The sequence below is a fragment of the Xenopus laevis genome, chromosome 2L, assembly GCF_017654675.1.
Source record: "Xenopus laevis strain J_2021 chromosome 2L, Xenopus_laevis_v10.1, whole genome shotgun sequence".
NCBI classification, from domain to species: Eukaryota; Metazoa; Chordata; class Amphibia; order Anura; family Pipidae; genus Xenopus; species Xenopus laevis.
This window is the reverse complement of record NC_054373.1, coordinates 155,531,621-155,603,709: the sequence shown is the minus strand read 5'-3', so window position 1 is coordinate 155,603,709 and position 72,089 is coordinate 155,531,621. Positions and strand designations below refer to the sequence as shown.

General features: G+C 40.1%; 2 protein-coding genes across 3 annotated transcripts in view; one reads left to right on the top strand and one right to left on the bottom strand.

The window, feature by feature from the left end:
* The window catches only part of znf740.L (zinc finger protein 740 L homeolog), a 13,167-nt gene extending 5,175 nt beyond the window's left edge, over positions 1–7,992 (top strand). For both annotated transcript variants that reach the window (XM_018247578.2, XM_018247579.2), the window contains exons 3-7: positions 1,955–2,125; positions 4,975–5,052; positions 5,132–5,255; positions 5,337–5,455; positions 7,038–7,992. In XM_018247578.2, the coding sequence (XP_018103067.1) occupies positions 1,955–2,125; positions 4,975–5,052; positions 5,132–5,255; positions 5,337–5,455; positions 7,038–7,127 (582 nt within the window). In that variant the 3' untranslated portion in view covers positions 7,128–7,992. The remainder of the gene's footprint in view (positions 1–1,954; positions 2,126–4,974; positions 5,053–5,131; positions 5,256–5,336; positions 5,456–7,037) is intronic.
* Positions 7,993–14,232: 6,240 nt separating this feature from the next.
* On the bottom strand, positions 14,233–71,207 carry itgb7.L (integrin subunit beta 7 L homeolog). The gene is made up of 16 exons (XM_018247577.2): positions 71,072–71,207; positions 52,864–52,933; positions 37,496–37,569; positions 32,373–32,574; positions 30,500–30,670; positions 28,366–28,607; positions 27,632–27,790; positions 27,432–27,527; positions 27,047–27,136; positions 25,109–25,246; positions 22,250–22,449; positions 21,742–21,950; positions 21,435–21,657; positions 19,659–19,864; positions 18,015–18,175; positions 14,233–15,419 (listed from the first exon to the last, which is right to left on the bottom strand). Exons 2-16 carry the CDS (start codon positions 52,928–52,930, stop codon positions 15,357–15,359), a joined length of 2,301 nt encoding a protein of 766 aa, XP_018103066.1. The 5' UTR covers positions 52,931–52,933; positions 71,072–71,207; the 3' UTR covers positions 14,233–15,356.
* Between the last annotated feature and the right edge of the window lie 882 nt (positions 71,208–72,089).

Genomic DNA, 72,089 nt, shown 5'->3' with positions numbered 1-72,089 from the left:
GTGTGTACACTGACTTGGCTGGTGGACAAACGCCATGTATGACATAGTCCTAATTGTGTCCCCTCATTGAACCTGTTACAAAGTGATATTTAATAAGGAAAAAGTATGTCTGATCTTGATAACTAAGAAACAAAGGATGCTGAGACATGAGAAGATTAACATTTACAGAACAAAGTAGTAGAACACAAACATAGTGCAATAACATGAATTCATACCAAATTCAGCTAAATCCAATCACTTTTTGCAACGTTTAGGTTTGACCTTATCTCTTGTTTTTGGGCGAACTGAAGCCTAAAACAAACCAAACACAGGCCAATCGTAGGAGTCTGGTCCCTCCAGATCAAGTTGGCTTACATATGGGATCAAAGCAATAGCCTGGCTTGGGATTGACCATATATCTTCCTTTAAACCAGCCCAAGTTCACTCACCATCTCTGTAGCCAGATGGGCAAAACATCTGCTTGTTTGGGGACCTTGTGAAACAAAGGCCTTTATATGTATGGCCAGCTAAATATATCAATTAATGTAACTATAAAGAATTGGCAGGAGAAGGTGGCTTTTTTTTGCTCTGAATTTCATATCCAAATTAAGGTTTGGTTTTCATGTGATTTTTTTTTTTTGTAGATGTTGGAATTTGTTGAAATACATTTTTTTTAAATTACACCTCTAATAGAATAATAGAAGTACAGAAAAAAACTGGCTATAAACCAGAGAGAGAGAGGGGTGGTGAGAGATATAAAGTGCAAAGAAAAGTAGGCTAAGTGGAATTTTGGATTTTGGTATGGTATACATAAAAATATTTGAAGACTTAAATACTGTTATGGGATCAGTTATCCAGAAAGCTCAGAATTGCGTAAAGGCCATCTCCCATTTTACCCAAATAATCCTAATTTTTAGGATTTTTCTCTGTAATAATAAAACAGTACCCTGTACTTGATCCCAACGAAGATATAATTAAACCTTATTGGAAACAAAACCAGACTATTGGGTTTATTTGATGTTTATGTGATATTCTAGTAGACCAAAGGTAAGAAGATCCAAATTGCATAAATATTTGTTATCCAGAAAACCCCAGGTCCCAAGCATTCTGGAAAATAGGTCCCATACTTGTATTTTTAACTAAGAGATAAAAGATGAGCAATGATTGGTTCTGCTGAATTGTGCAGGATAACTATGCAATTTAATTTTTTACAGTTCTAGCCCTTCTTGACTAATCACTAGGCATACACAGAATTCCGTTTTGGATTTGGCCAAATTCTAGTTCTTTTTGCATGACATAAAACTAAACATGACAAATTTGTGTTAAAAATGAATGCACTTTTTAAATTAATTTCAGAAATGAATATGCAAATAAAGCTTGGTATTCAGCGGATTTTTTTGGGGGGGAGTATTCAGTATTTGGCTGTACTCATCACTACCCTGTGTGGCTTATCACTAACTAGTTGGAGGATTTTAGTGGAATAGTGGGGAGTAATATGTGTGTGTGTATATATATTTTAGCCATACATAGTCTGAGTGAAGTTTCTTCCTGCCTAACCCATAACCTTGTGGGGAATAAAACTTGCATTTGTGGTGGTGTTTATACAATAAGCAAACCAGTTGCATATTGTGTGAATTGATGATCAGCGATCACACTTATCTAAACTGTGGCCCCTCTCCCATTTTCATTTGCAGAGACCTCAGCTGGTCAGTGGGAAAGGGTGTGAGTAGATGACATTTTAAGTCCGAGTAGACAACTGTCTTGTAGGAAGGTTTGTTGATACTGAGGTTCCTCACATGCCCTGATATTTAGGCTTCATGGTCAGAAATGCCTGACAAAATCTGCAGATATCTGGCCTCCTTTAATTGCAGTTCTACATACTCTTACTGCTATAGCAGGATGACAGGCTTGTAATGAATCTATGAAGGGTTCCCAACCAGTTGTTGGACCATAAAATGGGTTTACTCTTATGCAGAATCGCCTTGCGAGCTGCCAGACTATTTCTGGGCTGGGGTTGCTGGATAGAGAAACTAGCAAGACACTGGGAATGCTAAGTGCACTATCCCGAACAATCAAGACTGAAGATGATGATGAGGATGATGTGGCGGAACTTTCAGAAGAAGAGCAAAAGAGCTGCTCCAAGCCGGTATGTGACCAGTCTTGAGAAATTTACACTGTGCAGCTCAGATTATTGACAACAGTTGGTATCGTGCAGCTAGTTTGCATGCTGAATCCCCCTCCTGCAGGCCAGTTTTGCCCATCTGACGTCTCAACCTTTATTTACGATTGTAGCCTTAAAGGAAAACTATACCCCCCAAACAATGTAGGTCTCTATAAAAAGATATTGCATGAAACAGCTCATATGTAAAACCCTGCTTCATGTAAATAAACCATGTTCATAATAATATACTTTTCTAGCAGTATGTGCCATTGGGTAATCGTAATTAGAAAATTGCCATTTTAAAAAATAAGGGCCGCCCCCTGGGATCATAGGATTCACTGTGCACACAAACATACCAACAAGCCATACATGTTAGGTCACATGAGCCAATTAACAGACAGAGTTGTCTTTTGCTTCCACACTTCTTCCTGTTACAGTTAGAGTTGTAGTATTTCTGGTCAGGTGATCTCTGAAGCAGCACACAGACCATCACGAAATGGTGGCTCAAGGCAAGAGATGTAAAAGGACAATATTTACTTAAATATATATTCCAGTTTGGTAAGATTCTTTAATATGCCACTTAATATGATATGAACTATCTGTTGCTTAAGTGTACATTTTGGGGGTATAGTTTTCCTTTAAGCTGAATAAGAATTATAGTCAATACATAAACAATAATATACCATTCTTTTTATTTCATACTACTCTACTGTTCTCTTCTTTAAACATTCTTTAAAAATTCTTCTGTTTCCAGGCATTCCAGCTTAGCTGTCCTTTGGCATTCTAGCTGTCAGTTTTTGAACATATCCAGGCGAAATTTTAGGCCCACACCTTCTGTAGCATTTTCCAAAGGTGTGACTGTCTTGTACGGCTTTTTCTCTAATTTTACAGTGAAGCTCTTTCAAAATATCTAGGGATAATGTCTGGCATTTGTACCAGCCGGCCCATCAAAACTTTTCTCTGGCTTCTTGTTCCTTCCCAAGTAGATTTTACATGGCTTAGAAGTATCCGTCAGATCATTGTGTTGCTGCATGGTGAAATTGCCATCAGTCAAGCGTTGACCACACGAGATGGCATGATGTTGTAAAATAATGGAACCACAAAAACTTAAAGTTTCATGCGGTCACTCCCTCCATTTGTCAGGATTATGATGAAGGCAGGTAGTGCTCCCCCCACCCTGGAAAGTTTGAGTTTATGTGGTTCGCTGGCAGAATAAATGGGATAAGTTCCCCAGCTAAAAGCTACATATGTGCGGTCTCTGTTTCCTACTCTACATGTAATTTTGGACGTTGGCATATGTCTAGGGGATCAAGCACCATGGGAATATATCTAAAGGTGGCCATAGACATAACAATTACGATCTTTCCTGGAAAGGATTTTTCCAGGAAAGATTGTTTGCTTCAATAAACACGTGTAGAGCTGAATTGTCAGATATACATATAGAAACAATAAAATTCTACCTGTATATGATGATTCAGCACTAACAATGGCCGATGTTCGTGAGCCTTCAAAGGCACCAGCCCAATCAACGAGCCGACCGATATCCAAGTCTTCTGTCCATATCGGTCTGCTCGCCTCCCACCATACATGCACCGAATATTGGACGAAAATTTGTTTCATGTGATAGTGTGTTTATGGCCATCTTAAGGCTCTGTGCAACTGTACACTCTGTTTGGTATGATGTCGTAAAAAACGAATATATTGTGATTCCAAATTTTTTAAACACTAGAATATGTTGAGATATAGTGCTTGAGATCTATTGGTTGGGAATATGTATCTTTTTTTCTGGTAAGTTTAATGCGAGAGACAAATGTTTGAGTAAGCTGTGAAAAGGAACTCTTTAGAGGGACAGTATACCCCCATGTTCAATAATTAGTGCTTGTGCTGAACATACTTCTTGTCCTTTGTTCTAAAAAAAATCTATTTTTATTTTTTTTTCTGCTAAACAAGGTAACTCAAGTTACTCTATGTTTGGTACATGCAAGGTAGATATAGATTTCTAATGCACGGATAATCCCCCCTGCATAATGGACTCTTGATGACAAAACGGCCACAACTAAGGGTATAGGGAGCGAGGTGTATACTTGTACTTACATGGATCAAACATGGAATAGTTTGTTTCCCTGTTTGCCCCATTTAAATTGCCCCATTAAAAAGCAGAGGCAGCTGCTGTTTGCTGAGCTCATAAAGGGATTCTAGAGCAGAAGCATGGGAGTAGGTTCTAAGGATTGGTTAGCCTTATACAAATGGGGGCTTTCAATAATTCCTTTTTAATATGTAGCCAGGATAGAAATTCTGGTGTTACTTTAGAAGAGAGATTGGTTATTATACCTAATATAATTCTGGTAGGAGTTTAAAGCATCAGGCAGTGCATGGAAAGAAAATAGGGCTCATTTACTACAAAATAACAAATCTATAACATTACATTAACTTTTATCATATATATTTACACACACAAACATGCAAACTGGGGTATTTGTGCAAATCTTTTATGGAAGATTCAGTGTTTTGGCTAAAAATTCTGGTTTCAGTGCATTACATTTCATTAAGTAATGTGGATTTATTTCACTGGTTACTCATGGCTCTTGTGTATTGTGTGTATACAGTTATTAATTCCATGTTTAGCATCAACTTTGCACAATTGTTGGTTCTCAGAACTACAAGAAGGGAATTCTCGTCAAGGATGAAGTTACACCAATTATCAGTATTATTTGCAATGGAACAGTAAAATCATATCGCAAACACCTATGTGATGTTTTTTTTACTGTAACCTACCTGTTTTTACTATAAGTTATATGTTTTTACTTTAAGCTATCAGTTTTGTTCTGTTTTAGGCTCAGCAGAAAGAGACTGATCTTCTTGATCCAAGCCAGACCTCATTGACTAATCAAGCCAGTAAAAGCCATAAGAAGGTATGAGACATATTATCAAAAGACAGAGTCAGAGTAACCCTTACTATGTTGTGTTTGTGACATTGAGTCTATTTTGCAGGCATTTCTTACCGATGAGAATGCTTCATATTCATTTAATATGCACAGGAGTTATATCTGTGAGCACTGTTATGGGGCCTTCAGGAGTAGCTACCACCTCAAAAGACACCAATATATTCACACAGGTGAGCAGAGAGCCCAGTGTCACATGTTGTGTCATTATTCGTGCCCATGAATGAGATTCTTTCTACATCCTTCTCTCACAGGTGAGAGGCCATATGAATGTGACATGTGTGAAATGAAGTTCATTCAGAAGTATCACCTGGATAGACACAAACGAGTTCATAGTGGGGAAAAGCCATATCAGTGTGAGCGTTGCCAACAGGTAATTACTCATATATTGTTATATTCATATTATCTACTGCTTTCTTAGACCTGTACAGTTTCCTTTTTCCTGTGGCAACATGAATGCACCTCATCCTCCATAAACGTGCCTTTCTAATTGGTGGATACAAAGATGGCGAGATACCAATTCAACAGGTCAAACGTGTGCAAAGTTTCTGAGAGTGCTCCATTTGCATTACAAGATTTTTTTTTTCTGCTGCCTGACACTTAAGACCATGGGTTGCTCAAGACCACGGGTCCCCAACCTTTTTTTTTTTTTACCTGTAAGCAACATTCAAATGTAAAAATAGTTGGGGAGCAACACAAGCATGAAAAAAGTCCCTGAAGGGATTGAATAAGGGCTGTGATTGGCTATTTGGGAGTTTCTACGTGGACTGGCAGCCTACAGGAGGCTCTGTTTGGCAGTACATGTATAGAAAGTTCAAAAGGAACCGCTCAGACTCACCACCCGTGGAGGGTTGAAGTTCGGCAGCTTAAATCATCTGGGTGCAGGAATCTTTCAGCGTCCCACGCTGTGCAAAATACAAAGGAGAAAGTGACGAAGTTCCGCACTCCAGACACTGAACTGTAGTTTAAAACTTGGGAATCTTTATTTAATCCATTTTAAAATACGCTGCTGGCTTGACGCGTTTCGGGCATAGCTGCCCTTAATCATAAGCATAAACAAGAGCACGGTTAGGACATAATTGAAATAGTCAAAGCTGACAGTGACCCCCGATGGCAGAATATGGTAAGGGATTTCTTAATGAATCTACCAACTCACAGATCCGACACAAAATTATAATAAAAATATACTTATTTGTTAATTTTTTTATATTTACTTTTTTTTTTTTGTTCAGTATATTTTTATTATAATTTTATATCTTATCTGTAACCTGCCGTATTGGTAGATACATTTTATACTATAGTTATCCATTCATTAAGAAACCCCTTGCCATATTCTGCCATCGGGGTCACTGTAAGCTTTGACGATTTAAATTATGTTCTTACCGTGCTCTTGTTTATGCTTTTGATTAAGGGCATCTGTGCCTGAAACGCGTCAAGCCAACAGCATGTTTTAATATGGATTAAATAAAGATTCCCAAGTTTTAAACTACAGTTCATTGTCTGGTGTGCGGAACTTTGTCGCTTTCTCCTCTGTTTGACAGTACACCGGGTTTTTATGCAACCAAAATTTGCCTCCAAATCAGGAATTCAAAAATAAGCACCTGCTTTGAGGCCACTGGGAGCAACATCCAAGGGGTTGGTGAGAAACATGTTGCTCATGAGCCACTGGTTGGGGATCACTGGCCTAGACCCTACATTTTACATCTGTTGTTACATGTTAATTTTTTAAGAGACATGGTCCACCGCCATGTTTTATTGGCCTCCTAAATCCAATACCCCTTTAGTAGCATGTAGATGAAGAATTTGTGTGACGTGTCCCTATTGGCACAGTATTTTCATTATCTTTGCCACATTGTTGCATCACAAATGAAATAAGAGGGCACTTTTGCTGTTAGTGGGAGGTCATGTTACTTTTTGAAGTTGAATGACATTGTCCTCTTTTTGTCTCTTGATAGGCCTTCTCACGGACTGACAGACTTCTGAGACACAAAAGGATGTGCCAAGGGTGTCAGTCTAAAATCGGGGAGACAGATTTTATGTTGTAGTTTGGGAATTTGTATGCATCATCCTGTAGCTTGGAGACCCAACATTTCTTTATTCCATTCAGGACAGATTTATCGTAGGCTCTGGTGTTTTCGGAACACCACAAAAAGATGGTGAAGAGACACGACTCCTTAACAGAGTGATTTCTCTCCTCTTAAACACATGTGCTTGTTCTTATTCAAATACAGAATAAGAATTTTAACTGCGAGTCTTGGACCTTCAAGCCCAGTTCCAAAAGTCATAAATGTGGCCCTCCAGTGGAGCAGATGTATTATTCCCGGGCCTCGGTGACTCAGCTACTGTCCCCTTTTATTTCTCGCTGAATCAGTGTCCGTTTTCTAAGTAACATTTTTAGAACTTACATTTGAGGGAAAATCCCTAAGTTTAATGTAAATCTCTTTATATTGTTATTTGATTTTTATATATCATAATGATCTCATGATTGTTTTAATGGGACCAATAGTTTGAGATTTTTTGTTTTGTACCATCTGGTAATCTGATTTTTTTTTTTTTGTAATTGTGATAAATATTAGCAGGACAGGAAACTGAAGCCTCTGAAACAGGGTAGTGACGGTTGATTGAGTTGTTGTCCTTATATATATTGTGTGAATTCATTTCGCACTGGGATATTTCCACACCCATTAGTAACAATTTATCAGTTAATTCTTAAAATGAAAGAATTAGTTTTGAGGCCTGCAGTCCACTAACACCACACTAACAGGTTACATGGGAATTTCACCTTGCAATAAACATTTAGGGGCCGATTCACTAACTTCGAGTGAAGGATTCGAAGTAAAAAAACTTTGAATTTCAAAGTGTTTTTTGGGCTACTTCGACCATCGAATGGACTACTACGACTTCGAATCGAACTAAAAATCATTCGACCATTCGATAGTCGAAGTACTCTCTTTAAGAAAAAACTTCGACCCCCTAGTTCGCCATCTAAAAGCTACCGAAGTCAATGTTAGCCTATGGGGAAGGTCCCCATAGGCTTGGCTAACTTTTTTTGATCGAAGGATATTCCTTCGATCGATGGATTAAAATCCTTCAAATTGTTCGATCGAAGGAATAATCGTTAGATTGCACTATTTGCGCTAAAATGCTTCGACTTTGATATTCGAAGTCGAAGGATTTTAATTCCCAGTCGAATATCGAGGGTTAATTAAACCTCGATATTCGACCCTTGTGAATCGGCCACTTAGTATGGGTTTTAGTATGGCATTGATAGTGGTATCATTTTTATTTTATTTTTCTTAAATTAATTCCCCCAGACCATAACTTGAAACCCTACAGGGGTTATGTAATAAAATGCACTAAGTTTGCCCAGGAGCAGTAACTCATAGCCACCAATCAGCAGGTAGCATTTACTGTCCACCTGTTGAAACGCAATCATCTTATTGGTTGGTATGAATTACTGCTCCTGGGCAAACTTAGTGCCTTTTATTACATATGGGGGTATGTGTGTCAAGCCTCTGATTGTGAGGTGAGATTTTCCTTTTATATTATTTATCTTTTTGTTTAGATGTTCATTCTTCTTTCAGTATGTATTTCAAACCACTACCTGGTTGTTAGGGTCCCTGGGTCTCTAGCAACCAGATTACCGTTAAACTAGTGAGATGCAAGAGAAAAATATAATACATTTAAAATAGACATTTAAAAAAAAAAAATCAGATTAGCTGCAAGTTGTCTATTTGGCTGACCAGACTAATAGAAGAAGTATAAACCAGTAATGTAAAGTATAAGGGCTGGGCTATTACATTTATAAGGGCATTAGCCCATGGGGAATAAATGCTATATCATAGTAAAGTTAGCTTTAAAGGAGAAGGAAAGGCAAAAAGTAAGTAAGCTTTATCAGAAAGGTCTATATAAATACACCAGTAACCCCTCAAAGTAATGCTGCTCTGAGTCCTCTGTCAAAAGAAACACAGCATTTCTTTCCTTCTATTGTGTACACATGGGCTTCTGTATCAGACTTACTGTTTTCAGCTTAAACCTCCAGGGCTAGGGCTTGAGCATGCTCAGTTTGCTCCTCCCAACCCTGCTGTAATCTGAGCTCAGAGCTATAAGTGAGCAGGGAGAGTCTCAGGCAGGAAGTGATGTGACAGCAAGCTAATATGGCAGCTGGTATCCTCAGAGAGAGCTTCTAGAGCTGTTTACTCAGGTATGGTAAAGCATTCTGCAGAATAAATATAGCATTCTAGCTTGCAGTATTGTGGCTAATCTATTGGCAATAAACTGCTTTGGTAGCTTTCCTTCTCCTTTAAGGTTACGCACCACGCACCCACCCTAATCTGCCTGTGCCCTCACTATCCTGCCGTATGGTAGCCACACTGTTTCCCACTAGAGATATCATTATATGCTTAATATTTAGCAGCCACTGGAGAGCTGTAGTCACAGATCAAGCACAGAAGCAATGATGTGAATAAAAGGAAATTCTATACAGTAAATATGTACATACATACATATATATATATACACGTATGTATGTGCATGAAATTCATTTTTCTTACTCCCACCACAACAGACTCAACAAGCTCAATGTTGATTGCTCTAAGGCAAATGGTTTTAGCTTTATGAAAGCTGTGAGATATTTTTATTGTTTCATGTCACTTGAGTGCATATTTTCTGGATGTTTGATTTAATGATCATATTAAAACTGCTGCCGGCACACTAATCAGTAGTGAGACACTGCCAGTCGTCACTGGGATGGACTGTAGCTTTAAAGAAACCCTATTTTGCGCTTGTCATTTACTCTTTTTTTTACATGCTAACTTTGTTTTTCTTTTTAAATTAGTCACAACGAGGAGACGCTTCTTATACACGATGAATAACACAGTGCTGTAGGACACAGGTGCAGTGCCTGTAGTGAGTCTGTCTTCCATTATAAAATATACCCCTCCATCTGCTGCTTATAGAAGCAGGGGAGACGCAGCAGAACATAGGGACACGGGTCTTGGGCACCCTGTAGCTTATTGTAGCTTATTACAAACATTGTGCCACTTATCCAACCCGCAGCATGTTCCTGGGTTATATTAATATGATATTAACTGATAACATTGACATGATGATATTGTACAAAAAACTGCAGCATCCTGGGGTAAAAATGCTTTGGATAGTCTTGTCTGACTCACTGATGTCCCCCCCCCCACTTGTCCAGCACTTGTCTAGGTGGTGCAACATTTCATTAATCCATTTATTTTCAGAAAAAAGTGTCCGTTTTAAGTTAAGTTAGGGTAATGCACAGAAGGCATTTGCCCTCAGCCTCAGTGGGTGATTGGGTGATGTTATACAAAGACTTTATCCATCGTGTTACAATTATAGGGTATATTCGTATATCTTTCAAAGATATCCATCCTGCAGCTCCCTGCTTGTTGAACTGCAATACTTTTCAGGCTGTCAGAAGGATTCTAGGAATTGCAGTGTAACAGCTGGGAGGCCACATCTTGGATATTGTAATATATGTATCCCGCCCTCTTGGAAAATGGGGTCTTAGCCTTCCTGCCAGGGACCCTCTTCTCGTCGGTTACCTGGTACAAACGACCGTATAGTAACTACTGCTATTAAAAAGGCAAAAGTCTTTTCTCTGTATGTTTATTTTCATTGTAACCTTTTTTGATGGTTTTGCTTTAACATTAGACTAGAGGGAAATCTTATTAAAATGTAGATTTTTTTTTAACACTGTACAGTCTGTTGTACCCTTTTCCCATCCCACTGCCTGGGTGTTTAGAATATTTAAATAAACCTGTTTTTGATACCTGTTTTATTTCTTCAATCTAAAACAAAACACCAGGCCTTAGGGCTGACTCATGGGTAAGGAGGATCAGGCAATCGCATTGGGCCTTAAAACCTATATGTCTGCCCAAGCACAAAACCATCACTTCTCTGTAATCCCTTACATGTGTGGGTGAGGACAGGGCTGGAGCTTTTGAAATGGGTTACAGTTCAGTACCCTGTAACTTCTACTTCTTCTGCAGGCCTGTCCACTTCACCAGGTGTGTTGGATGCTTTTCCTGCCTGTAACAAAGAGCTGCAGTGAGTGCCGACTCCTACATGAAGAGAGACACATTCTGAGAGGGGGGTAGTAAACAGTAACTAGATGGTAGGGATGCACCGAATTCGGGATTCAGCCTTTTTGAGCAGGATTCGGCTGAATCCTTGTGCCCAGCCGAACCTGAATTTGCATATGTAAATTAGGGGCAGGTAGGGAAATTCCAAAAAAAGATTTTTTTTCCACTTTCTTTTCCTGCCCCTAATTTGCATATGCAAATTCAGATTAGGTATTCGGCCGAATCTTTTACTAAGGATTCGGGTATTCGGCCGAATCCCAAATAGGGATTCAGTGCATCCCTACTAGACAGATTTCCTAATTAAATTTATATTATGGACGCTTCAGCCCCAAATATTTAAATTTTTCAGGGGGACAGAAAAAAATGGTGAAAAATCCAGGAAAATGTGAAATACATTATGTGGCATATTTATCAAGGGTCGAATTTCGAATAGAAAAAACGTCAAGATTCAAAAAGACCAACTGAAATTAAGTCAACGTTTTGTTTTTTTTTTTAGTTGAATAGGTCCGTTTTCGATCGAATAGGTTCGTATTTGGCCGAATTCTAAACGAATTAACAGCGCAATCGACCGAATTCGATTCAACGTTTTTCTCAAAAAAAAAAGACCACCAAATTGACTCCAAATAGGTTCTAGGAGGTCCCCCATAGGCTAAAACAGCAATTCACATGTCACAACAAGTTGCAGCATTAAACGGGTAGTTTGATTTAGCTTTTTGTTCAACAAGTCTCCAGCCAGGAATTTCAGCATCTATCTGGTTGTTTGGGTCCAGTTTCCCCTAGAAACCAGGATGTGGCTTGAATAAGAGAATGGAATATGGATAGTTGGGTTACTAAATAGAAAGAGTCAGTAAGAGGCCCAAATAAATCAGGAACTATAAAAAATTAAGACCAATTGAAATGTTTCTAAGAATTGGTCTTTCTGCAACATGCTAAAAGTTAACAGAAAGGCGAACCACCGATTTAAGGATTATTTTACCCGAGCTAAAGCAGAGTCCTATTTCCTGAGCAGTATTTTGGCCTTGGCCTACTCTATGCCCTTCAGTATCTGCTTCCAGCACTGGGGAAACGTGCGTGGTGCAATATTTGTGAGATCTGAATCCTTCTGCTATAACCAGTAAGTTCTTCAATAATTCTCACCATTTCTCTAAGACGGGTAGGGAACCTGCGGCTCTAGAGCCGCATGTGGCTCTTCAGCCTGCTTGCTGCGGCTCAGTCTTGCGGCTTTGCCTGTCAGGTCGTATTTACAGCCCTCGCACATGCTGGTGGCTTCTCGAGTGTGCAACCGCGGTAAGCACACTCAAGAAGCCGCCAGCAGGTGCGAGGGCTGTATAGACGTCCCAGGAGTGACAGGCAAGACTGAGCCACAGCAAGATGATTCATCATGGTCCTTACCGCGGTCACACACTCAAGACAAGAGAAGAAAGATCAACATGGAGCGTCAGAAACTGAAGTCACATTAAACAGATGAGAACACTAGCATTTAATAGGGCTATTCAGTGTTTAATTTATTTCAAAGTAGCCCTGCATATACACAATGCACTTCTGTTTGTTGTATTCTGTTGTTGTAACAGTTAAGATTAAAAAAAAAGTTTATAAGCTGTGTTATGTTTTGCGGCTCCAGACTATTTTTCTTTAGTGGGAGAGGGGCAAAATGGCTCTTTTGATAGTAAAGGTTGCTGACCCCTGCTCTAAGACTAGGGTGAAATGAGGCTGAGCCTGACCTCTGGAAAAACACAGCCAGAGAATCTGCTCCTCGGTGTGACTGCACCCAAATACACTGACTGGGATTTTGATGTTGAAATGCAAGATTTTTGGTCCTAGTCTTAAGCAGCTCTTATTCAGCTTTTACTCTTTCCCATCCTTATGGCTGCCCTGCTAAAGCTGATGGGACATAGCAAGAAATACACACAATCTGGATTTAAAATGCTTTAATGGGCAACAGGATGGAAGCTTAACTAATAGCAACAAAGACCAAACGAAAACAGCAGATTCAGCAAGAAATAGGCGCATATATACATATATAGATCTCATAGTTAAGACCATTTTTCCCTAAAAGAGCAATGTTGGTGCTACATAAATAAACACAATAAATACACATTAATTCAGCATTTACCAGTGTTACACTGTTTATTGTGAAAGCTTCTCGGTGCTACAATATTTAATTGCTGTAATGTTTTCTTCATACTAAACTATCATCTTCATATAAATTTGTATCCGTTTCTTACAAATAATGAAATAAACGCAGCTCTTGGTAGTGGACTTGGAGGCAACTTTACCTATAAACACACATTTTCCAGTGTCTAGCACAAATAATCAGCATTTGTTGACACATACGGTATGTAATGAAGTATTCAGAAGCGCAATTCACTCCTGACTGACAGAATGATGTTCAACATATTTTATATTCTGCTTTAAAATCATCTTTTTCTCTGCCAGCTCTCACTTTTGGGGCTTTGGGTGAATTCCTTGTGCTCAGGGACACTGCAGCCATGAGGCAGGTTAAGAAACTTGCAGCAAAAAAGCTGCTCCAGCCAAAATTTAGTTTTTTATTTCAGAATTTTGTATTTTCTAGTGCAAAGAGTACTATTGTGCTAAAGATGAGACCCTCCTCAATTCACTCCAATAAAAAAAAGTGTTGGGACTCATTTGGTTTTTGATGATATGACAGGGGCCTGGTAGTCTCAGTATGTTAAATGGTGTAAAGAGCACTGGCTGGGAGACAGTACCATCACATACCTCCCAACATTTTCTAAATACAAAGGGATACAAAAAAGATTTGCTGCTCAGAGTTTGTGGCCACACCCCCTAATTACAAAATTTGGCAGGTTATGAAAGTTTGAACACATTTCTGTGGTTGTTATGTGTTATTACAGTTTTGCTAATGAAGGTGAATTACCCTTTAGGCCAGAGACACACGCGAAGATACGGGGAGATTTAGTCGCCCCGCAACAAATTGCCTCTTTTTCGGGCAACTAATCTCCCCGAACTGCCTTCCCTTCGGCTAGAATCTAAATCTAAGCAAAAGTAATCTTCGGGCAACTTCAGAAAACGATCGGAAGTGATCCAATTGCCATCCCACCAGTGATTTAGATTCTAGCCGGTGGGGAGATAAGTTGCCCGAAGAAGAGTCTCCCCAAATCAGTTTTCAGTAACAACCCCGGGACCGCGGGCTGAGCTGTCAAAATCCGGACTGTCCCGGGAAAAACGGGGCGGTTGGGAGGTGTCATCACCGGTTGAAAAGTGTACTTTACTGTTGCCGAGGACACCCCAACTCAGAAGAAAAAGAGACCTTTTAAGTTTTTCTTTACAAAATTAACGTCAATTGCAACATTTTCAGGGCAGAACGTTCTCCATGTGTAATACTTTTGGGGTCTCCTTTACTCCTGTGCGCATCTGTTTTTCAGGCAGCCCCTTTTCAGAATGTAGGTGGGGTTGGGCATGAGACAGGCTTGCTCCCAAATACTCACCTTTCTTTCTTGGGATTATGGATCTGTTTAGTGAAGTGTTTCACTGCAGAGCTTTCTACATCTGACTCCAATGTTAGCTCAGACACTATTCCCTACATTTTGATGTTGCCTTATCAGTATGACTTCCCTCCATCAACACTAAAAAACACCCACTTGCCATTGGTGCAGAGCCCACAGCCATAAACATGTTGCCTGTGAAACGTTACCTGGCCACCAAATCTTTCCCTAGATCTCTGCCATTCTGACATCAGGTGGAATAGAACTGGCACCATATTCAATCTGTCTCTCCAGGGTGTTTGATTTGTTCCGATACCCCTTATATATCACAGAATTCGGTTTATATGCACCAATTGTCTCTTTATAAATTATTACTGAAGAATTGTCTAATATGGTGGCAGTTTTATACAGAGCTTTTTATATCCAAAACTAGAAATAGAAAGAAAATAAGAAATATAAAACACCTCAAATACCCAAGGGCTAATTATCCTTTTAAAATACAGCTCCTTTTCATTTTCCTATAGTTAGCAAGTGCAATACACATAATAAATAACATATCTGAGATGCATTGTGGGTACTTCTCAACTGCAGTTACTGAGAAATCAATATGAGGCCTCGGCACAATTCCCCAGGTTTTCTGTATGGTGAAAGGAAACAATGTTTGGAGACCTGACAGTGCAGATAAGAGATTTCTTGCTCATCACTCAATGAAATTCGGATTCTTCACAGTTGTCGTAGCACTTTTATACAGAGGATTATTTAACTGTAACAAGAGAAAAACAAAAATAATGGTTCAGACTCACTTTTTCAAAGTGTTTCATATTTATCTGTAGTTGTACTTATTGCCACTAAGACTGAGGTAGAATTCTGCAGAATCATCTTTTTCAGGTATTCAGATTCAGCCCTTTCCTAAGTTTGCATTTTGTGCCTGGAAAAGTAAAAGGTAAAGTGTTTGCAATGGGGGTTAGGCTAGGGCCAGATGGGGCCGAAATCAGCCTGCTGAAATCTGCAGGCCAATTTCAGATACTAGTGTCCTCTTCTTGTTTCACATAGTAACATAGTAAGTTAGGTTGAAAACCTTTTAACTCCATTTTAACCTGCCTAACTGCCAGTTGATCCATAGGAATGTAAAAAAAACCCATCTGAAGCCTCTCCAATTTGTCTCAGGGGGAAAAAAATCCGTCCTGACTCCAAAATGGCAATCGGACTAATCCCTGGAACAACTTGTACTATGAGCTATCTCCCATAACCCTGTATTCCTTCACTTGCTAAACGCCATCCAACCCCTTCTTAAAGCTATCTAATGTATCAGCCTGTACAACTGATTCAGGGAGAGAATTCCATATCTGTAAAAAAAACCCCTTCCGAATATTTAGGTGGAACCTATGCATCCACAAGCCTTGGGTCAGCTCCGGCATGAACTCACCTGGCTTATTTCAGCTTGAAATGCACAGACTTGCATTTCTTCACCAAAATCTGCCGAGTGTGTTCGCTCCGGAGCCAACTCAAGGCTTCTGGACATGAAACAAGAAGAGGAAACTGCTAATAGTCACGGGCTGAAATCACCCGGCAGATTTCTGGCCCTATCCTTAGTATTTTCCAAGAATCTGGTAACAGCAACTTGAGTAATGATTTCCTAACCTTATCTTACCTACTCTATATTGCAAGCTGGACCACCCAGAAGAGCAGTTGCAATTCAGCTCTATGGAAAGTTGTGACCTGCCCCAGGAACAGGAGGCATCTGGGTCTGTGTTGGATGCTAAGATTTACCCCAGTACCCATGAATGTGAATAGGTCGTGTAACCTATTTTTGTGGATGGATGAGACCAATGTAGAACCTTTGAGCTTGAATGAAAAGCGTTATGTTGGAGAAAGGTAAACACTGCATTCCAGCATAAGAACCTTTTCCCATCTGGGTAACATGGAGGTGGCAGTATTATGGCTACGGCCTGCTTTGCTGCCTCTGTACCAGGATAGCTTGTCATCACTGATGGATCTATGAATTCTGAATTGTACCAGCAGATTCTGCAGGAAAATGTCAGGGTGTCTGTCTATAAACTGAAGCTTAAGAGAAAGTGGGTCATGCGTGCAAGTTGAGCTACCAAAAGTTACTGGGGGTCATTTATAAAGTTCACGCAGCAAATATATATTTGCAAATGGATGTATTGTCTGTGTTTTTCCCTGAACACTGAAATAATTGCACCGCTGTGCCCCTCTTTCTGTTTTTTGTGTATTTGCATTGTGCAAAAAATATTCACAAACGGTCATTGTGCCCGAAAATAGCTTTTTGCAAATATTTTCTCTGCCACCAAAGTTCTGGCGTAACTGCATAAATATTCTCACTTTACAATTAGCCCTTATGGACATTCACAGTGCGAATATTATTATCATTATTATTATTATTAACATGTATTTATATAGCGCCAACATATTGCGTAGCACTGTAAAGTAAATGTGATTATACAACTAAATCACATGAATTATATACATAGAACATATGGAGTTACATACATCACAATCAATACAGGTACAAAAGGTGAGGAAGGCCCTATGCATAGGCATACAGTCTAAGGTAAGGGAGTAATACACAAGGTGTGGGAGTGGACAAGATCAAATTAAGTGGGTGAGAAATGTGGTATTGTATGTGGTGTTGCGTTTGGTAGTTAAGCAGAGTGAGGGTAGGCTTCTCGAAAGAAGTGCATTTTAAGAGATTTCTTGAAAGCAGAAAGGTTGGGAGAAAGTCGGACAGACCGTGGGAGAGAATTCCAGAGGAGGGGTGCAGCCCTTGCAAAGTCTTGAATGTGAGCATGTGAGGAGGTAATGAGAGAAGAGTTGAGTAGCAGGTCAGTAGAGGAGCGTAGTAAGAGATTGGGTGAGTATATAGAAATTCCCAATTCTGTTTGTGCATTAAATACACAGTCTTATCCAGCTTTATAAATATGACCATGCGCAGGGCAAATATTTTCACTGTGCGAATCGTTCTGCGCTGCATGAAGTTTATAAATGAGCCCCCAGCGTTTTAAGGAAAAGTCCCGACCTTAATCCTATAGAAATGCTGTGGAAAGAGCTGAAGTAGGGAGTTCATGTCAGGAAACCCACCAGTATCCCTGGGCTGGAGCTGTTCTGTACGGAGCTGAATAGGCTGAATTCTTTCCAAGCCGATGATCAGCAGTTACCAGAAATGTTTATCTGCCCAAGGTTCACATACTTTGTCTGATTTCTGTATAATTTGTACCTGTCTCTATGTTCATTTTTCCTCCTTACTATTAGATGTCTTATTAGACAACAGACTCCACCTCCAATTGGTAGAAAGTTTGACCCAGTAGTTCCCTGTTACAGGTGTCCCCCCACTGCTCACCTCGTTCCATTGTGCGTTACTTTGCTCTTTCTGAAAGCGTTTGTACTCCTGTCTGTCATAGATTTCCACAGTAATACGCAAAGTGACAATAATGATGAGGCCGATTAAGGCGATACCAAGAGTCAGGCCAAGGATGAGATGCTTTGTTACATTAGCTGCTTCTGTGGGAAAGATTGGGAGAAATTTAGTAAATTGCCTTTCTGGTTTCAATAAAGCATTGTGGCAGCAGTGTGGGGGGTCACTTTATTATTGTCATGGACACATTATCTTGTGCATAGGCCCTCCTACATGTAGATCATCTTCCACCCGCTTGCACCAATATAGATTCCATGTATGATATCACCGTAAGGGAATACAGGTGTGGAATCCATTATAAGAAACCCCGTTATCCAGAAAGCTTCAAATTGAAGAAAGGCCGTCTCCCATGGACTCCATTGCATCCAAATAATCCAAATAATTGAAAATTATTCTCTTTTCTCTATAATAATAAAACAGTACTTTATACTTGATCCCAACTAAGAGATATTTAATCCTTATTGGAAACAAAACCAGCCTATTGGGTTTATTTCATGTTTACATGATTTTCTAGTAGCCCCAGGTCCAGAGCATTCTGGATAACAGGTCCCATACTTGTATACACACAGGAGCATTATTATGCTTTATGTTGGCTTGCCAATAAATGGAGCTAAAATGAATACCTATGTTGACCTAAAGTTGATAAATGCATGATACTGTATATTCTCTTGTCCTGCATTATATTTAAAGAGGATCTTTCAAAATGAGTTCTTATTTTTTGCTAATGGAAAAAAAACAAACATATTTATATACCCTATACAGCTTTTAATTGCTTAATATTTTTCAGAATCAAATACAGACATTATTGCATTATGGGCACTGATCTATGATTGGCCTAAGTCTCAACAATTATAATGAGTGGGCCATCCTGTAACCCCAGGGTTGGATGGGCTCAAGTTGCAAGTAAACATGGATGGGACATCTACTGGCTGCACTTTGCGTAAGTGACCTTTTTCTTTAACATTTAGGGGCAGATTTATCAAGGGTCGAATTTCGAAGTACAAAAAACTTCGAAATTCGACCATCAAATTGAAAAACTTCGAATTCAAGTTTTTTCACCGACTTTGGCAATCCCACGATCGAATAAAAATCGTTCGATCGAACAATCCGAACGATTTTAGCATACGATCGAAGGATTTTTATTCGATGTGTACAGACTTAGAAAAAGTTTGTAGAAGGTCCCCGTAGGCTAACATAGCAATTCGGCAGGTTTAATTTGGCGAAGTATTGAAGTTGAAGTTTGAAGAGAATGGTCGAATATTCGAACGATTTTTACTTCGAATCGAAGTCGAAGTAAATTCGAAGTAGTAGTATCCTATTCGATGGTCGAAGTATCCAAAAAATAACTTCGAATTTCCAATTTTTTTACTTCGAAAATTCCATCAAATTCGCTTCGACCCTTGATAAATCTGCCCCTTAACCGTTAAATCTATGTGATTAAGTGCTACTCTAAGACAATTTCCAAATGATATTGCCTCTCTATAAGAAACACTGTGAATCGTTTTAAGGTGTTTATACTAAGAGCTATGCTTAGACGAATGCCCACTGAACTCTAATTTGCTTTTTTACCTTGCTTTTCTTCCACTGTTATTTGATAGAATCCACCCTCTTCCCTCACAAGGAATGTAATGAAGTCTTCTCCTTTTTCCTTGCACAGTTTTTCATTGTCTATCGACAAAGGAGCTTTGGCCAGGGTGACATTGACATTGGGACAGGAGGAGCTGCAGTTGTTTTTCAGGGTGCCTTTTCCAAACGCCTTGCATTCCGCACAGTTCCTGCAGGACACACAGAAATCCAGCCCATTTTATACAACAGCAGAACCTTTACATATTTATATTTCAATTTTAACTTTTAGGGGGTTATTTATTAAGGACCGAGTGAAAATTTGGTCAAAATTCACATTTTCAGGTTAAAGGGATACTGTCATGTGAAAACATGCTGCTCCAGCAGAATTCAGCACTGAAATCCATTTCTCAAAAGAGTAAATAGATTTTTTTTTTTATATTTAATTTTAAAATCACATGGGGAAATCACATGAGGCTAGACATCTTGTCAGTTTCCCAGTTGACCCCAGTCATGCTCTTATAAACTTCAGTCACTCTTTACTGCTGTACTGCAAGTTGGAGTGATATCACCCCTCCCCCCAGCAACCTTACAACAGAACAATGGGAAGGTAACCAGATAACAGCTCCCTAACACAAGATAACAGCTGCCTGGTAGATCTAAGAACAGCACTCAATAGTAAAATCCAGGTCCCACTGCGACACGTTCAGTTACATTGAGTAGGAGAAACAACAGCCTGCCAGAAAGCAGTTCCATCCTAAAGTGTTGGCTTTTTCTGAAAGCACATGACCAGGCAAAATGACATGAGATGGCGCCTACACACCAAAATTACAACTAAAAGAAATACACATTTTTGTTCAGGAATGAAATTTTATATGGTAGAGTGAATTATTTGCAGTGTAATTAGAAATAAAAATGACACCATAAAAATCATGGCAGAATCCCTTTAAAAAAAACTTGAATTTTTCAAGACTTATTATACCCTGACCCTGGAAATAGCTGGAAAATACACCATCTAAAACCTGTCGAGGTCATGTAGGAGTCAGTGGCAGAGGTCCCTTGAACCATTCGAAGATGTTAATAGTCATGATGTTCGAATTTTTTCTGGAGGGTTTTGTTTCAATGAGTTCAAGCAATTCAAGTTTTCGAGTTGTTAAATTTGGTCAAAATTCACATTTTCAGGTGAAATGAAAATGAGTTTTTCGGACAATTCCTAGCTAAAAAAATCTGAAAACCTCTAAAATCCTGAATGGATTAAACATGGTCCAATGAGATCAGTGCAGCTCCCACTCCCTTCTATAGGACCTCGACATAAATTTTTCGAGATTTGTGGAAAAAACAACTTTCTGTAGAAATATGTCTTAAAAATTCCATCATCAAACCTGTACAGCGTCAGAGGCCCACGGGGCTTCCACCACAAAGCCCCCCCTCCAGCTCCCCTGCCGCTGTCGCAACCCCCACAGACCCCTGCCCTAGCCACGACCCCTCCGGGCCCCCACGCATACCTGTGCTGAAGTTGCGGCCATGATCGGGGCCAGGGGGACCCCATAAAGGGCAGCATGGGCCATAGACAGGTGCGGGACTTTGTCGGCAGGGCCCACTGGGTTTTTACCGGGTATCCCATCGGCCCAGTCCGACCCTGTGTACTGACTTATGCCTTTACCTACATCTGCTTCTTGTGTGAACAACTCACGACCCCTCTGTATTATCTAGTGACAACTGGGGGCTCAGGTACCTCTTTTCTAAGATATTGCAATAGGTATTATAGTTAATATGACTCACGTGAGTTCCTTGCATATAGTTTGGCATTCGGGACATTCACTGCACCACTTATTATAGTATCCTGGGTTGCACTTGCACTTGTTGCACTCACAGTGCCCATGTTCGCTGCACTCGGTACCATTTATTATGCAGCCACTTGTATTCTTACTGCAGCCACAATCGCTTCCTTTGTAGCCATCAGTGCAGTTGCATGTGCCACAGTTACAGACCCCCCTGGTGATGCCTGGAAGAAAGGAAGATAAAATCCCTATTCTCTGTAGGTGTCATATACAAATGGTTTACACAACATCTCTGGGCTTTTTATTACCTCCACACAGCTGCCCTTCATATCTTTCACAGCTGGTATCATCACATTGGCACAGATCTCCCCGAAAGTAAATGTCACAGGCGCATCGTCCACACTCGCACCTCCCGTGCCCATTGCAAGGCAGGGGGCCTCTATCCCAGCATGCTTTGTCATTGTTGTGCTTTTCCAAAGGACAGTCACACTGCTTCCCACTGTGACCTTTCTGGCAACTACAAATACACAAAAGCCATAAATACCCTGTAAATTATATCCTTATAAACGGTGAGTTCTGATGTCATCAGTTATAAACGGTGAGTTCTGATGTCATTTCTGTCACATGACTCACTGAAACATGTGTATTATAATAAATAAAGTACCCCCAGTTGCAAAATATGAGGATATTAGAAGTTACCTCGGAGTTCCATATGGTCATGAAACTCCTTGGTAACTTACGGTATAATATCCTTATATTTTACAAGAGGGGGTACTTTATTCACTATATATATATATATAACTTTAATTTCGTCACCTGCAGATGCCACAGCTGTAATTGCCAAGAACCCCACCGCAGTAATCAGAAGATATCTCTTCATCTTCACAGGCACAGGCACACAGAGGCTCCACATCCACCTTAAGCTCCTCACTGAAGCCCAGCACCCTCAGCTGAAAACTCTGCTTCCCCCCCGGGCACATCGTCTTGTCCATCCATAGAGTTACGTCAAAACTGACCTGCATGGAAACAACATGAGTATCCCAGTACTCCCCTACATATACATATAAACAAACAGCTTTCATGACATGGCTTTGATCCCTGAAGACTCCCGGGCCAACTGCAAACTGCAAAAATGGGGCAATGGATCAATCCTATAGGAATTCTGGGTCATGTGGGGTCATGTGAGAATTCAACCCTAACGTTAAAAAAACCCTACCCTACATAGACCTCCCTCCTTACGGGTGCCATCTTCTTCTCTTTGGTAACCTTTGAAATGAGACTGCCGCTTCGGCAATTTTCGCGAGTTTCGGCGCATGCACAGCCACGACGGTCTCATTCCTAAGATTTCCGAAGAGAAGAAGATGGCGCCCGTGAACTCCGATGCCTGAATCTGCACCGCAGGGTAAGTAAAACGTTACGGGCATTTGCCCGGGGCAACACTTAGGCTGGGGGAGGAGTAAGGGGGGTCTATGTAGGGTAGGGTTTTTTTAACGTTAGGGTTGAATTCTCCTTTAAGTCTGCTGGTAACAAAAATGTTTGTGACTCACAGCAAATTTTTTCATCCATTAGAGTCAATGGGCATCATTTACGCGGCGACTGTGTACATTTCCCACATTGGAAGAAGATAATCAGGAAGCTGCCTAACCTTATGTATACATTTTAGTAGTAGAAGGTAGATAATAATGATATGTTTAACATTCACGGATAAGATTATTTTTAATCATCCGTTATTCGGAAACCCATTATCCAGAAAGCTCAAAATTACTGGAAGGCCGTCTCCCATAGACTCCACTTTAATCAAATAATTCAGAATTGTAAACGTATTTCCCTTTTCCCTGTGATAATAAAACAGTACCTTGTACTTAGTCCCAACTAACATATAATTAATCCTTATTGGAGGCAAAACAATCCTATTGAGTTTACTTAATGTTTAATGATTATTCAGTAGACTTAAGGGATGGAGATTCAAATTAAGGAAAAAAACTCTTATCCGGAATACCCCAGGTACCGAGCATTCTGGTCCAATTCCTGTACAAAATATCGAACTTACTAAAACCAAACTTAAACTTTTTCGTTTTGTTTTTTGATAGCGACCCCAATATTTAGTTGTAGTTATCATGCATACGTGTCCTGTTTAGCGCAGCCACCCAACTGCTTGCCAGAATATGAAATTGCCCTTTGTAACGTTTGTGAGAAATAAATGATATCAATTATGGTCAGGAGGTGGCAGTATAATATCAGTACTGAAGACTCCCCCATAAACATGCACGAATACTGGGATAAAAATTAAGAAGTTACAAAAAAAACACAGAAATGGGTCTGAACACATGTTACTGCTACTGTCATATTCCACATTTAGTAGCCAGAGCAAGCAATCAGATAACTGCTGTCAGCAGACTGGACCATACATTTTCCTGCATGTTGGTTACTACGGCTGCGAAAACTAAAGCAAACCTTGCAGCTATTATATTACACATCTTAGGTATTGATATTGCTCAAATCCACTTGCCGGGAAGTCAAACAGCAGGATTACGTTCAATCTATACATAGGCAATAGATCTGATATTTATTTATTCTTGCAGTAATAAATACTAATGTCTGTTGCGCATTCATCAAAATCAGCCCCAAAATGGAAACCTTTCCATGCCATAAAATAGGTGGTTGCAAACAGATGGTCAATTTTCATATGAGAGGAACAACCCAAAAAAGATCACACATTAGATTTAAGGATGCACGGCATTCTAAATTCTGCTTGGTAATCTTCCAGATCCTGGATTTTTTGAATTTGCCAGACCTTCTCTGTTCTGTTGAAAAAATTATGGATTTCAAATCATCCCTAATTATTTTTATGACCTAAAGCAAAGTTTTGTGGCACATCATGATCTGATTACTTTCAATGACCTGTTTCCTTCTTACGGTTGCATTTCCTAGTAAAAAAGCATCAGTGGAGACTTAACCAATCACAAGTTTTCATTCGAGAAATTTGTAATCCTTACTTGTCACTAATAAGTTCCATAAACAATGGCTCATACATTATGGGACAAAGACTAAATTACTACATTGCTTCATACCCTTTTGCCCCCACCAAATGTATTAAATGCTGTACAGTAGAACCCACATTCTATGTTTTTTTTCAGGGGACCAGAAACTAAAAACATAACATCCCTGAAACTAAAAAATCTGGGATTTTGCAATAATGAACAAAAAAACTGATGGGTGTAAACAGGGGCGTAACTACAGAGGAAGCAGACCCTGCGGCTGCAGGGGGCCCAGGAGGTACAAGGGGCCCCATGAGGCACTCATTGATGAGCAATTTGAACATATATTGGTAAAACAGGACAAACACTGGATATGTTTGGGGCCCTAAAATTAATTTGCTGTGGGGCCCAGCAACATCTAGTTACGCCACTGGGTGTAAAATTGAGATTTCACTGTGATTAGTGATACAGACATGGCACTAGTGCTTTGGACACTTGTGAACAATTTTCTAAACTAGTGCAGCCCAAAACCCATAAATAATAAGCCCCACTGCCTCAAATCTTTGCCATTTGTAACCTTTCTTTGTTACTTGTTGTTTTGGATTTTGGGTGGGAAGCAACCGGCAGTAAAAGAATAAAATGCATCAGTAGCAATAGCAATCAGAGAGTAGGGAGTAAATTCAACCCTAATACATACCGCCTGGTTAATTTTAACTCCGGAGCACTGAGCCTGAGTCTTTCCCATTGTGGAAGAGTTAGAACAATGGGAATCATACGAGATGTGGATGCCTTTGGGAAGGTTCACATGTTCTAGGTTGATTGTGGAAGATAAGTTCTGTAACAGAATAAAAAGACAGATAGTAGGAATTACTTTCAGTTGACTTGACGCTCATATGCAGGTCCGGACTGAGAATTAAAATAGGCCCTGGCATTTCAGGTACACAGAGGCCCAATCAGCCCACATAGAGGCCCAAACAGCCCCCCACCAGCCCACTAAATACTGACTTTCTATGAGACCTTATAGCAGCATTTGCCAGAACCCACAGATTTCCAGTCCGGGCCTGCTCACATGTACTAAAATGTCCTATTATCCATCTCACAATGCAGAAACAAACAAATCCTGGGAACTCACTACAGTAAAGGAAAGTTACAATGGACTGAACCTACAAGGCTCATCAAGGTTCTGCTTCCAACCTTTGCTCCAAGTAAAGCCACAGGCAATGGATGGAGATTACAATGCAGTGACCAAAACATTGGATTTTTTTGGGGAAATTATTATATATTCACTATAGCTGCACCATGGATGTAAATCAAGAGATATTTAGATAGAGGTGGATAGAGGTTATCCATTTAATAAGTTAGATTGTCAGATAGCAAGTGTGTTCTCTAATGAACAATCGGCATTAATTAGTAAACGATATAAAGAAGCCAAGAGACTTTTTTTTAATTTGTGAATTTAGTAGCAGAGTTTAAAATAGTTTTTTTTTAGAAACGTGGTACTTATTAAGGGATGTGTACCCTATGGTGATTGAGTTACAGTAATCCCCCAATAACATTTCCAAGGGTAAATGTTGTACTGTGTTAGCCATAGCATTTTCTATAATCAAATAAGTTAGCCAAAAAAGGTACAGGTATCCCCTACTCTATACTTTCAGGTCTAGCACTGTCAAGGCTGGTGTTCCCATTGTAAAAAGATTGGGCTTTTTCGATCCTCAAAATAATGTCATGTATAGATGCAGGGGTCGTGCACATTGCACCTTCATTGCAATAGGATTAGGATCTATCTATCATCTATCTATCTATCTATTATCTATTAATTATCTATCTATCTATCGATCTATCTATCTATCTATCTATCTATCTATCTAATCTATCTATTATCTATCTATTATCTATCTATTATCTATCTATCTATCTATTATCTATCAATTATCTATCTATCTATCTATCTATCTATCTATCTATCTATTATCTATCTATTATCTATCTATCTATCTATCTATCTATCTATCTAATCTATCTATCTATCTATCTATCTATCTATCTATCTATCTATCTATCTATCTATCTATCTATCTATTATCTATCTATTATCTATCTGTCTGTCTGTCTGTCTATCTATCTATCTATCATCTATCTATTATCTATCTATCTAATCATCTATCTATCTATCTATCATATATCTATCAGCATCTATTTATATATCATCTATCTATCTATCTATCTATCTATCTATATCTATCTATCTATTATTTATCTATCGATCATCATCATTATCTATCTATCTATCTATCTATCTATCTATCTATCTATCTATCTATCTATCTATCTATCTATCTATCTATCTATCTATCTATCTATCTGTAATGTTTCTTTTCAATGCAATATTGAATTCCATTTTCTATCATTTACTATTACTTGCCCCCTGATTTCTCCAGTACTGAGCACCCAAACATCTTACTTAACAAGGTCTGGTGGATAAGGGGGATGAGTGGGACCCAGAACCAGGGTTCTGTTGTGCTAATTGTTTTATACTTGATACAACAACAGCTATAAACAAGTCTTCAAGTTCAGGGATGTTAGGTAAAAATAAAGTTCTTGTCATTGTGATATACATGTAACAGTCTGTACTCACATTATAAGCTTCAGAAATCAAATTGACCACATTGCTGGAATCTTCCTTTAGTTCCCCTACTGCTGACTTTGGAATGAGATCACTTAGCGCCTGGAAAGTAAAGTGTAGAAGGCAAGATGGAGTAACTTCCAATTAGTTAGATATGTTCCACCCCTGTTGCTTTTGGTCATTTTCTGCATTTTCTTATATCTGAGAAATTGTCCATCATTCAGTGTTAACCGGGGTCATTTATCAATACCAGGCAAATCTGCACATTCACAGAAATCCATGGCAACCAATCAGCAATTGGCTCTTTTCAGCCAGGTAGAACAATGAATGCAATGATTTAATTGGTTGATAAATGGCCTGTAGTGTCTCCAGACAGACTCAGACCATTTATACCCACCTGGTAAGTAGAGACAACACTGCTTGTGACTGCAAAGATCGGCTGAATGTTGGCTGCTGTGAGGATCTGGGCAAGATGCCCCACCGAGGGATAATCCTGAAAAGTTACAAAAAATTAGATTCCAGCGCCAGCTCATCTCAAGTACTTCCTTGATTATTCATTATCTGTACTGGGGACAGTTTTGTTGTAATGTAACTTACATACATATTGCTCTGGTAGTACTCAGAATTACTGTTTAAATGACAGTGTCCATCTGCAGGTAAGTAAATCCCGGCTAATTTTCCATCTCCTGCAGTGTGAAATACATCATCAGATGCAAATACCAAGAGACGGGTCACATTCCTCCAGCCAATGAGATCCTAACGGGAAGACACATAAAGAGGATTAGTGGAAGCAAGTGCTCACGCCATGGAGCAAACAGTGGAGACTTGGAAATTTCTGCAGAATGGCATTAGTGTTAACTATGGAGGGATGGGAAATTAATCCCACTCACATTCAGTACCTACTGGCCCTCTTCCCTCACCTCATTATCCATATAATGATGAGGTAAATAGTGGAAAACACTACTTCAGCATTTCAGAGTCTATTGTTGGGGCCCTAGGGGAGGTGGGCCCTAGTACAGTTGCACCCCTAGCCTGTCTGGTAGTTCTGCCAATGCTCATACTGGTTTTACTTATACATGTAATACCTACTGAAAGCCACATCTTCCTATCCTTTGCTATTCTCTGTACTGGTGGTTCTAACTATTCAAACAATGTAGCATAAGCAAGAATGAGAAGCTGAGTTATGGTTGGGTACAGCTGACATGTGCTGCATTGTTTCAAGAGTAAAAATATTGTTTTGTGTCTGCTCTGAGCTTGGATGCTCTTCTCATGATGAAAGAATGAGGAATCTTAGGCTGAGACAATGATCTTGAGTCTTTCTGGGTACTTACAGTGCACACCGCCGCTTGCAGCATGGCGTCCAGTCCACCTTCAGGCGCGTCCAAGTTCCCCGAGATGTTCTCTGCACTGACCCGCATCTGGAACAGTGTGAGGTTTGAGGTGAGAGACAGGACATGGCGGTAGCTGAAGGGCGGTTGGCATCTCTCTCCTCTGTGTGGGCATGGATTCTCCAGCTTTGATTTCACGGTACTCACAAAGGGCAACACTGTTTTGTCCACGAAAGAGCCAAAACCTGCAGAACATGGTGCTGTTAGCTTTACATTTTTGAGCCCCCTTGTGTTTATTATATGCTAAAACTGGAGAGTTAGCATGCGGATAGTTCATTTACTTAAAGGAACAGTAACACCAAAAACTGAAAGTGTATCAAAGTAATTCAAATATAATGTATTGTTGCTCTGCACTGGTAAAACTGCCGTGTTTGCTTCAGAAGACGACTATAGTTTATATAAATAAGCTTCTGTGTAGCCATGGGGCAGCCATCCAAGCTGTAAAAAAGGAGAAAAGGCACAGGTTACATAGCAGATAACTGATAAAACATCATTGTATTGGACAAGGCTTATCTGTTATGTCATAAGTAACCTTTTTTTTTCATTTTTTCCATCTTGAATGGCTGCCCCCATGGCTACACAGCCGCTTGTTTACATAAACTATAGTAGTCTTTCTGAAGCAAACATGGCAGTTTTACCAGTGCATACTAACAGTATATTATATGTTAATTAATTGAAAACGCTTTAATTTGTTGGTGTTGCTGTGCCTTTAACTACAATCAGTTGCCTCCTCAGAACAGGTATGTGGTATTTGAGCAGCTACAGTGCTTCTGATGTCCCAGCTTACTCCAGAAAACTCCAGCTGCAAATTCTAATATAGAGAAGTAGGTAGGGAGGTTTAGTGTAAGAGAAATATGGAAGTGAATCAGAGCAGACATGGGACTTTTTTCGAGACGCCGGTGGTTGATGCACAATCTATTGTAAAGGGGAACTTACAAGCACCTACCCTGATGTACTTCAACATCTGAACATCAGCTTATAGGGTATCCCATTATAATGGAACAGAAAAGTTGACTCATGAATATATATAGTGAATTAAGTTAGCCCTATTGCAAAATATAAGTATATTTTAAGCCACTGAGGAGTTCTATGACCATATAAAAACATGAGACATATAACTGGCTGTGTGCATTGAACTGCTGTTGAGAAGCTAAGCTTAGGAATCATTGCAAACCATCAAGCAGAAAATGAGGTTTGTATGTTAAATAAGCTATAAGGCTGATTATTAAATTCTGATGCTAATTGCACTGGTTTCTGTCCTGCCATGTAGTAATTATCTTTATCAATTACTAATCAGCCTTATATGATGACATTTCTATTCTTTGTGTACTGTATATTGTGAGTGGGTCCCTAAGCTCATTAAGTGACAGCAGCACAGAGCATGTGCAGTGAATCAGCAGAAAAGAAGATGGGGAGCTACTGGGGCATCTTTGGAGACACAGATCTTTACTGCTAACGGGCTGTGGTTGCTTTGGGCTGGTATAGAAGCCTAAAACATAATGTTCCACCCTACTCTTTTAGTTAAGCTTTAGTTCTCCATTATGGCATCTTATAGCAGACTCTCTGCTATGTGCCAAAATATCCAAATTGCCAAACACACTTGACTATTGTCATGGGATGGGCACTCTCACCCTACCATACCTATTACATATTTTGCAGCCACAGTAGCAAAGTCTGTTATCCTAAAGGTACATTTTTAGTGTGTTACTCACCTTCTCAGGGATGGACTGGGCCAGCAGGACACTTGTAAAAAAAACCCAGTGGGCCCCGGTCCTTGTGGGGGCCCTAAAACCGAGACCAACTCCCTGGAAAAGAGTGCTGCTCCCTGACCTCCTGCCCTGGTCCTGATCGCAGCACAAGAGGAGAACAAGGTGTGCGGGAGGTAGTGTGGCTGGGTGGGGTGTGGGGGCCCCTGAATCGGAAGTCCCAATGGGCCCCCCAGTCTGATACTCGACCTTCTAAACACCCTACCCGCCTACAACAGCTGCTCTGAGTCCCCACTATACATGAGAGTTGTAACGGATGATCTATGCCAAACATTAGCATAGTATTATATTGTCAATTTAAAGGCTCTTACCAATATGAACAGATTTTGTAACTTTATGCAGAGCTTTCTGAATGTCACTGCCCAGCTTCTTCACATTCTCTAAATCATCCTTCATGGAGTACGAGAGATCCATCAGGTAGTACAGGTCAATGGGGTAACCCTCTGCGCGCTTGAACTGAACCCGAAACTTCTTTTGTTCCCCTGGTTTATAAACAAAACAAGGCAATGTAAAAGTGAATCTTCCCCTGTACTGAATTGAAATGTGTGTCATTTACAGACATAGGCAAGTATACATCTGGAATATAAAATATTGAATATGAGATTTTTCATAATAATTGAAGAAATCACTTTCTGCTTATGCCTTTAGAATTACACTGCCTAAGATATTGGCAGACTAGACCAAAGGCTACTTAGGGATAGATTTTGAACACCCCCCATCTAACCTTTGGCCATGCCAAGTGAGGCAACAGTTTGGGAAACTCTGCATTAAAAGAATTACCACGTGGGGCTTCCATTAATTCTGCAGAGCCGTTCATTTCCTTCCTATGAGCGCTGACCTTCTGAATAATAATGCCAACCAAGCGTTCAGACATTGTTTCAACCTCTTCATAATATGCTAATAAAAATATCCGTCTCCTGAAATTGCGCTGCACCATTGTCTAATACTGTCGGCTATATGAGGGCATTATAAATGCATTCCTGATTAAAAGTGTATAATTGAAAATAATCCGTGCTGATTTGGCCTTGATCGTTTTCCTTTTGGCAAGTTTTCCCCAGGAAGCGCCTAGTTATACTGTTCTGCCCTGTGTTTCTCTTATTTACTTGGTAGCCTGCCAGCCCCATAAAATTCTCAGGCAATTTTCCAGTTGGTCAACTCAGACCCTGGCACTTGCTGGCCAAGAAATGTATCTGTATCAGCAGATGTGCTGGTGAGTCACTGGGCCCAGCTAATGTTGCAGCTCTTTGCCGTTCCTTATTGTGCCAGAAAAGGCCTAAGGGGCAGATTCACTAAGGGTCGAATTTCGAAGTAAAAAATACTTCGAAATTCGACCCTCGAATTGAAATCCTTCGACTTGGAATATCGAAGTCGAAGGATTTAGCGCTAAACGTTCGTTCGATCGATCGAAGGATTTTTCGTTCGATCGAACGATTAAATCCTTCGAATCGAACAATTCGAAGGATTTTAATCCAACGATCGAATGAATATCCTTCGATCAAAAAAAGTTTAGCAAGCCTATGGGGACCTTCCCCATAGGCTAACATTGACTTCGGTAGGTTTTATCTGCCGAAGTAGGGGGTCGAAGTTTTTTTTAAAGGGAAAGTACTTCGACTATCGAATGGTCGAATAGTCGAACGATTTTTCGTTCGAAACGTTCGATTTCGTTCGAATTCGAACGAATTTAACCAATTCGATGGTCGAAGTACCCAAAAAATACTATTCGAATTTTTTTCATTCGAATCCTTCACTCGAAGTTAGTGAATCTGCCCCTAAGTGTTATATGGCAGGGGCAAGATCAAGGAACTAGGGTGGAGACCCTAAGGCCAATTTCAGGGATGTCCAGCCTTTGACTCTATAACTGTTCTACTAGAACTTCCATAGAACCCTCTAGCTGTACTAGAACTTCCAATCACACATCACTGAAATGAATTCAAAGGAAACCAAGTAATTATTACATATTGCAAGTTAAATCTTTAGGCTAAGGAGGCCCCTCCAATGTTTATGACCCAGGACAAAGGACCCAAGTCTTAGATTTTCTGTAACTGGTTCTGCAAGGCCCATAGTAGTTAAATAAAGAGAACCAACATATTTAGGCACAGCTTATCTGGTTACCAGGCTTCTAGTTTTGATGACACCGTAGCGCTACAATAATCCTAGAACCAGTATTAGCAATGTTTTTCTCACCAGGCCGCAGTTTCACATTTATTGCCTGTGGGTGCAGTTGAATGACAGTCTTTTGGTCAGCACTTTTACTCAGTGGTTGGCCTTGCAGGACATTAACTGACCCACGGGGATCTATAATGTGATCTTCGTCACACCCTCGGTGTAGCAGCTCTGCACGCACTGCACATCGCAAGCCTTCCGATTCTCCACTTTTTGTAAAGTTCTGCAAAACACAACAAAACAGTCATTGGTCTTAGGAATCTATTATGTGGGAATGATAGGCAGCTCACAACCTAGGTTCCTATATTAAGGTCTGTATTCATATTTTCCAGCTGTTGTGGTGACAGAGGAGTTATGAATGTTTTAAATCTCCTGCCCTGTATATTGATTGGGGGTTGGTATGCAGCATAAAAATAGAAACAGCACACACCCCAAGTATTTGGGATCCTCTAAGCAAAATAGAGGACTTATAACGTTATTGTTGTAGTTCATGCTGATGCCCAAATTTCAAAATAAGTATATGAGGAACAGATCACATTCCATGAGCTCTATGTTATCTTTTTATATAGTGAATAAAGTACCCCCTCTTGTAAAATATAAGGATATTATAAGTTAATGAGGAGTTTCATGACCATATAAAAACACGAGGCCGAAGGCCGAGTGTTTTTATAGAGGTCATGGAACTCAGTGGTAACTTCTAATATCCTCATATTTTGCACTGGGGATACTTTATTTATTATAAAACACACATTTAAGTGAGTCATGTGACATCAGAACTCATCGTTTATAAGGATATAATTAACAAGATATTCATGGCTTTTGTGTATTATATATATACTGTATAATGTAATACAATGGGGAGGCAGGATAATATTCCCCTTCTTAGTAAGGAGGCTCTTGTACTTGTATAAGTAGAGCTTCATGGGCTGAACACACAGTTTAATTTTGTGGCCCTTTTTGCTTTGCAAACACCTGTGCCTCCATTCTCCAGCAGTAAGAAAGCTACATGCATGTAAAAGAGGGACGTTTGCCTGGCATTTAAGAAGGGTCTATTATCTAGGCATCCCAAGGGCGATTTAAGATGGCACATGTGCATCCACAGCTATGGTCTGGTAGTAAATTCCAGCCATCCCTTGGATGTAAGGCAGCTCCCCGTAACATACTGAAAGACAATTTAATGAACTACTTGTGCATCCCTCATACCCCCAGGTTGGCCCCAACCCTAAATGCTTTTTAGTTCACAGATGATTGGGAAATCAAATTTATCATTTACATGCTTTTGTTATGATCAGTGAGTGGTGGAACAGTAAGCTTGACCAGGGGCCCCGGGGAGCTGGTGATGTCTGCGAAAGCAGAATAGTTTTCCAGGAGTTAGCAGGTGATTGGAGCCAAAATCGTGATTAAGATCCTCGTGGCCTCCAAAGCGTCGTGGAGCCAGCTGGCTTGTGCAGATACACTTTCCTTGTAGATCTGAGATGCATTTAGTGAAACCTGGATGCCTGACAGTATCTCTTGTTCCAGAAATAGCACAGCTGTATGATCAGGTATCTGCACAGAGTCCAAAATGCACCTTTCTATTACACCGTGGGCCTCGCTACACAGCTGCTCAGTCTGAACTGTGCCGTTATACTGGGGAATGCAAGTCCTGGCATTGGAGGTCCTGTTTGAGAATAGAGACTTTTCCTCCTCTCATATGACAAATCACACCTATACTAATGGGTAGTTAGTGCACACAAGACACTTGACCTGGGTCTGTACTAAACTGAGTGCAACACAGAGAATGCCGGTAACTGCCAACAGATCTAACCTTTCCGTGGGTGTGTTCTACATATTGCAGCTCATGTCTTCTAAACATAATCCAGCTCAGAATTTGAACACAAGACATTCTTTGCTGATCTTGGACTGTTTATCCCGCATCTTATTTACCTTGATATTCGAGATAACATTCATAATTAGTTCTCCAGACTGAAATTGTGTTTTGGACTTGTAGGAAAACTCTGAACACATCTGCGTATAAGAATCTTATTTCCCTTAGACCAAAGCCTTTAGACCCTAATATGTCTGAAAAATAAAGATGCCAGACTGATAAAGATAGCAGAAATACAGAAAAGCCCATAAAGATATTCTGTCACGATTTTTATGGTGTTGTTTTTATTTCTAAATTAAACTGTTTACACTGCAAATTATACACTCTACCATATAAAATTTCATTCCTGAACCAGCAAGTGTATTTTTTTTAAATGTATTATATTGGTGTGTAGGCAGCCATCTCAGGTAATTTTGCCTGGTCATGTGCTTTCAGAAAGAGCCACTGCTGCACTATGGAACTGCTTTCTGGCAAGCTGTTGTTTCTCCTACTAAATGTAACTGAATGTGTCGCATTGGGACCTGGATTTTACTATTGAGTGCTGTTCTTCGATCTACCAGGCAGCTGTTATCTTGTGTTAGGGAGTTGCTATCTGGTTACCTTCCCATTATTCCGTTGTTAGGCTGCTGGGGGGGAGGAGGGGTGATATCACTCCAACTTGCAGTACAAGTTGCAGTAAAGAGTTAAAGAGCTGAAAAACAGGAAGTAGTGTTCTGGCTAATATGTTACACTTCCAGTAACTCCAGGCCCGGACTGGCAATCTGTGGTTTCTGCCAAATGCCAGAGGGGCTGCTATAAGGTCCTATAGAAAGTCAGTATTTAGTGGGCTGGTGGGGGCTGTTTGGGCCTCTATATGGATTGATTGGGCCTCTGTGTACCTGAAATACCAGGGCCTATTTTAATTCTGAGCCCGGACCTACTCCAGCCTTTATACATTACTATTTATCCAGTTTTTATTTTTATACTGAACTGTTCCTTTAATGGCTGTAAATCCTACAGCGATATAAACAATACATTTTACATCTTGGACCACTGTAGTCAGAATGGTCTATTAGGCTCATACCATGTACAATGTGTTCATGTGACATGAAGTACCTAAGCCATAAAGCATGACAGAACTGCTGCTCTGTGGGGGAAAAAAGTATGAAAGTTAAACCACCAATTGTAGGGTCTCTGACACCAGTGCTGAGGGCCCTTTGTAGATGCTACCTGGACACAGACATTTTTGGCACAGCCTATTTTTGCTTTCAAAGCATAAACCCATCTTTACCCAATACTCCTACTAATAATTCCACATTGTTGAGACAATGACTGTTCTTGGATTTCTGGGATTAAACTGCAATAAACATTTTTCGCAATGACACCCCTTTTCCCAAAATGTTTGTTTTCGGTGTAGGTGCCGTGCTACATTACCCCTAATCCTGGCTCTGAAGTCTGTGCTATTTGCTACAAAAACAAACTGATTTGTTATATAACTCTATGGAGGAAATGTTCACTTCTGGCTCTGAAATGAATCTACTATAAAGCAGTTCTCCCGTCAGACAGAGAGAGGAAATGATTAACGTCTGAGTTTCTGCTGTGAAAACCTCAACTGCCATTAAATGCTTCACAATCGGTAAAGGAAGCAGAAGCTTTGCATTATGTTATGCCCACATCTCATAAATGTACATATTCTTCTCCCTCTTCCCATACCCATGCATGAATGCCATTGGCACAGACACAGAAATTAAAGGGATTCTGTCATGATTTTGATGATGAAGTTTTTATTTCTAAATTACACTGCAAATAATTCACTCTACTTAATAATTTATATGTATAATTGAATTCCTGAACCAGCAAGTGTATTTTTTTAGATGTAATATTAGTGTGTAGGCGCCATCTCAGGTTATTTTGCCTGGTCATGTGCTTTCAGAAAGAGCCTGCACTTTAGGATGGAACTGCTTTCTGACAGGCTGTTGTTTCTCCTACTCAATGTAACTGAATGTGTCGCAGTGGGACCTGGATTTTACTATTGAGTGCTGTTCTTAGATCTACCAGGCAGCTGTTATCTGGTTACCTTCCCATTGTTCTGGTGTTAGGCAGCTGGGGGGGGGGGGGTAATATCAATCCAACTTGCAGTACAGCAGTAAAGAGTGACTGAAGTTTATCAGAGCACAAGTCACATGACTGGGGCAGCTGGGAAACTGATAATATGTCTAGCCCCCGTGTTCAAATTCAAATATAAAAAATTCTGCTGGAGCAGCATTATTAACTGATTTTGGGGAAAAAAACATGTTTTCCCATGACAGTATCCCTATTCAGTTTATACACAAAGACTATACACAAAGACCACAGGGTCTGTTCCCTGTATGGACAGGTGTGAGCTGGAGCGCCTATGGCTCTTGTACCGCCCTTGTCTGCACCATATCGCTATGCACCAAGTACTATGAAACTTTGGTTTGTCAATATGTGTACCTATATTCTCTCACATCTAAGCAAACTAAAGAATGATCTTGTGATCTAGCTCTAAATTAAGTGAGTGAGCAGAAAAGAGTCATCTGACATTTCTCTGGCCAGTTCTATGCAAAGTAACATCACAAGATGTTTCTTTTCTCAACAAAAAAACATTTTCAGTCAACTGGCTAATGGCCACCAGGTGGTGCCATTGCTTCAAACAAATTATATTAGCAATTTCACATTTAAAACAGCTAACATCTTCAAAACCAGAAAAATGCATAAAATATAAATGCCAAAAATGCATAGCAATTTTCCATGCATTCGTTTTGAGGGTTCATATTTCACATGTGAAGCGTAGTATAGTTTGGGCATTTGGAGGCGCAGATTCTACGTCGTGTAATTCTGTATGATCCACCTCATATGAAAAATGTTTATATATATATATCAAACTGAATCAACAAACCGCACTCACAGGTCGTGAAAAAAAAAAGTATTTTTTATTTACTAAATACTTTATTTTTCACGACAAGAAGTCCTGTGAGTGCGGTTTGTTGATTCAGTTTGATATTTATCTATGTTTTAACCAGCACCCGGGCAGTGACAATATTGTTTTGAGTGCACCAGCTCATCGTTTGTTTTATATATATATATTGCTGTAACATTGGGAACAGAGATGAATCAATGTGCTCAGAAAAAGTTGGGTTTGGTCTATTTTTATATTATTTGAGTTTCAGCTTTCAAGTATGTAGATTTGAAAGGGACTTCCTATAAAGCATCTCAAGCCCATTGACAGAATAAGAATCCCATAGGTTTGCGCAGACAAATTATTACTGGTTCTGACCTTGGAGTTGCACCAGGAACAGCTGGGACTGGACAAGATGCACTCATTGCAGGATCCCGTGTGCTTACAGACATCTGCAACATAAAAAACATCAGGCTTTGTATCTCTTCATCACATTTTACCCATATCCTTCCCCAATTTACTCCAATGAGATAAAAAAAATCCATAGATACATTTATTTATTATGGCATGCAAACAGGACTGGAAACTTCTAAGTAATGGGGACTGGGGTCTGAGCAAAGGTTTCATTTGCAGTGCATTAACTCCTCTCAAGGCTGGAATCCCTAACAGTAAGTTAACCCAATATATTGTTAAGCATAAGATCTTAAAAATGCTAAATATAATTTTGTACTCCAAACACAGAAGCTGGAAATCTTTGCTAAAATTCGTACTTTTTGGAAAATTTCAGTAAATTACCATCTGACTAAGCAACAACCTTTTGAAACATAGAGGCACATTTATCAAGGGTCAAAGTTTTTTTTTAAACTCCCTTAGATTCAAATGAATTCGAAAATTCGACTTGGGGAGATTTATTATAAAAATCGAATTTGTAAATGTCACAAATTTAAAGGACCCGAAAACTCAAATCGAATTTGATCAAACTCGATTCAAGTTTCCCCCCCCCCAAAAAAAATTGAATGTCAGGAAGGCTCTAAACATTGGTGTGTGTGTATATATATATATATATATATATATATATATATATATATATATATATATATATGTATTTGTGTACAGCACCGTTCATGTTAATTAAATCAACTTTTCTAGAGAGCTAACTATCTTAGTTTTTATCCGAATGTTAATAATATAACTGCTCCTAGATTTCCAAATATAGTGCAAAATGGCTCATCCTTTTTCCCGATTGGCCTGGGTGTATGTACCCCAGCCAAGCATGTATCCCAAATGAGTAAAAGCGCACTCACCAAGTTATGCGAGTGGCCCGGGTGCATCGCCCCAAAGGGTGTAGTCAGAATCCAAAAGTTTGGCAAGCACTTCCAGAAGCCACTCGATAGATAAACGATGAGCTTTATTTCAACAGTTTAAAAACATCTGAAATTCTCCGGATTAAAAAACACATCCTCCCTCTGATTATTTTTACATTTTGTTTTAAAAAAAACTTGAATTGAGTTTGGATAATTGCCTAGTCAAAATTGACAGTTTTCATTTCGACCCTTAATAAATGTGCCCCATGTAGTTCATTTGGATCCCTCTATTTGGATGGCATCTTTTAATAGTGGCTCAGGCAAACTACTTCTCTTTTACTGTTTACATTTCCTTACAAACCCAGTTGACAGTATGGAATCCTATATATATTTTTTTACCTGTCAAAAATATAATAAATATTAACAGTGGGGGTTTTCTGAACAATATTATGACCAAAATGAACAGGATTAAAAAGTATGCATTACGTACAGCACCCAAAACAGGGTCTGGCAGGACACTGGGTAAACTTAGACCCACAGCTTTCTACTGCCCAGACTGGCATGGGAAGACCGAGGGGGTTTGTCTATGCTGGGGTATATGGCGGCTGGTTGGGGCTATTGTGGGTGCCCAGAAGCAGGTTGTGGCTGAGTGGGGGGCCCGGAGGTATTTGCAGCTGAGGTGGAAGGCCCGGAGGACCCTATGGCGGAAGCTCCACTGGGCCACAGACCCTCCAGTCTGATACTAACCCAAAAATATAAATCATGCATGTTAATATTTCATCCTGTTTGTGTGTCATTAGTGATGGGTGAATAAATTAGCCTGGTGCAAATTCGCAGCAAATTTCTGTGTTTCGCCGCTGACGAATACATTTGCGAAACTCCTGTGAAAATTTGTCGCCGTCAAAATATTTTGGACACGTTTTCCAAAACTCGCTTACATCAAAATTGCAACACTATTTGGACACCCATTGATTTTAACGCCGGCGTCAAAATTGATGCAAACGACTTTTCGGGTGCACGTCCAAAATTGACACAGGTGTATTTTCGCATATTTTTCTTCGTTTCACGAATTTCGCGGGAATTCCGTGATTTTTTCGGAAAAGCGAAACGGGAGAAATTCGCCCATCACTATGGGGCCAATTCATTAACTTCGAGTGAAGGAATAGAAGAAAAAAAACTTCAAATTTCGAAGATTTTTTTGGGCTACTTCGACCATCGAATGGGCTACTTCGACCTTCGACTACAACTTCGAATTGAAGGATTCGAACTTAAAATCGTTCGACTATTCGACCATTCGATAGTCGAAGTACTGTCTCTTTAAGAAAAAACTTCGACCCCCTAGTTCGCCACCTAAAAGCTACCGAACCCAATGTTAGCCTATGGAGAAGGTCCCCATAGGCTTGGCTAAGTTTTTTTGGTCGAAGGATAATCTTCGATTGTTGGATTAAAATCCTTCGAATCGCTCGATTCGAAGGATTTAATCGTTCGATCAAACGATTATTCCTTCGATCGTTCGATCGCAGTATTTGCACAAAATCCTTTAACTTCGATATTCGAAGTCGAAGGATTTTCATTCCCAGCCGAATATCGAGGGTTAATTAACCCCTATGTGTCATAAAATTTGCCCCTATGTGTCATAAATTTTTGCCCCTATGTGTCATAAAAGCCCTGAAACAGTAAGTTGACAGCAGAAAAACATAAAAGTAGGATATCTTTTAGCTCAGGATATATATGAAACTCATTTTGGGGACATTTTGTATTTGTAAGTGTGAGTTAGTGTGCATGGACATAATTGTCAGCCATGAAAACTTTTATGCACTATAATTATTGGCTATTGTGCAACAGAGCTGAGTGCTCCTCTGAAAACTGGGTATCAAACTATTTCGATATATTATACATGATATTTACATGTATAATGTTTTAGCGATGTGCCCAAGAAAATGTAGGAGATAAAATGCTTTAACAAGTGGGTGCACCTCTGTTAGTAAATCCTGATTGCATTTTGCTGTACACAAAGACAGCAGTGGCCAATATTATTCTGGAAAGTCTAACAATTCAGTATTCTGTAGCAGTTTTCACCTTGAAGTGTTTAAATGCTATTATCAAGATTAAGATTCAAATTCAATACTGAGTGTGCCAGATGCTTCAATAATTTATCCTACATTTATATGTGAGCCAGGTAACAAAATATATGCAACAAAATGGCAATAAAGGAAAACAGGACATTTATTATACAAAAAATAATAACACAGTTATTTAAAACACGCATTTCCTCTCCCATGATATTTTTAGAAATGAACTGTTCTTTGCTGTGTGCCAGACTAAAGTGCAGCATATAATCCTTTGCTTAGTCATTTTGATAGATGTGGCTGATAAATAGCAGGCACTCAGTAGTTCCCATGGCTGGCACTAGTACCCCTGCTAGTCAACTTTCATTCTCATATCAGTACCTGTCTCTTCCTTGTGCGCACCACTGTCTAGACCCACTCTGTCTCTCACATTCAGGCTAATTGCTTTGTGGTTTTTTGGCAACGTGAGCTCTGTGCACCCTCAAATGATGTGTATTCATATATAACTAGAGACACAGTCAGCTTCCTCTACTTGTTCTTAGCTACAGTATCCTTCTACACTGCTCACATCGCTTAAAATAATGGCAAAACATGTAGCATTTTGCTTTTCAGCTGCATATTGTACAGCACCCACTGTTAATGTGGGGTCACCCTGGTGAATTGAAGGGGCTGTCATGAACTACAGATCACCAGAGACGTAACTAGAGGGGGGTGGACCCTGGCGCGGGACGTGCAGCCGGGCCCCGCCCCCCTCCATACGGCCGGAAACGGCCGCATTTACAACCGCATTTCCCTTAGAAGAGAGTGGCGTGCAAGCTGCCGGGGGGCCCTGAGGGGGTGCGGGCCCTGGCCCAATCGCACCCCCTGCTCCCCCGGTAGTTACGCCACTGCAGATCACACCATTCCCTATGGAAAGATCCATTATCCGTAAAACCCAAGGTCCTGAGCATTCTGGACAATGGTAACTCAAAAAATTTCGCTAGGAAACTCAACATTTTCATGATTTATTATACCACGATGCTGCAAAAAGCCAGAATCTGAAAATCTGCCATCTCAGACCAGTCAAGGTCCTGTATATGTCAAAGGGAGATGCACCTATCTCAAATTGAAGTTATTAGGGTCTTCAGGGTTTTTTGCCAGAAAATCAGATTTTTTTGGGACGATTTGGGTTTTTCATCTTCAAGAAAGTTGATCACCCAAACCATACGGGAATCTTTTAATTAATTTAATTTTAATTAATTTATAAATAGGTGATCAAAAAGAACCACATGACAGCAAATGCCCTATATAAAATGTAATGTTGCCCTGCACAGGTAAAACTGATCTGTTTGCTTCACAAACACTACTATTCTGTGTATATAAACAAGCTTCTGTTTAGCAATGGAGGCAATTAAAATTGGGCTAAATGGCTCAGCTTAAATAGCAGATAATGGATAAGCTCTGTAGAACACCATTATATTGTACAGATCTTATCTGCTATGTAACTTGAGAATTTTTTCCTCTGCATGGCTGTCCCACGGCTACATAGTAGCTTATTTATATACTACAGGTATAGTATCCATTATTCTGGAAACCCATTATCCACAACGTTCCAAACTACGGAAAAGCCATCTCCCCTAGACTTCATTATAATTAAATAATCCAAATTTTTCAAAATGATTTCCTTTTTTCTGTAATAATAAAACAGTACCTTGTACTTGATCCAAACTAAGATATAATTAATCCTTATTGGAAGCAAAACCAGCCTATTGACTTTATTTAATGTTTTCATGATTTTATAGTAGATTTAAGGTATGAAGATAAAAATTATGAAAATATCCATTATCCAGAAAACCCAAGGTCCTGAGCATTCTGGATAATGGTAAAAACTCACTAGGAAACTCAAATTTTTAATGATTTATTATACCACGATGCTGCAAAAAGCCAGAATCCGTAAATCTGCCATCTCAGACCTGTCAAGGTCCTGTATGGGAGATGCACCTATCATAAATTGAAGTTATTTGGGTCTTCAGGGGTTGTACTAGAAAATCCGACTTTTTTGGGGACGATTTGGGTTTTTGCTTTATTTTATAGATTTTTTCCTCAATCCGATTACATCAAGTTTTTTTTATTAATAAATAAGATAAATATGGCATAGGAGGTTTTTTTTTTTACTAAAATATGAGATTAATTTGGATTATAGTAAATAACCTCTTAAGTATAATCAATTTAAACATTAAATAAACTCAATAGGATTGCTTTGCCCCTAATAAGGATAAATTCTATCTTAGTTTGGATCAAGTACAAGCTACTGTTTTGATAATTTATTAATTATTTTATCAATTTAAAAAATATGTAGTATTTGATTAAAATGGAGATTGGAGATGGCCTTTTAGAACTTCTGAGCTTTCTGGAAAATGCAGTTCCAGATAATGTATCACATACCTGTACTATATAACTAGTAGTAGTGTTTCTGAAGCAAAGTCCCCAGTTTTACCAGTGCAGGACAACAGTAGGGATGTAGCGAACGTCGGAAAAAAAGTTCGCGAACATATTCGCGAACTTGCGCAAAAATGCGAGCGGTTCGCGAACGGTTCGCGAACCCCATAGACTTCAATGGGAAGGCGAACTTTAACATCTAGAAAAGACATTTCTGGCCAGAAAAATGATTTTAAAGTTGTTTAAAGGGTGCAACGACCTGGACAGTGGCATGCCAGAGGGGGATCAAGGGCAAAAATGTATCTGAAAAATCTGCCTGTGTGTGCTTGGAAGAGATAGTGTAGGGGGAGAGCTGTTAGTGATTTCAGGGACAGATGATAGTAAGCTTGCTGGCTAGTAATCTGCTTGATACTGCTCTGTATTGGAGGGACAGAAGTCTGCAGGGATTTGAGGGACATTTTAGCTTAGGTAGCTTTGCTGGCTAGTAATCTACTGTTCTCTTTAAACAACTGCCATACGTTGACCTTGTAGGCATTGTTTGCCCAGTTTTTTTGGACGCAGCCACTGAAGCACAGTTGCCAGAAAAAATATGCCATATAAATGCTGAAAATAGTCATTTTTCGCCATACGTTGACCTTGTAGACATTGTTTGCCCAGTTTTTTTGGACGCAGCCACTGAAGCACAGTTGCCAGAAAAATTATGCCATATAAATGCTGAAAATATAAATTTTTTTGGTTGCAGCCACTGAAGCACAGAGGCCAGAAAAATTATGCCATATAAATGCAGAAAATATGCATTTTTTTGGTCGCAGCCACTGAAGCACAGTTGACAGAAAAATTATGCCATATAAATGCTGAAAATATAAATTTTTTTGGTTGCAGCCACTGAAGCACAGAGGCCAGAAAAATTATGCCATATAAATGCAGAAAATATGCATTTTTTTGGTCGCAGCCACTGAAGCACAGTTGCCAGAAAAAATATGCCATATAAATGCTGAAAATAGTCATTTTTTGCCATATACGTTGAGTCAACGTATGGCAAAAAATGACTATTTTCAGCATTTATATGGCATATTTTTTCTGGCCTCTGTGCTTCAGTGGCTGCGGCCAAAAAAACTGGGCAAACAATGCCTACAAGGTCAACGTCGTTGACCTTGTAGGCATTGTTTGCCCAGTTTTTTGGCCGCAGCCACTGAAGCACAGAGGCCAGAAAAAATATGCCATATAAATGCTGAAAATAGTCATTTTTTTGGTCGCAGCCACTGAAGCACAGTTGCCAGAAAAATTATGCCATATAAATGCTGAAAATATAAATTTTTTTGGTTGCAGCCACTGAAGCACAGAGGCCAGAAAAATTATGCCATATAAATGCTGAAAATATAAATTTTTTTGGTTGCAGCCACTGAAGCACAGTTGACAGAAAAATTATGCCATATAAATGCTGAAAATATAATTTTTTTTGGTTGCAGCCACTGAAGCACAGAGGCCAGAAAAATTATGCCATATAAATGCAGAAAATATGCATTTTTTTGGTTGCAGCCACTGAAGCACAGAGGCCAGAAAAATTATGCCATATAAATGCAGAAAATATGCATTTTTTTGGACGCAGCCACTGAAGCACAGAGGCCAGAAAAATTATGCCATATAAATGCAGAAAATATGCATTTTTTTGGTTGCAGCCACTGAAGCACAGTTGCCAGAAAAAATATGCCATATAAATGCTGAAAATAGTCATTTTTTGCCATACGTTGACCTTGTAGACATTGTTTGCCCAGTTTTTTTGGTTGCAGCCACTGAAGCACAGAGGCCAGAAAAAATTAAACCAGTAGGGTTTGCACCCTAGTTTGTAACGGTGGCGGAGGGAGGAGGAGGACGCTAAAGGACAGCTGTGTGTGGAGTCATGAGGCTTGAAGAGAAGGACAGCTGCATAGAAGTCAGAACAAGTCTTCCGGCGTGCAGTAACCCTCCGAGATCCACCCCTCATTCATTTTAATAAAGGTCAGGTAATCGACACTTTTGTGACCTAGGCGAGTTCTCTTCTCAGTTACAATCCCTCCTGCTGCACTGAAGGTCCTTTCTGAGAGCACACTTGAGGCTGGGCAAGACAAGAGGTTCATGGCAAATTGTGACAGCTCTGGCCACAGATCAAGCCTGCGCACCCAGTAGTCCAGGGGTTCATCGCTCCTCAGAGTGTCGATATCTGCAGTTAATGCCAGGTAGTCCGCTACCTGCCGGTCGAGGCGTTCTTTGAGGGTGGATCCAGAAGGGTTGTGGCGCTGCCTTGGACAGAAAAACATTTGCATGTCTGACGTTACAGACTGGCCAAAGGGCTTTGTCCTTGCAGGTGTGCTCGTGGCAGGATTACTGGCACCTCTGCCCCTGGAATGTTGATGAGTTCCTGAAGTGACATCACCCTTAAAAGCATTGTACAACATGTTTTGCAGGCTGGTTTGTAAATGCCGCATCTTTTCGGACTTGTGGTATGTTGGTAACATTTCTGACACTTTATGCTTGTACCGAGGGTCTAGTAGCGTTGCGACCCAGTACAGGTCCTTCTCCTTAAGCCTCTTGATACGGGGGTCCTTCAACAGGCATGACAGCATGAAAGACCCCATTCTCACAAGGTTGGATGCAGAGCTATCCATCTCCGCTTCCTCATTATCAAGGACTGCATCATCCACGGTCTCCTCCCCCCAGCCACGTACAAGACCAGGGGTCCCCAAAAGGTCACCACTAGCCCCCTGGGAAGCCTGCTCCTGTTGGTCCTCCTCCTCCTCCTCCACAAAGCCACCTTCCTCCTCTGACTCCACTTCTGGCACCTCTCCCTGCGTTGCAGCAGGTGCCTGGGTTCGTTCTGGTGATTCCGACCAGAAATCGTGCGCTTCCAGCTCCTCGTCACGCTGGTCTACAGCCTCATCTGTCACTCGTCGCACGGCACGCTCCAGGAATAAAGCGAAGGGTATTAGGTCGCTGATGGTGCCTTCGGTGCGACTGACCATATTTGTCACCTCTTCAAAAGGTCGCATGAGCCTGCAGGCATCGCGCATAAGCACCCAGTAACGGGGGAAAAAATCCCCAGCTGTGCAGATCCAGTCCTACCACCCAGTTCAAAAAGGTACTCGTTGACGGCCCTTTGTTGTTGCAGCAGACGTTCCAACATAAGGAGCGTTGAATTCCAGCGAGTCTGGCTGTCAGAAATCAAATGCCTGACTGGCATGTTGTAGCGCTGCTGAATGTCAGCAAGGCGTGCCATGGCTGTGTAGGAACGCCTGAAATGGGCCGACACCTTTCTGGACTGGGTGAGAACGTCCTGGAATCCTGGGTACTTGGAGACAAAACGTTGGACTATTAAATTTAACACATGTGCCATGCAGGGCACATGTGTTAAATTGCCTAGTCTCAACGCTGCCAACAGATTGCTTCCATTGTCACACACCACTTTTCCGATCTGCAGTTGGTGTGGGGTCAGCCACCGATCGGCCTGTGACTGCAGAGATGACAGGAGTACAGATCCGGTATGGTTTTTGCTTTCCAGGCACGTCATCCCCAAGACAGCGTGACAACGGCGTACCTGGCACGTCGAATAGCCTAGGGGGAGCTGGGGGTGCACAGGTGTGGAGGAGGAGAAGGAGGACCCAGCAGCAGAGTAAGAAGAAGAAGAAGACGAGGTAGAGAGCGATGGAGGAGTAGAGGTGGTGGCAGAACCGCGTGCAATCCGTGGCGGTGACACCAACTCCACTGTTGTTGTTGAGCTACCCATTCCCTGCTTCCCAGCCATTACCAAGTTCACCCAGTGGGCAGTGTAGGTGACATACCTGCCCTGACCATGCTTGGAGGACCATGCGTCAGTAGTCATATGGACCTTTGGCCCAACACTAAGTGACAGAGATGCGGTAACTTGGCTCTGCACATGTTGGTACAGGTGTGGTATTCCCTTTTTAGAAAAAAAATTGCGGCTGGGTACCTTCCACTGCGGTGTCCCAATTGCTACAAATTTGCGGAAGGCCTCAGAGTCCACCAGCTGGTATGGTAAAAGCTGGCGGGCTAAGAGTGCAGACAAGCCAGCTGTCAGACGCCGGGCAAGGGGGTGACAGTCAGACATTGGCTTCTTACGCTCAAACATGGCCTTCACAGAAACTTGGCTGGTGGCAGATGACTGGGAATGGGAACAGGTGGTCAAGGTGGAAGGCGGAGTGGAGGGTGGTTCAGACGGGTCAAGGAGAGCAGAGGTAGAGCAGTAAGATGCTGGACCAGAAGGAGTGTGGCTTTTAGTTTGCCTGTTGCCTTTGAGGTGTTGCTCCCAAAGTGCTTTGTGCTTGCCGCTCATGTGCCTTCGCATAGAAGTTGTACCTATGTGGCTGTTGGGCTTACCAAGGCTCAGTTTCTGACTGCACTCATTGCAATTACAATGCTTTTGTCAGAGGCACACACATTAAAAAAATCCCACACTGCTGACTTTTTGGAAGTGTGCGATCTGGCGGTAACAGTAGAAGTTGGCGGAGTTGGCGGTATTGGCGGCAATGGCGGGTGCGTTGGCCGGCTGAACACAGGTGCCGATACATGTTGTTGCCCTACTGATCCCTGCGGGCTGTCCTCCCTGCTTCTTCTAAGTCTTATTCTCCTACTGCCTCTCTGACTCTCCGTCTCTCCATCTGAACTACCCTCCTCTTGCTCTCTTCTACTAGGCACCCACAAAACATCAATCTCCTCATCATCATTCTCCTCAGATGCATCAATTTCTTCTGACACATCACAGAAGGAAGCAGCAGCGGGGACCTCCTCCTCATCACTCATTATGTCCATCTCTATCGTGTTCTCTGCCAGAATTAAATCTGGTGTAAGGTCCTCATCTCCTTCATCTTCTTCTGGCAATAATGGTTGCGCATTACTCAGTTCAAGAAACTCATTGGAAAATAACTCCTCTGACCCCAGTGAAGAAGGGGCACCGGTGGTGGAGGAAGTGTTACGTGGGGTGGCCATAGCAGTGGAGGATGAGGAGGATGTTGTGGTAAAGTTAGAAACGGTAGAGGATGGGGTGTGCTGTGTAAGCCAGTCAACTACCTCTTCAGCATTTTAGGAGTTCAGGGTCATTGGCTTTTTAAAACTGGGCAATTTGCTAGGGCCACAGGATTGCATAGCAGCACGGCCCCTAGCACGGCCTCTGCGTGGCGGCCTGCCTTTGCCTGGCATTATTTTTAAAAAAACAACAACAACAACAAAAACTCAGTTGGTTTTTCTGGAAACGATAATACACACAGCTAGATGGCGGGTTGAAGAAAACACTGTGCAAATAATGCCTACAAGGTCAACGTATACACTACTACAGCGGTGGATACGGATTACGTAAAATATATGAATGCTGCTTGAAAAAAAGTAACTCAAGTGGTTTTTCTAGAGACGATAATATTATCAATATTTAGACAAAATGTGAACAAGCTCACACAGCTCGATGGCGGGTTGAAGAAAACAGTGTGCAAATAATGCCTACAAGGTCAACGTATACACTACTACAGCGGTGGATACGGATTACGTAAAATATATGAATGCTGCTTGAAAAAAAGTAACTCAAGTGGTTTTTCTAGAGACGATAATATTATCAATATTTAGACAAAATGTGAACAAGCTCACACAGCTCGATGGCGGGTTGAAGAAAACACTGTGCAAATAATGCCTACAAGGTCAACGTATACACTACTACAGCGGTGGATACGGATTACGTAAAATATATGAATGCTGCTTGAAAAAAAGTAACTCAAGTGGTTTTTCTAGAGACGATAATATTATCAATATTTAGACAAAATGTGAACAAGCTCACACAGCTCGATGGCGGGTTGAAGAAAACAGTGTGCAAATAATGCCTACAAGGTCAACGTATACACTACTACAGCGGTGGATACGGATTACGTAAAATATATGAATGCTGCTTGAAAAAAAGTAACTCAAGTGGTTTTTCTAGAGACGATAATATTATCAATATTTAGACAAAATGTGAACAAGCTCACACAGCTCGATGGCGGGTTGAAGAAAACAGTGTGCAAATAATGCCTACAAGGCCAACGTATACACTACTACAGCGGTGGATACGGATTACGTAAAATATATGAATGCTGCTTGAAAAAAAGTAACTCAAGTGGTTTTTCTAGAGACGATAATATTATCAATATTTAGACAAAATGTGAACAAGCTCACACAGCTCGATGGCGGGTTGAAGAAAACAGTGTGCAAATAATGCCTACAAGGTCAACGTATACACTACTACAGCGGTGGATACGGATTACGTAAAATATATGAATGCTGCTTGAAAAAAGTGACTCCGGTGTTTTTTCTGGAGACGGTAATATTATGGATATTTAGACAGAATGTGAACAAGGTCACACAGCTCGATGGCGGGTTGAAGAAAACAGTGTGCAAATAATGCCTACAAGGCCAACGTATACACTACTACAGCGGTGGATACGGATTACGTAAAATATATGAATGCTGCTTGAAAAAAGTGACTCCGGTGTTTTTTCTGGAGACGGTAATATTATGGATATTTAGACAGAATGTGAACAAGGTCACACAGCTCGATGGCGGGTTGAAGAAAACAGTGTGCAAATAATGCCTACAAGGCCAACGTATACACTACTACAGCGGTGGATACGGATTACGTAAAATATATGAATGCTGCTTGAAAAAAGTGACTCCGGTGTTTTTTCTGGAGACGGTAATATTATGGATATTTAGACAGAATGTGAACAAGGTCACACAGCTCGATGGCGGGTTGAAGAAAACAGTGTGCAAATAATGCCTACAAGGCCAACGTATACACTACTACAGCGGTGGATACGGATTACGTAAAATATATTATGGCTGCTTGAAAAAAGTGACTCCGGTGTTTTTTCTGGAGACGGTAATATTATGGATATTTAGACAGAATGTGAACAAGGTCACACAGCTCGATGGCGGGTTGAAGAAAACAGTGTGCAAATAATGTCTACAAGGCCAACGTATACACTACTACAGCGGTGGATACGGATTACGTAAAATATATTATGGCTGCTTGAAAAAAGTGACTCCGGTGTTTTTTCTGGAGACGGTAATATTATGGATATTTAGACAGAATGTGAACAAGGTCACACAGCTCGATGGCGGGTTGAAGAAAACAGTGTGCAAATAATGCCTACAGGGCAAATAATGCCTAAAAGGTCAACTTATACACTACTACAGCGGTAGTAAAATAAAAAAAAGTAAAATAAAAAAAAATGAATATTAAAAAAAAAAAATTAAAGTTGGTGCTGCTGAACTACTAGGAGCAGCAGATTAGCACACCAGTCCCACTCCCCAACACTGCTAGACTAATAGCACTGGGCTCTTATAGTAGTAGTAGTAGTAGTAGTAGTAAAACAACAAAAAAATAAATAAAAGCAGTCCTTACAAGGACTACTGTTATTGCAGCAGTCAGCAGATGAGATCAGAAGCAGGACAGCTGCCCACTGCAGCTACATACAGAGCACTGCAGTAGAAGGTAGATTACTAGCCAGCAAAGCTACCTAAGCTTAAATGTCCCTCAAACCCCTGCAGACTTCTGTCCCTCCAATAACAGAGCAGTATCAAAACGATTACTAGCCAGCAAACTTTCAACTGTCCCTGAAATCACTAACAGGCAGCAGCTCTCTCCCTACACTATCTCTTCAGCACACACAGGCAGAGTGAAAAAACGCTGCAGGGCTTCGGTTTTTATAGGGAAGGGGAGTGGTCCAGGGGAGAGCTTCCTGATTGGCTGCCATGTACCTGCTGGTCTGGGGTGAGAGGGCAAAAAAAAGCGCCAACAATGGCGAACCCAAAATGGCGAACGTCGCGCGACGTTCGCGAACTTCCGGCGAGCGCGAACACCCGATGTTCGCGCGAACAAGTTCGCCGGCGAACAGTTCGCGACATCTCTAGACAACAGTACATTATATATTCAATACTTTAACACACTTGTTTTTTGGTGTTACTTTTTCTTGGCTATGGTATGAGAACATGGTATGTTCTCAGGTGCAAATCCAGGCCTTATAGTAAACAAAAGGGCAGGCAAAAAAATGTATTCTAAACTGCAGGAGCCATTGGTGGCCAGAAGTCAAACTGAGAACTGTCAATGCTCCACTTGTGGAGTATATAGTGGAACATTTACATAGGACCAGTATATGGGTCCATAAGAGCCCAATAAAGGGACAGTAGTATAACATTGCTATGAAGGCCTTAAATTGCACCATCGCCAGCAGATCTCAAGGTTTTCCGTTGGCGGTGCTGTAATCGCTGAAGATGTTGGTGCCAATGATTAAATAGTCGCACGTTTAGTTTCTGTACTTTCTGTATTTCCATAATCACAGACAGAGCAGGCAACACTATAAAATAACTCAGTCCACAATTAAGTGCATAATATATATATATATATACATTTATGCAAGATGAATGAACATAGCAACCCCATGCAGGGATCAAAACTATTAAAGCATTTAATCACCACCCCTTACCTTACCATACTGCAATATCTAAAGGCCTGGGATGCTGCTTTCCCTCTAGGGTGAAGCCGTGGCCATACTTTACAGCTGGTTAAAGTCTTTGATGTTATGAAATAAACTTTCTCTATAACTAATAACTATGTAAAGCTTCAGCCTTATTAACCCCAGAGCCTTTGATGTTGGCAGTTCACATGTTCCCTGCTAGAAAGATGAAATGAGAGCCCTTTATCATTACCTTTATACTTATATGGTGCTGCTAAGTGTTAGCAAATGGCAAATAAACCTTTCCTATGAGCAAACTTTCTTTTCTCTTTAAATTTCAGGAACTTGGCACGGCACTAACGGATCCTTAAGGGATTCATTATTTAATTAAAACATGAATATCCTAATTGATGGCAGGACAAAGGGTAATGTACCATCTACATAATAGGGTAATAAAGCATCTAATGGTCCCCTTTATTTTGATCATTTCCCTTGCAGCAGTCAATCTGTTGTTCAACATTTGTCTGACTACAGGTATGGGATCCATTATCTGGAAACCCGTTATCCAGAAAGCTCTGGATTATGGAAAGACCGTCTCCCATACTCCATTTTATACAAGTAATACAAATTTTTAAAAAGGATTTCTTTTTCTCTGTTATAATAAAACAGTACCTTGTACTTAATCCAAAGTAAAATATAATTTATCCTTATTGGAAGAAAAAACGTCTATTGGGCTTATATTATTTTTAGACTTAAGGTATGAAGATCCAAATTACAGAAAGACCCTTATCCAGAAAACCCCAGGTCCAGAGCATTCTGGATAACAGGATTTATCCTATTTATTTATGCCTTTTTCTTTTTTTGTTATTTGTGCCCCTGAGGAAGACCAATATGGTCGAAACGCGTTGGGCTTACTTTTGATTTTTGTATTCTTTGTAAATTTTTCTTTCTTTCCTTTTTTTCCCATGTAATAAATATATTATATAATTTTTGTAAATGGAGTGTGCAATCCTTTCCTGATTAGTTACATTCTGGATAACAGGTCTCATTCCTGTACAACAATTTCTTCACTGCTTTACTGCTGGTTAACGATTCTGTGTTTACAGAAAACAAAGTGTACTCCTTGTTGATCAGTGTTTTGGTGCACTGGGGTTCAGTTTTGTGTGCTCCCTTCTTCCTGTCCCACGGAAACGTTGATATGTCACATTAGTGCCACTGGCTGATCAACTCTCCCTTACCAACATCCTATTCCTAAACCAATATGAAGTTGGTCCTCTCTTTGCTGCTACATTAGCCTCTGCTCTTCTGGAAAGACTTTCCACTAGCTGTCAGAAGAGTGTTGGTAGGATTTGCTTTCACTGGTCTCTAAGAGATTGTTGGGATAAAGCAATAAAAGCAAAACAGCTCTTGGCCCGCAAACAAATATATTCACCTTTTAGTTCTGGTACTAAACATGTCTATAATAGATTCCCAAACTATAGCAATACCTGTAGATCCTGAAGACTGTGGGAGCATGAAAAGTCCAAGGACCCAAATGAAAGACAGCAGCTTCATACTCTGAAAGATAAAAAAAATTAAGTGTAAAGGGTCAGCATGCAAATACCAGGTTCATACCGCCCAACATTTGAAAAATGAAGAGAGGGACAAAAACGTGTGCCGTGCACAGCGCGGGGAAAGTTTTTTGACCACGCCCATTTCATGGCCACACCCAATAATTGTCATGTCAATTTTACACAATTTGGCAGGTTATGAAAATTTTAACACATTTCTGGGAGTTTTAGTGCAATGATTTATGTGTTATAACAGTTTTGCTAATGAAAATGAATTGCCCTTTAAACTGCTAGTCTCTGTTCTTCCAAGGGACTTACTTATCTTAAATAGTTACAATTGTATCTTTGCTTAGCTTAAATTGTTACAAAAGTATCCAAGTGCAACTGCACTCAATCAGTGCAGGAGATCAAAGAGAAAGTCGGGTTATTTCAGTGAGAAACCCGAGAGTGCAGGTTGAGCTGTCAAAATCGAGACTGTCCAGCAGAAAACAGGACAATTGGGAGGTATGCAGCCTGGCCTGAGCAGTACTAAAGCTGTTTACCGTTAGGCCTCATGTTAACATTGTTTGTCAGAAACCATGAAATTTCACATTAAGAGGGATTTAAAGCAGAGCCTAACAAATCTGAGGGCTGATTAACTATGGGCTAAGTGCAAGAGCTAGGACTGAGAAATTGTGGACCTTAGATCTCCATATGGGAAGCACTTGCACTCTGTGCAGAGCCCCACAATTACAACTAAAACAAATACAGTTTATGAAGTAGTCAGTTGAACAGAAGACGCTGCTCGGATGAGTAGTGAAACGTCTTTAATGATTAATCAGCAAGTTGCTCTAGATTTACTCCTACTAGATAAAACAAATACAATCTTAAACGGTAGAATGGATAATTTGCAATGGGACATTTAGTAAGAAAAAGGACAGAATCCTTTTAAATAATTCTGTTTCGAGAATGTTCTTTATTATTTATTATTTTAGCTTCTGAAATATATAGAGACATCTGACGTATATTTTATCAATGCACTTTCTTATGTTTCTCTGCTGCAAACAACATGCTGTTAATGCAGGTGAAGATTCCAGACTGCACCTTCTAGAGTTTGTTAGAGCAGGAAAATCACTGGGGTTCATTTAACAACAGTGGACAAATTTGTGCCTGGGCAATAACACATAGCAAAAATGTGATTAGTTGCCATTGGTTGCCTAGGTTCTCAATTGCCCAGTTTTGATAAATGAGCCCTGGTAGACTCACAGCATAACTATGTCTGCAAAAGCAAAAAAATATTATCATAAGGAACTAGTGAATATAATACAAGTGCTGTACAGTAGTGATGCGCGGGGCGGCCCTATACCCCCGGGACACGATACCCGAGGGTCTATAAATGGAGGGGGAAAGGCAGGTGCAGGCGAGTCGCAGGACTGGATTTCCGGGTCAGGTGCAGGTTGAGTTTTTCTCAACCCACACATCACTACTGTACAAGTATGGCATATCAGGAAATCTTGGGACCTGGTTCTCTGGATAGGGATTTTTCCATAATTTGGATCTTCATTCAACGCCAAAAACATTTCAGTGTTTAATTAAATAAACCCGATAGATTTGTTTTGCCACCAATATCGATTGATGCAGCTTAGTCACCATCAAGTACCAGGTACTGTTTTATTATTACAGAGGAAAAAGGAAATCTTTTTTAAAAATTAGAATTATTTGCTTAAAATGAACTCTATGGGACATGGGCTTCCGGTAATTCTGAGATTCCTGGATGTCAGTTTTTTTGAATAAGGGGTCCCATACCTGTATTTATAAGGAGGCAAAATAATACCGTTGACTACACTGACACACTTGGCTTTTAGATGAAGTAAACACTGACTATTTATAAAACTTCAAGTTTCCGTTAAAGTCCAGTAGTGAAAAAGTGGTTAATAAAGTCATGGAAATTCACTCAAAGTAGCAAACGGTTACCGAAATCCTGTTGTTTAAACACTATAACAATTTCAACAACTAACTGGGGGTAATTTAAATATCAATGTTGTTCTTTTATCTCCCTCAAAAGAATTGCTTTATCCCCCCTATAGAACTTCATTTATTTAAGAGAAGAAAAATCAGCAGGTCTCAGCTGGAAAACAAATACTTTTTTTACTAGGAAGTAGAAATGGGTTAGAAATTAATCATTTTCATTGAAATTGGAGTTTTAAAAAGTAAGAACAGATACAAAGTTTGAAACAGATCTTTAAAAACTATTTAAAAGAGATGGGATTGTGAATTCACCTTAAAACTATTTTTTTACTATGGTGCAGACAGCAACATTCTAAATCAGTTTGCAATTGATCTTCATGTTTTCTTTTCTGAAGGGTTTTTTTGTTAGTTGCGCTGCATCGCTCAGCCTTGGGATTTAAAGGAACAGTAATGACAAAAAAATAAAGTGTTTTAAAAGAATGACAATATAATGTACTGTTGCTCTGCACTGGTAAAACTGGTGTGTTTGCTTTATAAAAAAATTTATATATATATATATATATATTATATAAAAATTTTATATAATATAAAGTTTATATAATCAAGCTGCTATGTAGATATGGGGGCATCCATTCAAGCACAGGATACACAATGGATCACAGATAAGTTCTGAAGAATCCCATTGTATACTACAAGGCTTATCTGTTATCTGTTGCGTATCCTGTGCCTTTTCTCCTTTTTCATCTTTGAATGGCTGCCCCCATGGCTACACAGCAGTTTGTTTATATAAACTATTGTAGAGTTTCTGCAGGAAACACACCAGTTGTACGGGTGCCCCTAGGTCGACTCTTACCTTATCGACACCAAATTTGCCACGCGCGCAGTCCTCGGTGCATTGGCAGCTGGTGAGGCTGGGTAGCAGGTCGTCCCAGCCTTTGTGGCCTTGCCACAAATCCAGGGCCGGATTTAACGAAGCGGCGCCCCAAGGCCGCACGATCCATACCCCTGTTGCCTCCGGTCGCGCCACCCTGTGGCCGCAGGGTCCTAGCGCCGGCTTTGGCGCTCGCTGAGGCAGAAGCGCTGGGGAGCGTTAAGACCCCAGTGCTTAAAAGATGCCCCAAAAATTTCCCCGCCTATGTGGCCTCGCCACAAATCCGGGCCTGCACAAATCCAGGCCTGAGTGCAGCACAATCAGTACATTATATTTTCATTACTTTAATACACTTTCATGTATTAGTGTTACTTTTCCTTTGATAGCTAGGGTTACTTATCATAACAACCAAGAAGCAATTTTGAATAAAAATAAAAAGTAAATAAGCAATAAACAAATACATTTAAAAAACTTACACATGGGTGTTTTTCCTTATGGGTATATACTCATGACACCGTGTGTAAGCGCTAAAAGCAGGTGGAACACAGCATGTTGGATATTGGATACGCTTACTCCTGAACAGATTAAACAGAACACAGGGGAGTGCAGGGCAAAAACACCCATGTTTAAAGGAGAAACAAACCCTTGCTACTAAAATCCCCTACCCTACAAATACCCCCCCTCTGCTCCCCCTCCCAGCCTAGGTGGTACCTTTGCTAAATGCCCCTAACTCTTTACTTACCCCTCGGTGCAGATTCTGTGCAATGGAGTTCACTGGCACCATCTTCAGCTGCTTCAGTAATCTTCAGGTCTTCTTCCTTCTTTTCGGCAATTTCCATGACTTTTGGCACATTCGTCATGAAACAGAAAACTGCGCATGTGCCGATACACACTTACTTCCCGAAGATTACCGAAGAAAAGAAGATGCCGCCGTGAACTCCACTGGACAGAATCTGTAGTAGGGGTAAGTAAAGAGTTAGGGGCATTTAGCAAAGGCACCGCCTAGGCTGGGGGGGGGAGCAGGGAGGGGGTCTATGTAGGGTGGTGGGTAAGGGATTCTAGTAGCAAGGGTTTACTTCTCCTTTAAGAGCCCTTAGTGTCAGTCTGCAGCCAGGCTGCATTATCAGTTGCAGGCAAGATCCTGGATAGGCTACAATTCCAATATCATATCAAATAATAATAAAGACCAAATAAAACCTGCTGAAGATATGTGCAGCTACAACAAACACAAGTGAAGTGTAATAAATGTTCTTACGTTTGCCACTTCTCTGGTAACACATAGAAACCAATTCGCAGGTAGCAGTTAATAGACAGCTGTTTGAAACATTGGTTGCAATTGGTTAAAAGATGTGGACAAATGTAAGACTTTTTATTGCATAACCCGTAAGAGTCGTAAAGGTGAACTTCCCCTTGTTATACTAAGGACTTTTCCTTTTGAACATTATAAACCTGTGTCCTTATTTATGTTTTTGAATGCATAAACCACAGCCAGCGGACCAAACTGTTCCCAAAGGTGGGTGGAGGAGGGACTTTTGATAAACTATGAAGAGTAAAGCAGAACGGCAGTAATAGTCGGAACAGAATTACTCAGTGATTTTGATGTGAAAGTTTCTCACACTACAAATACCTATAGAATATATATATATATATAGTACAGATATGAACAATCACACCTGCGCATTAAAAAAGTGAACTGTGACAGCATCAAATCAGAAATTTGTTGGAAAGAAATAGAAATAAGTCATTTCCTGCCACAGCTAAACTAACTTACAGTAGAACATAAAAGCAACTTCTCTACGTCAATAATCATCTTTCTAAATCCCTAATAAATAGAATTTCTTCTCACAACAACTATGGGGAAATTTGCACTACTACAACTGTAAATATCACAATTATAGCTGCTAGCTACACCCTTTAGAGTTTTTTTTTGTCAAGACATGGGGAGGGCAATTAATATTTGAATTGAATCTTTTTCTAAACTCAGTAGTGGAAAAACAATCATAGTTAAACTCAATCAACTTTGGTGATTTATTTTTCTCAATCGCTAGTACATTATCCAAAAATGTTTGGGACCTGGGATGAAGGCTTTTTCCATAATTTGTATCTCTATACCTTAAGACTAGTAAATAATTATTGAAACATACCGGTAAACCTTTTTACTCCAATAAGGATTACTTATATCTTAGTTAGGATCAAGCAGAAGGTATCGTTCTATTATATTCTATTACAGAGAAAAAATAAAAAATGTTAGAATTATTGGATTAAAATGGAATCTATTGGAGATTATCTTCCTGTAATCCGAAAATACACAATTGTTCCTTTCATTTAAATTTCATTGTTTACAAAAGAACATGTGAAATTGCTTCACCTGATAAATCTTGAATATTTAAGTTTAATTTTCAGTTTGGAAAAGACAAATTCAAGATCTTCCATTTTTGCTTCTTTTTTCGAAGGGGCCGATTCACTAACTTCGAATGAAGGATTCGAAGTTAAAAAACTTCGAATTTCGAAGTTTTTTTTGGGCTACTTCGACCATCGATTGGGCTACTTCGACCTTCGACTACGACTTCGAATCGAAGGATTCGAAGTAAAAATTGTTCGACTATTCGATAGTCGAAGTACTGTCTCTTTAAAAAAAACTTCGACCCCCTAGTTCGGTATCTAAAAGCTACCGAAGTCAATGTTAGCCTATGGGGAAGGTCCCCATAGGCTTGGCTAACTTTTTTTGATCGAAGGATATTCCTTCGATCGTTGGATTTAAATCCTTCGAATCGTTCGATTCGAAGGATTTAATCGTTCGATCGAAGGATTTAATCGTTCGATCGAAGGATTTAATCGTTCGATCGAAGGAATAATCCTTTGATCGTACGATCGCACTATTTGCGCTAAATCCTTCGACTTCAATATTCGAAGTCGAAGGATTTCAATTCCCAGTCGAATATCGAGGGTTAATTAACCCTCGATATTCGACCCATAGTGAATCAGCCCCTAAGTGTGGAAAAATACCTCCAGCTATAATACATTTGGCCCTAAGTGTACGTCAATGCTTCTATTTTTACATCTCATGTTTCATATGACTTTTTTTTCTTTTTCTTTTTTTTTTAAAGAGCATTAGAACTTCTATACAATTAAAGGATTTAAAAAAATTGAAATGGGACACAACAATTGTTGGCAATGATGTACTGGTTATTGAAGTTATTTTGTACAATACCTTTGTTCTGCAAAGCTTTATCCTTAATAAAAGTTAAAAAAAAATCAAATACAATTAACTACCCATAGTTATGAGCTTATAAATATGTTTTGGTCTGCACCATTTTAAAAGTCAACGGTGCATTGTCTATGCAATAAGAATAATAGTAAAAGGAAGGCAAAGGGAACTGAAGGGAAAGAGGAAGGGAAAGGAAGAAAAAGGTTCTAAACATGTAAGTCAGGAGAAAAGGAGGGGAAAAGGTTCTGCCTCCAGTATTGGAGCTGCTAAATCCACATGCTTGCCCTGGGACCGGGATTCTTTTTTTTTTTTCCAAAAAGCCCACCATGGCATCTTTCTGTTGAAAGCCTCAATTTCTTTAAGAATATCACCATTAAAAATTGTCTCTTCTAATTCTGTAGTTACCAGCAGAAGACACTTTTGTTGGGTGCTTCAACGCTGAAAGGGGCTCAGGTATCTTCCAAGGTTCTTCAAGCGAAAAGGACATGTGTTCTGTTATAAATAATGACTTTGAGAGTTTGCCTTGTACAACCTGAGGGATTGTATGTATTGACTATAAAAGTAATGTTCAAGTTTATCCGTGTGTCCAAGTTTAGATGAGGCATTTCTAGATCAACCAGAGAAAAGTCTATTGTTTTTTTTTTATCAAGTAATGCTGCAAGGAGTTTGTTATTCACTGCAAAGAACTTTCATATCCTGTGGTGGGAACCACACCTAACCAGGTCTATTCTGTGTAGTCAAGCAGTACAGGACTTTCTGTATTTACCCATGGGAGATAAAGCCCCCAAAACATTGTGCTCTGATAGTATAAATTCAGGTAACAAATATTTCAGTGAAGAACAAAGAAATCTTAAGCAAGGTCAAAACTGCAAGTTGAGTCATTAACACCTTTATAGTTAATGAAACAAGCCAAGAGGAAGTAATTGTTTATATTAGACAAAAGAAAATAAAACAATGGGGGGCTTGTTTAGGGGCAGTGGTGCAGCCATTTGAGGAGTGTATAGGTGAACAAATACAGCTGGGTTAAAGAGACATATTGATTTAGAAATGAACAGTACAAGCTGCAGTACTACAGGCATGCGCAGTGGCACTAGTTATTATGGAGTTCCAATTAGTGATGCCATGGATTTGCGGAGAAATTCTTCATTTCGCCTCTGCTCATATTTTCACGAAACTACAGGAAAATTTGCCACGACAAGAACAAAATATCGCAGAGACAAAAAAAAAAATGCCCATTAACTTTAATGCATTTGGACAAAAAAATCACCATCAGAAAAAACGCCCATTGACTTAAATGTATTTGGACAAAGCAGTCGCTGAAACCAAAAAAGTCGCCATAAGAAAAAACTTCCATTGCCTTTAAAGAAAAATTGTAGCACGAGTAAAAAAACTGTACTTTTTTTGTTGCCCATTGACTTCAATGCATTTCTCAAATTTTTCATCGACTAATTCACTCATCACCAGCTCCAATGGCTATGTGCCTGTAGGTAGAAAAGGCCTTAAAGGGATCCTGTCATCGGAAAACATGTTTTTTTCAAAACGCATCAGTTAATATTGCTACTCCAGCAGAATTCTGCACTGAAATCCATTTCTCAAAAGATCAAACAGATTTTTTTATATTCAATTTTGAAATCTGACATGGGGCTAGACATTTTGTCAATTTCCCAGCTGCCCCTGGTCATGTGACTTGTGCCTGCACTTTAGGAGAGAAATGCTTTCTGGCAGGCTGCTGTTTTTCCTTCTCAATGTAACTGAATGCGTCTCAGTGGGACATAGGTTTTTACTATTGAGTGTTGTTCTTAGATCTACTAGGCAGCTGTTATCTGGTTACCTTCCCATTGTTCTTTTGTTTGGCTACTGGGGGGGGAAGGGAGGGGTTGATATCACTCCAACTTGCAGTACAGCAGTAAAGAGTGATTGCAGTTTATCAGAGCACAAGTCACATGACTTGGGGCAGCTGGGAAGTTGACAATATGTCTAGCCCCATGTCAGATTTCAAAATTGAATATAAAATAATCTGTTTGCTCTTTTGAGAAATGGATTTCAGTGCAGAATTCTACTGGATCAGCACTATTAACCGATTCATTTTGAAAAAAAATTTTTTTCCCATGACAGTATCCCTTTAAGTTCTAACCAACAGCAAGAATTAAGGAACAAAAAATTAAGATGTATTGCCAGAGTTATTTTTGCAGGACATCTCACCCAGGTGGCAGGGACTTGTGTATAGAATAGGGTTAGAATATTCATAAAGATTTGAAAGTCATTAATGCTTGGACAGAGTTACTTTCATTCTATATGTGTAGCAGGTTTCGGCTAAAGTGCCAGTCGGCCAAGCATTCCAGAAAATTGTTTCTAAAGGTGGCCATACATAAAACAATTACGATCTTTCCTGTGAAAGATTGTTCATTTTCTTACAATTGTTAAGAACTGAATTGTCACATCTATACAGGTAGAAACATTACAATTCTACCTGTATTGATTCAGCAGTAATCCTGGCCAATCTTTGGGTACTTTCAAATCAAAATTTTCCACCTTGGCCAATCAATAAGACAACCGATATCCATTTGTTGATATTGGTCGGCTCATCTCCTGCCATAAATGAATATGTGGATGTTGCTTTTGTAAACAGGTGGGAAGTGAAACAGGGTTAAATAACATAATTTTACTTGGTAGATGCTATTATATGGTTGAGTCCTTAGATGACAGTTTAAGACAGGGAATCCACTTTTTGTAGACTGCTCTGGAAGGAGGTGGTCCCTTGGAGTCAATCAGGAAGAAGGAGGACTACTGGGAAGTCTATATAATGGAATATATACTGTGCCTCAGCAGCATGTGACTGGTTGGGAACATCAGTTATTATACTATTGGTATTTAACAATGTGTCACGTCTGTCATTAATTTAGCCATTACACTATAAAAGTTTTACAACCCGAGGGACACTCTGGTTTTTCCATGAAAAGATATTATTAATATTTCAAGAGGGAAACTAGGTTTCCTTCCCAGTATTCCTTCTACTTTGCATACAAAGCCGGAAATTGTCATCTCACCCAAAATGCTTCTATGTGGACCTTCTCTCCTGGCTTTAGATAGGCTGATCAGAAAACCTACTGTTTGCACTTCTAAGGGGAGATCAGTCTGTAGTTGGGATCTGATCCGTATCTGCTGCTGCTACAAATCTCCTATATCGTATAAGGAATTCCATAACAATGTAAATTCTAGGAGCAAAACTGGCTTCATATCCTCTGCTCTGCATACAAATGCTATACATGCACGTGTCCTGAAACCAAAAGGATTCTTCTTCACTCAAATAAACAACGTAGGAGATTTATGTAAGGTTCCTTAACTTAAAGGGGATCTATTGTGAAAATGAAAAATGAATATAAGCTTCATCTCACTGAAATACAAAATTTTCTAAATATTATCAATTAAAAATTCTGTAGTTTATGAAATAATCTTCAATTTTGCACTTTCTAGTAATCTGTCACTCTTCATGCTCTCTTCATGCTGGGTCAGATTTTGATTGAGAGGGATGTCTCACTTTTCTAGCAGATGTTTAAGCGGCGCTTACTCAAAAAACCAACTCCAGCACAAACAAACTGACTCTGGCACACACGCAGGGTAGCCATCAGGGGGGACAGGGGGGAGAGTTGCAGGGGGCCCGAGGGTAAGGGGGGCCCGGCCACGCCACACTTACTTGATTAGCCAGGCCCCCCATCTTTCTGAAAGCTGCTGACTTTGAGAAGGCATGGACGTTTAAGGGGCCCTGGCCACCAATTTTCTCATAATGTGGGGGGGGCCCTGGCCACCAATTTTTCTTTTCTCATGTGGGGTCCTAGCCACCAATATTTTTTAATGGGGGGGCCCTGGTCACAAATGTTTTTTTATGGGGGGCCCTGACCACCAATATCTTTTTATTTTTTATTAACATGTGGGAACCCTAGTCACCAATATTTTTTTTGTTTTTTTTACTGTGTGGTGGGGAGGGCGGACCTTTAGGTGGGGCTTGCGGTGGGTGCAGCCCAGGGGGCCCAGGAAATTCTGTCGTATGGGGCCCTGCAATTTCTGATGGCGGTCCTGTACACACGCTAAATGCAAGGTAACAGGATTTCCAGCAGAGCTGGTTATTTTTGAAGTATGAACTCAAATATATTGTCTAGGCAAAAGGTGCACCCCCCCAAATGGATGTATTAGATCTAACTGTCAATCAAAAATTGACTCCACCTACTGCATCAAGAGAGAAAGAAGTTTGCGAAAAGAGGGAGAGTGAAGAATAACAATACAGAATGTTTAACTGAATATATTTAGAAAGTTTCTTATTTCAGTGAGCTTATATTACATTTTAATTTTCCCAATAGATCCCGTTTAAGGTGTTGAGAGAAATTACACTTGTTCCTACCCCTTCATGTCTTCAAGGATTTCAAAGTAGTATGAGAACAAATGTTTTTTCCTCTAATAGGAAAGATATGATAGTTGCTCTTTTCTTTTAGACACAGCAATGTATTTTTCTCTACGCTGGTTGATGATGCTGTACAAAAAGCCACACGAGGCTGCCGAGTTGTGTAAGTGATGCTACAAGGAGAAGTAATGTGTTGCAGATGGAAACCACATCATGTTTCAACCTGAGTCTCAACATCATATTAATGTCTCTCCCTCCCACTGGGTTTTTCAAAGCATGTATTTAATGTTCCTCATCAAAGAACTGGGCGTTAAAGGCTTTAGGTTTAGACATAAAATCAAGGGCTATTTTTGTGAAAGTCGTGAGAAATTAATTAATTTAGATAAATGAACAAATGAATTAAACATTTAAAAAGAATACTAAAACTCATATGCCATCTGTTAGAGCTACCATATAAGCATGCTGATTAGAGTTAGATAGAGATTCAAATGATAATTGTCACATTTGTATATTACAGAGGTGGTACAGGTATGGTATCTGTTATCCAGAATGCTCAGGACCTGGGGTATTCCAGATAATGGATATTTCCGTAATTTGGATCTGTATACCTTAAGTCTACAAGAATATTATGTAAATAAACTCAATAGGATGGTGTTGCTTCCAGTAAGGGTTAAGTATATCTTGCTTTGGACCAAGTACAAGATACTTTTTTTATTATTACAGAGAAAAAGGAAATCATTTTTACAATTTTGGATTATTTGGATAAAATGGAGTCTATGGGAGACAGCTTTTCCATAATTCTGAGCTTTCTGGATAACTGGTTTCTGGATAATGGATACAATACCTGTACATATCATGCATTATAATGTAATAACATACCCCCCTTTAGGCACCATTGCCCCCCCCTTAAACTATGGGCCCAGACAGCCACCTGGTTGACCTTATGGTAATTTGCCACAGGTATGTCCCTGAACCCTGGCTAAGAGCAAACTTAGGGAATGCTCGCTGTTACTGCAGTTATTCCTGTGGCTGTTTTAGATCATAAACACAATTACATTAGACGATGCCCCCAGTTCCTTAAAAGGATTCTGTCATGTTTTTTTATGGAATAATTGTAATTACTACATTATACTGTGCACATTGCAAGTAATTCATTCTACCTTTCTTGAAGCAATAAATATATATTTTTTTTATTTCTATATTGGTGCGTAGGCAGCCGTCTCAGGCCATTGTGCCTAGTCATGTGCTTTCAGAAAGAGACATCACTTCACAATGGAACTGCTTTCAGATGAGCTATTGTTCCTCCTATACAATGTAACTGAGGCTCGACTTGGGTTAGTCAGACTTGGATTTTTACTACTGAGTGCTCTGCTCATATGTACCACTAGGTGGGGCATAGGAGCATTTTTAGCAATGCTGGTGTCAGGGAGCTGTTATCTGGTGACCTTCCCATTGTTCTGATGAAGGGCTGCTGGGGGGGAGGTGAGTGATATCAAGCCAACTTGCAGTGCAGCAGTAAAGAGTAACTTAAGTTAATCAGAGCACAAGTCACATGATCACCTGGGAAACAAACATACAGTGTCTAACCCTTTGTCAGATTTCCAAAATTAAAAAATATCTGTTTTCTCTTTTGAAAAAAAGAATTTTAGTGCAGAAGTCTGCTGGAGGAGAGCTATTAACTGATGTATTTTGCAAAAATGTTGTTTTCCCAGAATCCCTTTAATGTAAGAGGACTATTAAGCAATAGAAGACTTGGAAATGAAGAAGGATACTGGAGGCTATTTGGCCTGAGAGATAATGACAGTTCTGGAAGAGTTAAAATTGCAAGGTGAGACAGGGATGCCTTCTTAGATATTATAGGAACAGTAACACCAAAAAATTAAAGTGTTTTAAAGTAATGAAAATATAAACAAACTGCTGTATAGCAATGGTGGAAATTGAAAAAAGACTATATGGCACAGGTTAAATAGTGGATAACAGATAACACCATTATGTTCTACAGAGCTTATCTGCTGTGTAACCTGAGACTTTTCTCCTTTGAATGGCTGCCCCCGTTGCTACACAGCAGCTTATTTATATAAACAATAGTAGTGTTTCTTTAGCAAACACATCAGTTTTACCAGTGCAGGGCAACACTGTATAATATTTTTGCTACTTTAAAACACTTTTATTTGTTGACGTTACTGTTCTTTTAATGGAGAAGGAAAGGTTAAAACTAAGTAAGCTTTATCAGAAAGGTCCACCTAAATATACCAGTAATCCCTCAAAGTAATGCTGCTCTGAGTCTTCTGTCAAAAGAAACACATCATTTATTTCCTTCTATTGTGTTCACATGGGCTTCTGTATCAGACTTCCTGTTTTCAGCTTAAACCTCCTTGCCCTGGGCATGAGCATGCTCAGTTTGCTCCTCCCCCCCCCCACCCTTCTCTGCAGTAAACTGAGCCCAGAGCTATAAGTGAGCAGGGAGAGACTCAGACAGGAAGTGATGTCAGAACAAGCTAATATGGCAGCTGCTACCCTAAACAAACAGAGAGCTTCTACAGCTGTTTACTCAGGTATGGTAAAGCATTATACAGAATACATATAGCATTCTAGCTTGCACTATTGCAGCTAATCTATTGGCAATAAAATGCCTCCGTAGCTTTCATTCTCCTTGAAGGAAGAAGCAACAGGAAGAAAATTACAAAAAGCACAAGATTAAATTTGATATAGTGATCTTTAAAGTGTCTCTGTGTGAAAATCAATGGTAAGCACTATTTGGCAGCATAATGTATCAGGCTTATTAAATGCCTTGAGAGACATGCTGTTAGTTGGTATATTTTCATATTTCAGCCAGAACAAAATAGTGTTTTGTATCTTATCAGTTTGCAATCAACAGAATGAAGAAACCCGGTAATATTTCTGCATCCACCTATCAGCAGTGTCTTCATAAACAGGTCCCATGGTAGCACACAGAGCAGCGGGTTAATGAAGCAAAGACGTGATTGTCAGGAAAGATCTGGAGCTCTGTTCTTACTCAGTTCTCACCACAGAGCTGCCCTAACATGCAACTGATAAAGCAAAAGCCTCTGTTTTACACCACAAACCAGCAATGTCAGGCAGAACTTCCATTTGTGTTGGCTGTTCCCAGGGCAACATCAGTGGTGTTACTGGAATTGGTTTTTATTACAGACACTTAGGGGGTTATTTACTAAAACTCAAATTCTTCTCATAGTTCCAATAATACAAACTCGACCAAACTTCCATCCAGGATTTTACAACACCATTTTGCTTAACTATCTACACCAGTGATCCCCAACCAGTAGCTCGTGAGCAACATGTTGCTCTTCAACCCCTTGGATGTTGCTCTCATGGTCCTCAAAGCAGGTGCTTTTTTTTTTAATTCCAAGCTTGAAAGCAAGTTTTAATTGCATATAAACTAAGTATAGTGCCAAGTAGAGCCTCCTATAGGCGGCCAGTCCACAAAGGGGCTACTAAATAGCCAATCACAGCCCCTATTTGACACCCCAAGGGACTTTTTCCATGCTTGTGTTGCTCCCCAACTCTTTTTACATTTGAATGTGGCTCACAGGTACAAAAGGTTGGGGACTCCTGATCTACACTATCCCACAGTTGCAGTCTCGACCCCTTGCACCATCCTTCCTTACTATACACACTAGTTCTCATTTAAGAACCAAGTGCAATGTGGAAATTTCTAAATTTGCATGTGATAGTTTTTTTAACCACAATGCAGCATTTTTTCCAGGCACTCTGATGTGGTTTAGTTTGCATGCAAATTGTGTGAATTGAAATGCAGCAATAATTGTGGTGCCAGAAATGGAATTATTGTGATCCATAAAATAAAAGCATGTATAGCTACAACATGCAAAGGGGACCCCAGGAAATAACACCATCTCCATATGTGCATTAATCCCAGAGCCCCGTCTAGCTGTGTGTTCTGTCTTTTGTACACTGACCTAATTCTGCAAAGAGCAGAGAAAGAATAACTTTTTTAAAGATGCAAGTGCAAGTTAGTAGCACAAAACTGAGCATGCACTGACACTATTCAGGTCAGAGGTGTAACTAAGTGCCATGCACTTCCCAACCCACCCACCCATCTGCACCACCCACTCCTGCCTGATGCCCGCCCACTCCTGCCTCATGCCCGCCCACTCCCTGCTCCATTCCTCCCAGTGGTGGAGCAGCCTGCATCTCCATTCCTTGGCCAAAGGTAAGATAATGGCTGGGGAAGGGGTGTTCCATGTAACTGTAGAGGAAGCAGACCCTGCAGTCTGGGCCCCCCAGCGACCGCGGGGTCTACTTCCTCTATAGTTACGTCACTGATCCAGGTAACTGCACCCATTTGTGCTCCACAGCAGCTTGTCGCAAGCCTAAAAGTGCCCATACAACTTGCTTTAATAAACTGTGTGCATTTGTGGATATGGGCACTAGGAAACCCACTTGAACCTGGTGATAATTCCAAGGTTCTCATAATGGGAAGTGTCCATGGGTGCAGCCGACTCGTCCCTGTGTTGTTGATCAGGCACATGGTGTGCGCCGCGATTAGTATGGAATTTGGCAAAGACACACTGCATTGTTGGCAAAAACATGGCAAATAGGATCTGATTAGATACTCTGCACCACTTCATAAATAAGTCCTTGAATCATAAAGGGGTTGTTCACATTTGAATTAACTTTTATTATGATGTAGACAGTGATATTCTGAGATAATTTGGAACTGGTTTTCATTTTTTATTATCTGAATTATTTAGCTTTTTATTTGGCAGCTCTCCGGTTTGCAATTTCAGCAATCCTATTGCTAGGGTCCAAATTACCTTAGCAACCATACATTAATTTGAATAAGAGACTGAAATTTGAATAGGAGAGGGCCTGACCAGAAAGATAAAAAGTAGTAATAACTATACATTTGTAGCCTTACAGAGCATTTGTTTTTTATAGATGAGGTCAGTGACCCCATTTAAAAGCTGGAAAGAGTCAGAAAAAGATTCAACAACTATAAATAAGTAAAAATAAAGTCCAATGTAAATGTTGCTTAGAATTAGCCATTTTATAACATACTAATAGTTATGGTAAAAGTGAACCACTCCTTTAAGTGACTTGAAGTTGGAATTAAAATGTAAAGAATAGATCTAAACAGCCGTACTTCCCTTTTTAACAACACAATTTTCTACACAGTCTACATGATTCCATTGTTGTATTACAGGAATAACCAGTCAAATTAAGAAGTTATTTGGTTTTAAGATGAAGCGAGTGTTGCAGCTGTAAATGTCCGTTAAGATATATGTGTCAGGAGGAAATCGTACAAGTCTTTAGCACAGCAAGTTGCTACATGATAAACATGTCTGCATTCCGGATGTAAAATAAATTGATTATGTACAAAGAAGTGCTACACAGGTAGAGCTGCGGCAAACAGGTCACTGCTAGAAGTATGGGCTCTCTTATCCTTATAAATAAAGCAATGCCATTTTCTATAGAGTTCCTTGCACCCGATGGCAACTGAGCTATATAAATAAATAAAAAAACAATCGTACTGGTTTATTTCTGTTTTTAAAAGTTTTTTTTAGTAGCCATAAGGCATGGTGCTCCAAATTACAGAAAGCTCCCTTATTCAGAGCACACAGGTCCCAAGCATTCCAGATAACAGATCTACTCCTGGTCACTCTTCATTAATATCCAGCACACACGTCACACAAACCCTATATTATAACCTCGGAAAAAAGGAAAAATTGTGTGATTTCTCTCATTCATCACCCATGCAAGTCAACCCGAGCCAGGAAAAATATGGTTTTGTGGAGGTATATAAAATATAAGTTATTAAATGAAAGAATATAGGCAGTGGGAGCAATTTCTTCTTTTGCGCAAAAACAATTTCCTGAAAAAGTTTAACATAAGGTCAAGGTCAGACTGGAGCCTTCGGGGCTCACTGGGGTTGCAAACAAAGGACCCTCCTCGCAGTCCCTGGGGCCCCCTCTCGACCTCCGATTACCTGGTCCACGGCACACAGACATCGCGCACAGTCTTATTTCTTTATGCGGCAGCTGGGGGGGGGCAGGTCTGGGCCGGGGCCCACCGGGTATTTTCCTGTGTCCCACTGGCCCAGTCCAACACTGCATAAGGTTGATAATCTGCAGATCTATTTTGGGAACAATGGGGCAAATTCACTAAAGGACAAAGCGCCTAACGCTAGCGTTAATTCGCTAGCGTAGCGCATTTTCATTAATTCGCCGATTCACTAACGGACACTGGCGTAAATTCGCTAGTGTTACTTCGCACCCTTACGCCTGACAAATTTGCGCAACGGATGTAACTACGCAAATTCACTGACGCGCGCATTTTTCTGAACGCTACCTTTTACGCCAGACTTCCTTCGCCACCTCAGACCAGGCGAAGTGCAATAGAGTAGATAGGGATTGCTTAAAAAAAATTTAAAAAAAATTCTAAGTCCCAGAAAACGCTGGCGTTTTTTCTTTATTATGGGTGAAAAATTTTTTGGGGCTCCCTTCCTTCCCCCCTACATTTCCTAACTCATGGCACCTTAACTATACAGTGGGCACATGTGTAGGGCAAAATAAAAATTTTATTTGCTGTTTTGAAGGTTTCCCAGGCTTGTGTAGTGATGCTTCATATTCCTCCATTGTAACTTCAATTTGGCACCATATGCAAATTAAGCATCGCTAGCGTAACTTCGCTTTGCTTGGCGAATTAACGCTAGTGCAACTTCGCAACCTTACGCTTCCCCTGAGCGCAAATTTGGATTTTAGTGAATTTGCATAGCGCTGGCGAAAATACGCCTGGCGAAGTGCGGCGAAGCAGACGCTGGCACAACTACAAATCTTAGTGAATTTGCCCAAATGTGTTTTATGTTTTTACCCAAATATCACCATAACTGATGATTTCCAGGAGTACCTGTAAATAGCAAATAATAATTTTCTCCTAAACTTGCAACTACTAAGGGCACCCCCTTTTAAGTGTGTAGATACAAATAATATATAACTAGATATAAACCTCAGCACTTAACTGTAGCTTCAGGAGACAGCAGGCTTTGCACAGTGGCACATTTCATCACACGCATAGGAAAGCTCTTCCTAACTCCTGTAACCATTATACCTTATGTAAGCCCCTTATGCTAGCTCTTGTGCACAACTGGCACCTGAATACAAGAGGAAAGCATTGCTGCAGTATTAAGAATGGATTTCATAGAGAACTGAATTGAGCAGCATACATTTGTATATCTGTGGCTCCCTCTCTCCCCTCTCAGGTGATGATAAAATTAGTCTCAACTATATAGTTGGGTAAATCAGAAATAACATCTCTTTTCTGCACCTCAGTAATGAATAATGCAGCGTTAGTCTTATCATCCCCAAATCTAAGCCATCTGTCACATATAACTATCGCTATTATATCAATAAATATTCTCCCCTTACACAGCTGAAACCCTCCCAATATTAAAATTTTGGAAAAAAACAGCATCATTGGTACTAAGTTATCTAATATAGGGAATGTTTTTCTCCCACTTCTGCTCCCTTTCTCCCTTCCTTTTTGTTACCATTGATGTCCCATCATCTCCTATGTCCTCTTTTGTTTGCAAAACTAAGAAATAAATGATCTATAACTGACAAACTAACTGCCTATGTACAATTATACCACTAACTCATAGGGTCTACTTCAGAGGGACAGGTGATGCCACCAAGGGAGGGGAATCGTTTAAATGAAGAGAACTTACTGTGTCCCGGGGCTCTTCTGTCACAAGAGAAGAATAAGTTCATTAGCTGCAAATGAAAGAAAAAAACAACATATCAGAATCATCAGACTTTGTAGCAAAATATGTAACCTACCCAACCCCCATCACCTCAAACCCCTTCCTCATCTTCTGTCCCAGCCCCTGAAAAAGCCACAAGCCCATAGCATGAGCGGAAGAAATAAACTGTGTCTGCATTGTGTAACTAAAGCATGATACTTAGCAGTTATCTGCAATACAAACAGCTCTTAAAGGGTGTACAGGGAAAACTCCTAAGGGAACTCCCTGTGACCCTAAATTGCTTAATCTCCCTGAGCATCAGGGCATAAAAAGTGTTGGATAACTTGTTCTTGACAATGAGCTATGGTTCAAGCTATTGCAAGTTGGGTGGACTGTTTGTTGGGTGTTGCTAGAGAAGACCTTGCAGCCTTGGTGTATATAACAATTCCGCTGAGTAAGTTAAGAAACTATGAAAGGTTTCCAGGAATTATACAATCAGAGGCAAGACAGTCATTCTCGACTCTCATGTCTACTTACTTGCACCTTCCTCTTCCATACCAGTAAAACCATTTATCTGCACAAAATTAAATCTGAGTAGAAATAGGGACAGATGGGTAATTTATTTGCCTTCTCAGGTCAGGACAGTTTTATTATTATGCTTTTATTTGCAGTTTTATAGTACCAACATGTTCCGTAACACTTCACAGAGATAAAAGTCATTTAACAGGAAAGGGCTGACCAGTGCTCTATGGCACTGAATGGATTTTCTGTCCGGCGCAAGGTGCACAGTGCATTGATTTCCCTGGGCAGAAGCTCTGCCTGAATGAGCACAAAGACGCATACTCTTGCACCCCTGGCATCCAGAAATCCTGTTTATGCAACTGAGAAGTACTGTTCTGCAACTCTCCCTTCCTCCACACATGTATGCAAAGCCCCAGTTTAGTGTAAAAATAAAAACTGGGTAAATAGATAGACTGTGCAAAATAAAAAATGTTTCTAATAT

Coding starts and splice junctions, on each gene's coding strand:
- itgb7.L (XM_018247577.2), bottom strand. CDS start 52,930: ATGAAGCTGCTGTCTTTCATTTGGGTCCTTGGACTTTTCATGCTCCCA. Junction 21,658..21,741: donor TGAAGGGCAGCTGTGTGGAG/GTAATAAAAAGC, acceptor CCTTTCTTCCAG/GCATCACCAGGGGGGTCTGT. Junction 15,420..18,014: donor GTAACGCACAATGGAACGAG/GTGAGCAGTGGG, acceptor CTCTTGTTACAG/TTAAATAATCCTCTGTATAA.